The sequence below is a fragment of the Miscanthus floridulus genome, chromosome 1 (genome assembly GCF_019320115.1).
Source record: "Miscanthus floridulus cultivar M001 chromosome 1, ASM1932011v1, whole genome shotgun sequence".
In the NCBI taxonomy this organism is placed as follows: domain Eukaryota; kingdom Viridiplantae; phylum Streptophyta; class Magnoliopsida; order Poales; family Poaceae; genus Miscanthus; species Miscanthus floridulus.
In genome coordinates this window covers 34268808-34339207 of record NC_089580.1, presented here as the reverse complement: position 1 = coordinate 34339207, position 70400 = coordinate 34268808, and the positions used below count along the sequence as shown (strand labels likewise).

Genomic DNA, 70400 nt, shown 5'->3' with positions numbered 1-70400 from the left:
AAAACCATGCAGATCCCTTTGACATACGAGGCCTTCTTTTATTTTGTTGAACTGCAGTCAGTTCTCCATTTCTATTTATGCTGATATACAAATATTTTGGTCTTCAGATCAACAGAACAATATAAATGCAAATATGCAATGGCTTGATGTGCATCAATCATCAATGCATCATATATAAATCATATGGCTTGCATGGCCATGCAGAAGCAAGGCTTGTTCAGAATATATATAAAAAAAGGACCATAAACAGCACAAGGATACTGGAAATAGTAGGGCCCTGTCTCAATTGACATCCGTGAAGCTTCATGATGCCCTTTTGACAAGTTCTTGAAAAGAAGTTTAGCTTGCTGCTTGTAGAAATCAGCATCCTTCTGATCTCGCCCATCATCCAACCCTTCTGCCAGTGGAAGGCCATCAGTGACACGAGCTATCATTGTCAGCTTCACCATTGTGTCAAGAAGGCCAGAACCACTAGAAAGTATAGTACAAAAAACCTACAGAGCTGCAATGAAAAACAGAAAATGGGTGCTCAGAATCAGTTCCAAATAAATTGGTTGTTTATGCTGCTACATATCACATGTCAATTTTTTTTACTAATATCGTGTGATCGTGTCATCAGACAAAATAACAACAGATAAAAAAATATCAAACCAACAAAAAAAGCTATCCGCGTGATTTACAAGATATGCTTCAGTCATTGAGTAATATGTGTTTGTTGCAAAACACCATACCTATAATCCTAAGTGCTCCCAGGTTCATAAACAGTACTGCCTATTCCATAGCAACAAAACATAACACAGGTAACAATGCAAACACAAGAAATACCCACTGTTTGAACCTAAACCCTTTTACCACAGAATGTCCCTGTAAAATATACTGATATACCTAAAAACTGCACAAATGCAACCTATTTATGTAGTGCTCAGAAGACTCAGCAATACCACCTAAATATTTCTCACTGCAGAGACCAAATGTCTTCCAAGATAACATCAATCTAATGCAATCACAGACCCACCGATTCCTTTTTTTCCCCCACTTAGTACCCAAAACAGTTCATTCCCAGATCATACATTGACTTATGACAAACACAGCAGTATGATCCATAATCCTCCGAGCTAAGAGATTCACACTGTGTACATAATCAAATCTATCCAATACTGATGGATGAAATTTACCTAACATTAATCATACTGCGATCGGGATCTATGCACATCCCCTGTCAACCTCTCTAGCAATGCAGAGAAGGGAGGGATTGATCCATAGCCCATCAGCTCTAAGGACTCAGTGGCGGATCGAGCATAGGGCATGCGTGTGCATACGTATAACCGATGACTTTATGCAAGAAATCGCAGTTAGCGTGTATAACGCATATGCATGTAATCGGGTCAGATCCGGATCCGGATACAAATTGCTTACGTTAGGGTTTGAGGTGCACGGTTTCGCACTGCAGCAAGGGAAGAGAAGGACAGGGAAGGGCATACCAGGTGGATGCTCGTCGCCGTCGAATGGCCCGACGAAGAGGGCGGCTGCTCGCTCAGCCGTCGCCGCAGCCCGCAGGACAGAAGCTACGAGAGAGCGAGAGGGAGGTAAACGTGTGTGTGTGGGTGGGGGGGGGCGGGGAGGTGAACGGGATTACGGGAACGATCAACGATGAGATCTATGTCGGTTGGCGACTCCAGCAGATAGCAGGAGATCGGCCGGCCCATACAGGCCCAGCAGGAAGCAATGGAGAAGCCCAGCTCGTGGGAAAGAATCAACCAATTTTCTTTCTTTCTTTTTTCCGTGCAATCTCTCTACTTGGAGTAGTTTATATTATACTCCTCGATTTCATTTATATATAATGTGTTTTAGCTTTCTAAATACATAGATTTTATTATACATTTAGATTTACACTATATCTAGATACATGATAATATCAATGTATCTAGAAAAGTCAAAACGTCTTCGAATTTAAAATGGAGGATTTCTTCCAACATTTTTTTTTGCAGATCACAATGTTCACACATATGTATAGAATCACCTTTACGAACATACGCATGTATACCTCTCTCCACAGGCACCTCAAAAATACTAAGTCGGTAGATCTTGAGATTGACGAAGTTAACACATGACATTCGTACATGTTTTCTACCACTGAAAAGAATGATGTCATTAGTTTATGGAATAAATCGAGAAAACACTTGATGTATCATATTTTTTATTTAACTTAGCTATTTCGACATACATATTTGAGTTTTTAAAATAATCTGCCCAATAAAAACATGTTTTAGGTTTTAAAAAAAGAAAAATGTTCCACCTTAAATGAGAAAAATATTCTCAAAATACATGTGATTTGTTCTATAAAATATATTCTTATGTCTTCACAATAAAATTATTCTAGTTTCACAAGAAATGTTCTAGCTTTATCAATACAAACATATCTTTTTATCTTCTTCTACCTTAGTTTTCCAGCCTCATGTGTTTTTTTTTTCTCTCGTCTCCATAGTGTGAGAGGGCGTCCTACCTGGCCTGCCAAGTCTAGGGCACACCACACCAGTGCGAGCTTGCGACAGGTTCCTCTTGGACGAGCATGTTAGAAATTTAGATATTTTTATTATTAACTTAATCCAGAAATATAACATCAGCATGTTCGCGACGGCATATATGTGCATGTGTATATCTCTAACGAACGCTACAGCATGCAGAGATGATATACAGATGAATACAGTAAAATCGCAAAGTACAGTAATCACAGAGATTAGAGTGTACCCAGCGGAGGGTCCCATGCCAAGGGTATCGGAGGCTCCATTCACACTAGTCGACATAGTGTGTTGCTTGAAGTCACAGACCACAGTCGATGCAGGACGATGTTCACAGTGCAGTCCCACGAACGGATCACCAGAAAGAAGACGTACGTAGACGAGCAGTCGCGGATCGCTCCCAAAAAATCTAATCGCCGCACACCCCATGCAAGGTTCTCAGGCCGACGAGGGTTCCGAAGGCACCTGCTCTCCCGCTACTCCGTGCGCACAGAGGTACGGGACGGAAAAGCTAGAAGGCTGCTGAGATGTAGTTTCTCTCGGGAGCAGTTGCAGAAGACGGATGTGGCAGAACCGCCTAATCTAATGCCTCACAGAAGTGCTCGTCTTCCATTAGACACTAAGCACCCAAGGAAGAACACTAAATTACTCGGTTCCGTCGGGCACACCCCAGGGGAGAACCTGAAAATCCACATTTTTCCCTCAGGATCACAAATGAGAGAATAAAGCTTACATCATTCTTAACCAGTTCTTACATTACTTTACATTTACCTCAGAGTATAACATTTATTATTATAATAACGGAATATAATCACATTATCAGAGTTGTAAACAATTTAATTAAATAGTGGAATATAAGCATGTGATCAGAGTTACAGCGGAAATAAATATCTATTAATGACATGATGAAGTATTGATATATAAACTACGACAACAGATTATTAATCTTTCATTTATAAAATCATTTGGTGAGATTTATAAATAACAACTACGATCGCAGCGTAAAGGAAATCCCCTCTGAGCCCACCAGGAGGAATCCACACACAAAGGTCAGCCCAAGCCTCCACCTGTTACCTGCAACAGGGAGAATAAAACCCTGAGTACTCAATTGTACTCAGCAAGATTTACCCGACAGGAGGAAATAAAAGACTCCAAGGATATGCAAGGCTATCTGGCTTGTGGGTTTCTTGCCTTTGCAGGAAGCATTACTAAGCGTGCGTCCTTATATTTGATTTTTATTAAAGTCGCATTGGTTCATTAACTAACCATTCTATGTAAGCACCTGTGCTACTTTCAAGCAGGTGATAAGCAACCAGATTTCCTTTGTCCATCTTTCATCTTTCATCTTCCAGTTCTTACTACGATGCTAAACCGCAGATAAGCCGTACCGGATAGCCCGGCGATTCGCGAATCAATGCCCCCAGCTGGGTACCCCGAAAACACATGCCCCGCTTGTACCCCAGGCATAAGCAGGACCAACCCATCACTCTCCTATCCCGGGTGTCCAGGTCCCCGTCCAAACTGGGACTCTAAGCCCCCGCCCCTGAGTCACGGACTCAGCGCGGTGCAAGTACCTCCTCCACCAAAAACAAACCCTGACAGTCGATCCGAAAAGAGCCGGATCCGCGATAAGAGAGCAACAAGTCTTCCAAGCGCCCATACACAAGTATGTGCTCGGGATAATAAGTCTGTGACCTGCCTAGAGTCATATGCAACAATCGGTCCTTAACCGACCAGACAGGGAAAAAAACAGTGTAACCAAGCTATGCCCCGTGTCCACGGCGACACAACTCCTTACACTCACCAATACCCAAACTATATTCCTGCCCGGTCACCATTTTCTTTCCACCATTTTCATATTTTCCGAGTGATAGTAATCCAATAAGATATTTCCTATCTCTCGCGAGTGACAGGCAATCACTCGACTTCTACTAGAGTCCTGTAGCATAGCATTCTACACGATCCTATCATACTAGTAAGACTCATAGGAATAAAGATGTATATGCAAGTGGGTTTCATTTAACTCCTTAAAATTTAATGCACAAATATAATTTAAACTGCAGAAAGTAGGGGTTATGCACCAGGGCTTGCCTGGGAAAAATATAATCAGAAGTTAGCTTTCCATCATGGCGACACAATCTCCAAAAGCATCATTCCTCCAGCAACTCCTGATGACTCCGTGATCCATCGACGTACCTATATGATATGCATGCAATGCAATGCAAAGATGTAATTAATCAACTGCAATCGCGACTTGTAAAATGCGAGGTACACCTCCCGAGTTAACGGGCTAGTTCTAACGATGACCGTACTTAGGCTACATATACACTTTGTCGGATAAGACGTTATTTTCCAATAATTAGTGTAGTTATATAAACCAATGGTGTTTCTCTATTCCATTCTTTCCATTTGATCTTTATTCGAAATCATTATCTACCTAGCAAACTAATTATTATTGAGCTACCAAAAATTACAGTGAGTAGATAATAATATTAGTAGTTTACCATCAAATTTTTTAGAGTCAACACTATTACCGATTTATCCCGGAAATTCCTACAAGTTCATCTTTTAACAATATTAAGCATTTTAAAATACTTATATAGCTCCCAAAAATATTGCCAAACTTTGTGAAAAAAATATCCTAACAGATAGAGCATAATTTTAGGAGACTAACAAAACTGGTTTCGCAATTTTTGGACACTTACACAATTTTATCTTGCTTTTACAAGTTAGCTAGAAACATATATTAGCAAAACATTTATAAAAATAGAGAGCCGGCGGCCACGCCCTTCAGCCCAGCAGCGCAAGAGCAGCCCAGGCGCTGCAATCCTCGGTAGCCCAGCCCAGCGCGCGCGCAGCCGATGGCCTAGGCGGGGCGCGCGGCCAATGGCCCAGCGGCCGGGAGCGGGGCAGCGGCCCAGCACAGGCAGCGGCCCAGGCGCAGGTCACAGCGCGGGCGGCCCAGCGGAGACCGGCGGGGCGTGAACGGCCCAGGGCTCAGCAGCGGCCTAGGCATTGCATTTTTGCAGAAAACCCCTTCTACGTTTGTCCAGTCGCCCGAACTCGATTTGCACTATTCAAATGAGTCGAGTACTTCATAGAAAACACCCTACGTATTTCTATTTCTTGGATTTCTCACATTCTCACCTTCAATTTGTCTTCTACATCCAGAGGAGCAGAGGAGGCTAGCCGCCGGCAGGGCGGCAGCGACGATGATCGAGCACCGCGTGGCCGAGCCGGCAAGGCGTGCAGGGGCTCGGCGCAGGACAGCTCCGGGACAGGGGCGTTTCATCGACTCCAAGCAGCAAGCAGACCGGCACCGACGACGGCGAGGGGTGGCGCGAAAGGACAGCGTGGCTGCTGCGACGCGGACCATGGCTGGTGAGGCGCTGTAGCGGTCGCGACGGCCGGCGAGGGCAGCTCCTTGGCACCGGCTGACATGGCGCAGGAGCAGACGACGGTGAGGCAACCGCTCGAGAGAGCCACGTGGCTCGGCGAGCGGGAGAAGCGCGGCAGCACTCTAGGGCGCGGGCAGTCACGGCTCGGCCGGCTCGGCTTCAGCCATGGCAGGCGGTGCTAGCCCAGCATGGACCGCGGAAGAAGGTAGCTGTGCATAGGCACATGGGAGAGCAGAGGGGACCCGTGGGTGTAGCGGCTCTGGCGTCGGTGGTTGGCCATGGCAGTGCGCGGGGTGGTGGCTGTGACGCCGGGGCGAGCAGGGAGCACCGGCGCTGGAGCATTACGGTGGTGCAGCACTAGGAGCGAGGTGGAGGCACGCGCGCGGCCGGAGGCAAGAGCAAACGCCAAATACCAAGCGTAGACGAGGAACGTTGCCTGAAGGCTCCATGGCGCTGTAGAGGGGCGCTGGCTGCTAGTGCTCTAAAAGATGATAATGTCGTGAGTGCCAGAGGACGGACGCAAGGACCGGGCAGGACAACGCGGCGTGGCTGGCAGCAGCGCACCTGTGCGCGCACATGGAGATGAAAAGACACGGCGCGGGACAGGGTGACCTGACACACCAAGCCAAGGCAGAGGTAGGCACCTGTCGGAGGCAGGCAGTGGACTAGAGAAATCGAGAGCCTTAGGTTTTTTTTAAACCATCGTTGACTCGTCCGTATAAAGGAAATAAAATAGTGCTGCATGCTCTGTCTGCCTCTGCCGATTTCAGGCTATTGCTGCACTGGTACGCCACGTTCAAACCTATGCGAACCGATTATTTTGGGGAAAATTTAAAGTGCAACCGGCACTTAACTTGGACGGAGGGAGTAGCATCTATGGTAGGACTGAGTAGTGATAGTTCAACTGTGTGATTGATGAATTTTCTAATCATCTTTCCTCTCTAGTTTGGCCTGAGATGCCCTCCTATATTAGCACCAAATTTTAGTTTCTATTATATGACTACATTCGTAATGGTTCCTGTCATTATAAATTATACTATAAGTCTACTACTTTCTCACTAATCTAACATCTACTGTTCTTCATCGTTCGACATTCCCAATTCTTTCTACGCACTGTGTAACTTAACTTAAGCGTTTATTCGAGTCCACGAAATTAAATCACACAGGATTCACTCATCGCCTCCGTTATGTTAAAAATCCAAGGAAACTCACTTCGGAAATTTTTCTTAGGCCTAAATTACCGTGCTAAATGAGATCGTAACACCGGGGTGTTACAACCAACCCCCCTTAAAAAGAATCTCGTCCCGAGATTCAAAACTGGAAGCAGAAAAGGGGAAATGCGATTACATTCCATAGATCAGGGACTACATGAAAGATTACACAACTTCGAATACTAAACCACACGGGGAGCTAGGAATACCTGGTTAAGAGCAACTTGATACACCCAAGACCTACTCCCAAAGTCGGGATAGACGAGGACAATGGAGAATCAACAAGAAGATGATTATCCAAAACATGGCATAGCACCAACAAATCCAGAAACAGTCGACTGAGAAGTAAAACATCGTGAATCCTAAGGCCAACTAACCAAGGGAACTTGAACTTCTTCGACGCACCGGATCCTTTCTTCTTCTCAGCTCACACCATCACCTCAGATAGACGAACCGAGCTTCACAACGTCGCCTAGACTTTGTAGTTCTGCTGTGAAAGCGAGAGGAATGAGGATGAAGAAGAAGAGCAAGGACCAAGGGTAACTTATAGAGGCAAACGGAGAGGGGAAAGCAACACACCGATGGCGGAGGCGGCGGGGATAGGATACACAGACGGTGCAGGCTGTGGAGATAAGGTCGTAAACATGGCGTGCTTCCTGCGCGAGCGGCAGAGGGGAAATAAGGGAGAGGAAAGGGGGTCCGCTCGACAAGGCAGGCGTGCGGCGGTCGTGTCACCAAAAGAAGAAAGAAAGAGAGGGAAATGGGGGGGTCCGGTACAGGGAATGACGGTGCGGGGTAGAGAGCCGACCGGACGCCAAAAAAAGGAAAAGCGCATAGCGCACTAGGACAGCGACTACGGCACCATGCTGCGGCCACGTGAAAACGGGAAGCTAAGGACCCAATACAGACAACGTTCGTAGGACACGCAGCGAAATGACCTAGCATGCGAAGCACGGTCAACTAAAAACAGGGTTTGGGACATGACGTCCACTCTGACTTTCATGTAGTCTGAGACCATGTCACACTTTCTTCCTCCAAAACCATCTCTTGTGTACCTTGAGAGAACACTTCTGCATCACGCATTGTGGATTTCCCGTTTGAACACCCGAACATTTTCAAGGAGAAAACTTTAAAACCAAACAGTACGGCAGTGTAACTTGGTAAAGGTACTTGGTTAACAACCTCGATACCAGCGCGTACCGAGCAGCGTCACATGTGGCAGCTGTTCCACACGGAGCCCTCGGTTTCATCGCGGCACCATAAGCTTTTAACTAGGCAACTATCACCAACTTACATGCCATGAAGGCAGTGGGGTCATAGACCACAGAGTAAGGGGTATCGCAAGGGAAAAATTCAAACAACAAAAGTTCCCTTCACAACAAGGGACAAGGAGTTCAAATCCAATGATGGATTTATTTTAAAAAGATTCAAGTGTTCTGTTGGGACATCCACAATTAGTCGATATAGTATCTGATAACACCCAATCACGGCTGATCTGCTGGTATCGGAATGGCAACTTCTCTTGTAACCCGCTTAATATCGCCCTTGAAAACTTGGAGCACGTCTAACAAGGCTTTAAAGTAAATGAACGCAATAAACACAGCGAAATAATTAAAATGCACGTTCCAACGATCTTATGCGGGTACAACATACAGGCATTCCGGCTCACATTCATGGCATAGCATTCACCTACAGTTGGACAATCTCAACGACTACGGATGACAACAACGGCAAGAGTACAATACCGAGGGACAGCGACGAACTGCACTACTACTATGGATACAGCATCCCAAGGCAACTAATCTACATCTTTGCGGGGCAACGGCTGAGTGAGAGGAATCAAGGGTTCTTCTTCTGACACTTCTGAGGGTGGAGGTGCTGGCGGTGCTACAACACCGGTTCTTCTTCTCTCGGGCGGGTGGATAGGGATCCCTTCCAAGATCGGGGCATCCTGCCTTCTAGCAACCAACGTCCTCCGTTCGGCCCTAGTGACAAGATAGGCCACCCGCAGCTGATGAACATGCCGATCTTCGGCCTCCTTTAGAGTTTCCTCCATGGTAGCCTCTCAGCTCTCAGCAGCTGCAGCGCTGGCATGCGCTTCGGCAAGCTGCACCTGGAGCATCCGGTTGAAGATCTCAGCTTCCTCGGCGCGCCGAAGGCACGCCCTTAGCTCCAAGGCTTGACGGTCGTACTACTCATCTAGAGCGAGCAGGTACATGGTCAAGTGCACCATGGTGGGACTGTCCTCTTGCACATCTCGTCCTTGCAAAGCCTCCATGCGGGCCCTCCATGCCCGTCAATTCTTGTCCAAAGGAGGAAAGAACCACATGGGGGTACGGGCAATGGGCTCCTCATAGATCTGGCAGAGGTACCGCAAGGCTTTACGAGCCACAACCTGGTAGGTGTCGACGAAGCGAAACCTAGTTGCGGTCACACTCTAGGCTTCAGTGAGGTCAGAGAACTCTTCACTCTTCCCGATGTAGACGGTAACCTCACACCGCTCGGTGCCATGCTCCTCATACTCATGGCCCTCATACTCAGGGCGATCATTGACTCCAAGCTTTTGCAGGGTGGCATGCAAGATTCTGGGAAAACCCCCAACGTTCATGCAGTAGGTACTAACCCAGGCTCCTACCATCTTTGGCGGTGGTTGCAAGGAAGGCTAAGCGAAAAGCTAGCTCAAAGGAAAAGCTAAGCGAGCTAAAGTGCGTCGAGTGGTGGTACCAATGGCTAAGCCAGGCTCTATTTATAAAGGCGGAGCGCTCAGTGGTCCTGGCGCGGTTCACCAGGGTTCTCGCACGATATCACTACGATGGATCGACCAAATTCCACGAGTTCGAGGCGAGCGATGTGCGATGCCATTACTGACTAGTATGACTGTAGGGCAAGGGTCCGACAAGAGCGCAGAAAGGGGTACAGAGAGACGTGAGTCACGACCGGCGCGAACCACGGGCGAACACGAAACACGAAGTCATAGTGCGGACCTAACTCTAGAACAGGAACAAGTCATTCGTGCACAATACGACACGCGTGACACCTATGGATGGTGTATCTACTAGCAATACGAGCGCTACAATGCACCAATGAAATATGCATGAATGCACGTCCTATACGTCCTTCCACTATTGCCAACATATAGGGCAACCGTTCTCAGATTTTTGGCACAGCGTTCTCTTCCTGTAACTAGCCGATACTATCGAACTATGCTTGAGTCAGTGTACCTGCAGAAACTTGATTAAGTCTACCTAAGTCAGCAGAGTGCCATCTATCTTGGATACATAACCATAGTAATAGGGCTACTTATATAACTTCGCATACAAACGCCCTAACTTTTTACAACAATGGGTTGTCAAATTTTAGTTTAGAAAAGGTTTTCGAAGCTTTATTTCCTCATTTATTCTCTGATACCACATGTGGCAGAACCGCCTAATCTAATGCCTCACAGAAGTGCTCGTCTTCTATTAGACACTAAGCACCCAAGGGAGAACACTAAATTACTCGGTTCCGTCGGGCACACTCCAGGGGAGAACCTGAAAATCCATATTTTTCCCTTAGGATCATAAATAAGAGAATAAAGCTTACATCATTCTTAACCAGTTCTTACATCACTTTACATGTACCTCAGAGTATAACATTTATTATTATAATACCGGAATGTAATCACATTATCAGAGTTGTAAACAATTTAATTAAACAGCGGAATATAAGCATGTGATCAGAGTTACAGCAGAAATAAATATCTATTAACGACATGATGAAGTATTGATATATAAACTACGACAACAGATTATTAATCTTTCATTTATAAAATCATTTGGTGAGATTTATAAATAACAACTACGATCGCAGCGTAAAGGAAATCTCCTCTGAGCCCACCAGGAGGAATCCACACACAAAGGTCAGCCCAAGCCTCCACCTGTTACCTGCAACAGGGAGAATAAAACCCTGAGTACTCAATTATACTCAGCAAGACTTACCCGACAGGAGAAAAGAAAAGACTCCAAGGATATGCAAGGCTATCTGGCTTGTGGGTTTCTTGCCTTTGCAGGAAGCATTACTAAGCGTGCGTCCTTATATTCGATTTTTATTAAAGCCGCATTGGTTCATTAACTAACCATTCTATGTAAGCACCTGTGCTACTTTCAAGCAGGTGATAAGCAATCAGATTTCCTTTGTCCATCTTTCATCTTTCATCTTCTAGTTCTTACTACGATGCTAAACCGCAGACAAGCCGTACCGGATAGCCTGGCGATTTGCGAATCAATGCCGCTAGCTAGGTACCCCGAAAACACACGCCCCGCTTGTACCCCAGGCACAAGCAGGACCAACCCATCACTCTCCTGTCCTAGGTGTCCAGGTCCCCGTCCAAACTGGGACTCCAAGCCCCCGCCCCTGAGTCCCAGACTCAGCGCGGTGCAAGTATCTCCTCCACCAAAAACAAACCCTGACAGTCGGTCCAGAAAGAGCTGGATCCGCGACAAGAGAGCAACAAATCTTCCAAGCGCCCATACACAAGTATGTGCTTGGGATAATAAGTCTGCAACCTGCCTAGAGTCATATGCAACGATCGGTCCTTAACCGACCAGACAGGGAAAAAAACAGTGTAACCAAGCTATGCCCCGTGTCCACGGCGACACAACTCCTTACACTCACCAATACCCAAACCATATCCCTGCCCGGTCACCATTTCCTTTCCACCATTTTCATATTTTCCGAGTGATAGTAATCCAATAAGATATTTCCTATCTCTCACGAGTGACAGGCAATCACTCGACTTCTACCGGAGTCCTGTAGCATAGCATTCTACATGATCCTGACATACTAGTAAGACTCATAGGAATAAAGATGTATATGCAAGTGGGTTTCATTTAACTCCTTAAAACTTAATGCACAAATATAATTTAAACTGCAGAAAGTAGGGGTTATGCACCAGGGCTTGTCTAGGAAAAATATAATCAGAAGTTAGCTTTCCATCATGGTGACACGATCTCCAAAAGCACCATTCCTCCAGCAACTCCTGATGACTCCGTGATCCATCGACGTTCCTATATGATATGCATGCGATGCAATGCAAAGATGTAATTAATCAACTGCAATCACGACTCGTAAAATACGAGGTACACCTCCCGAGTTAACGGGCTAGTTCTAACGATGACCGTACTTAGGCTACATATACACTTTGTCGGATAAGACGTTATTTCCCAACAATTAGTGTAGTTATATAAACCAACGGTGTTTCTCTATTCTATTCTTTCCATTTGATCTTTATTCGAAATCATTATCTACCTAGCAAACTAATTATTATTGAGATACCAAAAATTATAGTGAGTAGATAATAATATTAGTGGTTTACCGTCAAATTTTTTAGAGTCAACACTATTACCGATTTATCCCGGAAATTCCTACAAGTTCGTCTTTTAACAATATTAAGCATTTTAAAATACTTATATAGCTCCCAAAAATATTGCCAAACTTTGTGAAGAAAATATCCTAACAGATAGAGCATAATTTTAGGAGACTAACAAAACTGGTTTCGCAATTTTTGGACACTTACACAATTTTATCTTGCTTTTACAAGTTAGCTAGAAACATATATTAGCAAAACATTTATAAAAATAGAGAGCCGGCGGCCACGCCCTTCAGCCTAGCAGCGCAAGAGCAGCCCAGGCACTGCAGTCCTCGGTAGCTCAGCCCAGCGCGAGCGCAGCCAATGGCCTAGGCGGGGCGCGCGGCCAATGGCCCAGCGGCCGGGAGCGGGGCAGCGGCCCAGCACAGGCAGCGGCCCAGGCGCAGGTCACAGCGCGGGCAGCCCAGCGGAGACCAGCGGGGCGTGAATGGCCTAGGGTTCAGCAGCGGCCCAAGCGTTGCATTTTTGCAGAAAACCCCTTCTACGTTTGTCCAGTCGCCCGAACCCGATTTGCACTATTCAAATGAGTCGAGTACTTCATAGAAAACACCCTACGTATTTCTATTTCTTGGATTTCTCACCTTCTCACCTTCAATTTGTCTTCTACATCCAGAGGAGTAGAGGAGGCTAGCCGCCGGTAGGGCGGCAGCGACGATGATCGAGCACCGCGCTGCCGAGCCGGCAAGGCGTGCAGGGGGTCGGCGTGGGATAGCTCCGGGACAGGGGCGTTTCGTCGGCTCCAGGCAGCAGGCAGACCGGCATCGACAACAGCAGGGGGGTGGTGCGAAAGGACAGCGTGGCTGCTGCGACGTGGACCATGGCTGGCGAGGCGCTGTAGCGGTCGCGACGGCCGGCGAGGGCAGCTCCTTGGCACCGGCTGACATGGCGCGGGAGCAGACGACGGTGAGGCAACCGCTCGGGAGAGCCGCGTGGCTCGGCGAGCAGGAGAAGCGCGGCAGCACTCTAGGGCGCGGGCGGTCATGGCTCGGCCGGCTCGGCTTCGGCCATGGCAGGCGGTGCTAGCCTAGCATGGACCACGGAAGAAGGCAGCTGTGCACATGCGCATGGGAGAGCAGAAGGGGACGCGTGGGCGCAGCGGCTCTGGCGTCGGTGGTTGGCCACGGCGGTGCGCGGGGTGGTGGCTGTGATGCCGGGGCGAGCAGGGAGCACCGGCGCTGGAGCGTTGCGGTGGTGCAGCACTGGGAGCGAGGTGGAGGCACGTGTGCGGCCGGAGGCAAGAGCAAATGCCAAATACCAAGTGTAGACGAGGAACGTTGCCTGAAGGCTCCATGGCGCTGTAGAGGGGCGCTGGCCGCTAGTGCTCTAAAAGATGATAATGTCGTGAGTGCCAGAGGACGGACGCAGGGACCGGGCAGGACAACGCGGCGTGGCTGGCAGCAGCACACCTATGGGCGCACATGGAGATGAAAAGACACGGCGCGGGATAGGGTGACCTGACACACCAAGCCAAGGCGGAGGTAGGCACCTGTCGGAGGCAGGCAGTGGACTAGAGAAATCGAGAGCCTCGAGTTTTTTTAAACCATCATTGACTCGTCCGTATAAAGGAAATAAAATAGTGCTGCATGCTCTGTCTGCCTCTACCGATTTCAGGCTATTGCTGCACTGGTACGCCACGTTCAAACCTATGCGAACCGATTATTTCGGGGAAAATTTAAAGTGCAACCGGCACTTAACTTGGACGGAGGGAGTAGCATCTACGGCAGGACTAAGTAGTGACAGTTCAACTGTGTGATTGATGAATTTTCTAATCATCTTTCCTCTCTAGTTTGGCCTGAGATGCCCTCCTATATTAGCACCAAATTTTAGTTTCTATTATATGACTACATTCGTAATGGTTCCTATCATTATAAATTATACTATAAGTCTACTACTTTCTCACTAATCTAACATCTACTGTTCTTCATCGTTCGACATTCCCAATTCTTTCTACGCACTGTGTAACTTAACTTAAGCGTTTATTCGAGTCCACGAAATTAAATCACACAGGATTCACTCATCGCCTCCGTTACGTTAAAAATCCAAGGAAACTCACTTCGGAAATTTTTCTTAGGCCTAAATTACCGTGCTAAATGAGATCGTAACACCGGGGTGTTACAACGGAGATCTGGACTGACGGAGGACTACGGATATATGGCTGCGACAGGAAGAGAGAAAGGCAGCGGAGAATCCTAGGAGACGGAGAAATGGAAGCGGAAAGGATGGTAACTGACGTAACCAGTTCGCCTCCACCATCAAAGGGAGTAACTCCCATGATTATGTGGATTAAGTAGCAAAAGACTGGCCATGCTCGCCGACCATGGCCTCGGCCCGACCCACGGCCCTGCCCGGCCGGCGGCGACGACACGCGCGCATGTGTGGCACGCCTATGTCCTTTTCTTAGCTTCTCAATTAAGATGAATAATTTCCAACCATATAAGCTGAGTCAACGTTCAGTTAAAATCTCGTATGGTATTAAATCATACAACGCTTAATATTATGTACCATAGAGTTTTATTTAATTTATTAAATATTATATGGGCCAAGCCCATATTATATCCAACAATCCCCACCAAACTCTAGGGTTTGTAACAAAGTAGTCTCAAAATCACATTTCTTTTATATACCAGTATTTCGATAGAGACTGTTAAGTTGAACATCCATCTAGAGCAATAGTTTCACTCAGTAACAACTGAACAATAGACTAGGCCTTGAATTGCTAGTTTTGTACGAGGTGAATGTCACTAAAGTTCTTAGCTGATACTTGGTTGCACAAGACATCCCCTCTATTTGAAGCATATAAGTCATACTCCAGTGCCTTTCATGAGTATTTAGAGATCACTCAAATCTCATAGACTGTGACCAGCAGTCTGACTCATATAGGTGTGCTCCTCAAAAGATGTTCTGTAGGACAACATCTTTGCTTTAGCAAGCCATTTAGAACACATTAAGGTAAAAATCAACCTGCATCAGAGATGAGTCTTGCTAAGGATCTTTTCTCATAATTTACTACTAGCTTGTTTCACCATCCTACTTCACAGGATCTTCGATCACATAGAACAGATTACCACTATAGTAAATTTTAAGTGGGTCTCAAATCCATCTCTCTCGATGTACTTTCTATTACATTGCGTGACAGACCCTTAGTGAATTGATCTGCTAGATTGTTAGACATGTGAACATAGTCCAACGCTATTACTCTGGAGTTTCTCAATTTTCTGACAGATTTTAGTCGTCTCTTAACATGCCTTGTGGACTTCATGTTATCTTTAGAATTGTTAACCTTCGTAATCACAGTCTAGTTATCACAGTTTATAGAAATAGCCGGTATAGGTTTTTCAACAACCGATAAATCTATAAGGAGATCATAAAGCCACTCAGCCTTAGAGCCAGTGGTGTTTAATGTTGTGAGTTTTGCTTCCATTGTAGACTTCGTTAAGATAGTCTGCTTGTAAGACTACCAGGAAACAGTGCTACCACCAAGCGAAAACACATATCTACTTGTGGCATAAAGCTCATCAGCATCAGAGATCCAGTTGGCATCACAATAGCCTTCCAGCACTTTCGGATGTTCGGCATAACGAATACCATAGCTCATAGTGCCCTTTAGATAGCGCATCACTCTCTCAAGAGCATGCCAGTGATTATCTCCTAGGTTTGACATAAACCGGCTCAGCTTGCACATAGCAAATGAGATGTCAGGCCTTGTTGTACTAGCAAGATACATGAGCGAACCAATGATCTAAAAATATCTCAACTGATCCCTTGCTATTCTCTGATTTTTTCTCAATAGCACACTAGGATCATAAGGTGTAGGAGCAGGTGCACAATCACTAAACTCAAAGCGACTCAGCACCTTTTCCACATAGTGAGATTATAACAGAGTTACCCCACCATCACCTTCTCTTAGAAGCTTGATATTAAGAATAACATCAGCCTCTCCTAAATCTTTCATCTTAAAATTACTAGTTAAGAATTCCTTCACCTCCTCAATCACTTTGAGGCTGGATCCAAAGAGCAGTATGTCAACAACATATAAGCACAAAATGACTCCTTCACCCCCATCATACCGATAGTACACACATTTGTCAGCTTTATTCACAACAAAGCCAGCAGATGTTAAAGTTCTGTCGAACTTCTCATGCCACTGCTTGGGAGCTTATTTCAGGCCATATAATGACTTTAATAATTTACACACCTTGCCTTCTTGACCATTTACTACAAACCTATCCGGTTGATCCATATAGATCTTCTCCTCCAACTCTCCATTTAGGAAAGCTGTCTTAACATCTATTTGATGAACGATAAGACTATAAGAGGCTGCCAGGGAAAGCAAAACTTGAATTGTGGTCAATTGGGCAACCGGTGAATAAGTATCAAAGAAATCCTCACCTTCCTTTTGAGTATAACTCTTTGCCACAAGCCTTGCCTTGTACCTCTTGATAGTACCATCAGGCCTAGGCTTTTTCTTGAACACCCATTTACACCCTATAGGCTTGCACCCATAGGGATGATCAACTATTTCCCAAGTTCCAATAGACATAACAGAATCCATCGCACTCCATACTGCTTTCTTCCATAAGTTAGCATTAGGAGAGGAATATGCCTCTTCAATGGTCATTGGTGTGTCATCCACAAGGTACATAATATAGTTATTACCAAAAGACTTTGCAGTCCTCTGTCTCTTACACTTTCTAGTGACTATAGTGTCATCCTCCTCAGGATTTTGCATATAGGGTTCCTCAATTTGTTCTATCGCAGTAAATTTTTTATGCTCATGGGAAATTATAAATTCATGATCAATCGTGCTAGGTGTATTTTTCATGGGAAACTCATTCTTAAAAAATGTATCATCTCTAGATTTCATGACTGTATCAACAGCCATCTCAGAAACACTAGAATTTATGATTAAAAATATATAACCCACGCTATGAATAGCATAACTGAAAGGTCCTTGTTTGGTTTTGGTAATTGAGTGACAACCTAGGTGGACTAATTGTGTTTATGTGAGATACACATGTGATTAGTCCACAGGTACGTGTGTGCGAGCAACATATGCCATGAAGGTGAAAGTGGCTTAGAGATGTTGTAAAGCTCACACATGTGATGATAAAGGAGCTTAAATGCACATGAGACATGACATTGAGTCATGTGATCAAGGTGGAGAAGATCAAGACAAGACTGGGCTTGATGGACCGGTTACAAGCGTGAAGGGCAAGTCAAAGGCTTTGAAGTGATGGACCGCGTGGCGGTGAAGCTTGAGCAAGATTTGGTGCCGATAGATGATGGCAACGGTGAAGAGCAAGTGAAGTCAAGATCGATGAACCAATATGATCACGTGATGATATGAAGTGGATCATATCATTGTTGATCGTGTTGGTGCATGTGTTGCATCGACATTGAAGGAGATGGAATGGAATACGCAAGGCAAAAGTATAACCTAGGGCATTTCATTTCACCGGTCATAGGTGTGTAGAGAAGTTTATGATCAGGTTTAGGATAGATGGCCATACTATCAAGAGGACCAAACTTGTTTGCATATCGGTCATCTAGTGCCACTCAAGTGATCTAACTTTGCATCGTCGCTAGGATCGAGTGGCGTGGCAAGTTGAGTGGCTAACATCCTTTGGGAAATGATTGTGAAAAGCTAACATACATACACATGGTAGTGTACACTTGGTGGTGTTGGCACATCTACAAAGGAAGTGGTGTTTGCAAGGTTGAGATGGGTTTGGGTCCCTCTCTCGGGAAAATGGAATGCCTGTTTTCTATTGCGCCGGATGCAAATTCTTGTGGTTGGTACATTGGAGCAAGGGTGAAGAAGTTAGAAGTGAAAACGAGTTGATCGCGAAGACGCTGGCGTCGGTCAACTAACCGAACGCTGGGTCTGAAAGCACCGGACCCTGGCAGCGTGTGTCCGATCAAACTAACGGATCTACACAGTACCAAGGGTATTGTACCAGACGCTGGTCTATGTCTGGTCAAGGTGGACTGGACACGTCCGGTCGAAGAAATACGTCTCGGGGAGCTTACTGGAAATGGCCAGACGCTGAGGATTCTACATCCGGTCAGTTTAGCCGGAGCGTCTGGTCAACTACGATGACCGTTGAGATCGGAAGAATACCGTTGAACGCAGGTGACATGTGGCTATCATCGGGCGACCGGACGCTGAGGTCCAGCGTCCGGTCGACCCGACAGTTGCCCAGTGAAGGGGTAACGGCTAGTTTAGCCCTTGGGGCTATAAATAGAAGTGGCCTTCGGCCATGGCTGGTGCTGAGCACCTTGGGGGACTTTGTGTCCATGCTTGAGAGTGCTTAGGAGCCCTCCATCTCACACATACTTGATAGCGATCATCTGATTGTGTGAGTGAGCGATTCTAGTGCAATTCTATCGTGAGGTTGCATCGAGTGGCACTAGGTGATCGAGTTGTAAGCCGATGGTGCTTGTTACTCTTGGAGGTTGCCACCTCCTAGACAACTTGGTGGTGGTCTCCGTCGAAGCGCGCAAGAAGCTTGTGCGGCGCTCCGGAGAAGTACTTGTGAGGGGCATTTGTGCTCGTCCCGCGGGAGTCGCGAAGAGCAACTTTAGTAAAGCATGTCATTGAGCTACCCTCACTTAAGGGGTAGGTTCTTACGGCGCTCGACGTGCGGGCTTAGCGGGTGATGCTAATTAGCCACCGAACCACCAAGTGAGCGGTCGACACAACAGGGACTAGCGTGTTGGCAAACACGTGAACCTCGGGAGAAAAATCAACATGTCAACCTTGTTCTTCCTGTTGGTTTGCATCCCTATTACATAAGCTTGCAATTACTTTTATACATATTAAGCTTGTGTAGTTGCTCTTGTAATTAGATAGCTTGTGTAGCTTACTAGTTACCTTCTTGCTTGTGTAGCATAGAAGTAGCTCTCGTGCGTGGCTAATTTGGTTTGTGTAACCTTGTTAGTCACATTGCTTAGTTTGTGTAGCTAAGTATTTACGCTCTCTAATTTGGCATTAGTTGCCTTGTTATTGAGCATTGCTAGTGAGCTTAGTTGGCTTTGTGCTTTTGCTTACTAGCATGTGTAGGAGCTCCCTTGTTGCTTAAAATACTAGAGGCATAGGTTTATGTGACCTTGCTCCTAGCATTGATTAGGTGAGCTCTAGCTAGCCCGGCACCTTTGTTGCTTGATTAGTATTTTTGGAAGGTGCTAGAGAACATAGATAGAGGGGTGTAGTCTTGGCTAGACCGATAGTTATACTTCCACACTTGTTTCGGTTAGTCGACACGATTAATTTTAGAAAAGACTATTCACCCTCCTCTAGTCCGCCCTCTTGACCATTCAATAACCAACAAAAACACAATCAACAGTCTTTGGTCCAAGCTTTCACTTTTTATTTATTGGCACATTCACCTTTGCCAAATAACTCCAAGTTCGCAGGTAAGAGAGATTTAATCTCTTCTTCTCTCATTCCTCAAATGATGTAACTTCTTTGTTCTTTGTGGGCACTCTATTCAGGACATGACATGCTGTCAATATAGCCTCATCCCACCATTCCTTAGATAGTCCCGCAGTCTCTAACATGGCATTAACCAAATCAGTTAGAGTGCGGTTCTTTCTCTCTGCAATCCTATTGGACTGTGGTGAGTATGGTGGCATCCTCTCATGAATAATTCTATGCACCGCGTAAAACTCAGAAAATTTATTTGAGAAATATTCTCCCCTGCGATTAGACCGCGAACGCTTGATTTCCTTCTCAAGTTGATTTTCTACCTCAGCTTTATAGACTTTAAAATAATACAATGCTTCATCTTTAGTTTTTAATAAATACACGTAGCAAAATCTAGTACAATCATCTATAAACATCATGAAGTATCGTCTACCGCCTTTAGTAAATTTGTCATTCATTTCGCTTAAATCATAATGAACGAGTTCTAATGGTGCCAAGTTCCTCGCCTCAGCGGCCTTGTGAGGCTTGCGTGGTTGCTTTGATTGCACACACATCTGGCACTTAGAATCTTTGACTAAGTTAAATTTCGGAATTAAATTCATATTTGCAAGCCACGTGAGATAGCCAAAATTAATGTGACAAAGTCGTGAATGCCATATATTCGACACATCCGAAACATTAATATTGTTCACCACTTTATTACACACGTCATCAAGCAAAGATAAGTGGAATAAGCCTCCGCAATCATAACTGTGAGGAAAATAGACCCTAGGCCCATTTACTTTGGATTTTAGTGTTTGATGACCAACGCAACCAAATTGGACTAATGAATTTACAAGTGATTATTTTGTAGTTCAATAGGATGCAAGACGTGACTTGGACGAAGACGACGTGATGATCCGATGATCAACAACTTAAGCAAGACCTTAGGACCACAAGAGAAGACCCAAAATATCAAGCAAAGTCCAAGCACGAAGATAGGAACCAAGCCGCATGCAAGATATAAAAGAAACGAGCTCGTAGAAGTGATCGGACGCTGTAAGAAAGTGATCGGACGCTCCGATCAGTGGCTCGGCAACAGCAGGCGTCAGCAGTAGGGACCAGACGCTGAATAAGCAAAATGATCGGACGCACCAATGACACTGTTCATCAGTTCGACAACACACCCAGCAAGTGACCAGATGCTGGCGGCAAACCGACCGGATGCAGGACAGCATCGTCCGATCGAGTACAGAGAGGTTCCAGAGCGGCGAACTTGCGACCGGACGCGTCCGGTGGCAAGTGACCAGACGCTGGCAGCGTCCGATTAGTTGTTCACGGCTCCAATGGTCGGGACGACTGGAAGCGTCCGATCAGGACGACTCCAGCATCCCGTCAGTAGCAGAAAAGCAGGATTTCATCCTCAACGGCTACTTTCTCAGTGGGGCTTATAAATACAACCCCCAATAGGGCAAATGAGGAGTGTGGAGCTAAGAAAACATACTAAGGGTGTTGATACATAATTTTAGTGATCTTCATATGCATAGTGCTTAGTGATTTATTAGGTGATTAGCGTAGGTGCTTTACAAAGTGCTTAGGTTGATTAGACCACCGCTTATATGCTTGCTCTATGTTTAGGCCTAGTGTTTAATGAGGTTTGCATACCTCTTACCACTCGGTGCTTGTGCGCTCCATTGTTGTACATCGGAGGGGCTTGTAGTCTTACGAGATCACACCAACCGCGTTTGTGGTGTGGCCGCCACCGTGTACCGGAGGGAACAAGGCCCGCGGCGTTTTAGTCGGAAGCTTGATAGTGAAGACGACAGAGAGCATCCAGGAGAGGCTTACCGGAAGGCACGTCGGAGACCCACTTACACGTAGGGAAGGCCTAAGGCTATCCACGAAGTTACCTGGCCGGGAGCTTGGCCCTTGCGAGGGATTCCTTGCGAGGGGCTCCAATGAGGACTAGGGGAAAGTTTGCGCGCTCCTCGATAGCTCGGTAAAAGTACCGAAGTCGTTGACGGGAGTTTGCATATCTCTACCTTGCTCTTTAGCTTCCGCATTTACATTGATTATATTACTCCTTTGCGGTAGAGATAGCAACACACTAGTAAAACCGTAATTACACATTTAGATAGCTTATCTTTTGCATAGGTTTTGCTAGGGTTAGAAAAAGAGACCATAGTTTAGAGTTAGAATTTTAAGTTGCCTAATTCACCCTCCCCCCTCTTAGATGTCACGGTCCCCTTCAATAACCTTTTCCAACAAATATTCCATGTCTTGACACAACACACTTATTAGACTCAAGCATAATTTTAAAGCCATCACGATATATTTGAGAAGCGCTAACAAGATTCTTCTTGATGGAGGGGACATACTGCATGTTCTTTAATAGCACCGTCTTTCTCGAAGTAAACTTCAGAATGACCGTACTAGCACCAAGAACACGCGCATGTAAACCATTTCCCATCAGCAAGGCTCTAGTCCTACTGGCCTGATAGAAAGTAAACAAAGAAAAATCAGCACACACATGAATATTAGCACCGCTGTCCATCCACCACTCAGGTGAAAGATAAACTGAGAGAACAAAGGATAAAGAATTACCATAACCAGATGTTCCTCCTCCAGTCTCGCTAATCACCACGTTTGCTGATTTCTTTTCTTGCTTATATTTACGGTCTGGACACGCACTTGTCCAATGCTCATTACTCCCGCAAATAAAGCAACCTCCACCTTTCTTGTTGTTTTTCTTCTTGAATTGTGCAGTTTGCTTAGGCTTTGTATTGTTGTTCTCTTGCATGTTCTTCTTCTTTTTATTGCGAGATGCAAATGAGTTTTCCTTCTGCACCATATTGGCAGCGGAAGACTCAACTCCTTTCCACGGTTGTCTTTTGCTCTCGCCCTCTCCTCAACATCAAGAGATCCAATAAGTTCAGCCACGCTAAACTCCCGTCTCTTGTATTTTAGAGAAGTAGCAAAATCTCTCCAAGAAGGTGGCAGCTTAGCGATTATACCGTCGACCACAAACTTATCGGGCAACAAACATGAGAAATGTTCTAGTTCCTTTGCTAGCGCCTGTATCTCATGAGCCTGTTCGACTACAGAACGGTTTTCAACCATTTTGTAGTCATACAGCTGCTCCATAAGGTACAGCTTACTACCAGCATCAGAAACTCCAAACTTTGCCTCAAGAGTATTCCATAACTCTTTACCTAATGTGCAAGATATGTAGTTTTTCTCATATTTAGGATGAAGTGCACTAATCACGGTGCCTCGAAATAGGTTATCAACAGCCAAGAACTTTTGCTCCTCCTCAGGAGTAAACTGTTCAGGCTTCCCCTGCGCGGCGTGATAGCAGTTCATCGCAGTCAACCACAATACCATCTTGGCACGTCATATCATGAAATTCTTGCCATCAAAATTATTTGGCTTCAAAGCAGCAGTAAAACCACTGATAAAAAATTGCCTAACATTAGGTTTTTGGATTGTTAGAAATTTAGACATTTGCATTATCAATTTAATCCAAAAATATAACATCAGCAGGTTTGCGACGGCATATATGTGCATATGTATATCTCTAATGAACGCTACAGCATGCATAGATGACATACAGATGAATAGAGTAAAAGCGCAAAGTACAGTAATCACATATATTAGAGTGTACCCAGCGGAGGGTCCTATATCGAGGGCATCGGAGGCTTTATTCGCACTAGTCGACATAGTGCGTTGCTCGAAGTCGCGAACCATAGTCGATGTAGGACGATGTTCGCAGTGCAGTCCTATGAACGGATCACCAGGAAGAAGACGTACGTAGATGAGCAGTCGCGGATCGCTCCCCAAAAACCTAATCGCCGCACACCCCGTGCAAGGTTCTCAGGCGGACGAGGGTTTCAGAGACACCTGCTCTCCCGCTACTCCGTGCGCGCAGAGGTACGGGACGGGGAAGCCAGAAGGCTGCTGAGATGTGGTTTCTCTCGGAAGCGGTTGCGGAAGATGGAGATCTGAACTGACGGAGGACTACGGATATATGGCTGCGACGGAAAGGGAGAAAGACAGCGGGGAATCCCAGAAGACGGAGAAGCAGAAGCGAAAAGGACGGTAACTGACGCAATCAGTTCGCCTCCACCATCAAAGGGAGTAACTCCCATGATTATGTGGATTAAGTGGCAAAAGACTGGCTACGCCCGCCCGCCTGCCGCCTGCCTGCCTGCCTCGCCATGGCCCGGCCGGCGGCGGCGGCGGCGCGCGCATGTGGCACGTTTATGTCATTTTCTCAGCTTCTCAATTAAGATGAATAATTTTCAACTATATAAGCTGAGTCAATGTTCAGTTAAAATCTCGTATGTTATTAAACCATACAACGCTTAATATTTCCTAACATAGAGTTTTATTTAATTTATTAAATATTATAAGCCCATGTTATATCCAGAGCATTCGTAGGTTTCCGCGTTGAGAATCTACCGAAACTGGTTAAACCAGTTGGGGATTTTGTCCATATGCTAGTATGCTAGCTTTCCCAGGCTTCGCTACAAAATTGATCCTTGAGCGATCATCCTCCTCTGATTTGGACATGCTATCCCTTCAACGCCTACGAATGACGAGGTAGTGGGGCCTTAGTTTTGATCCACAACTATGATAGGCAACAACACAGTCCCACATGGACCGCAAGCAGCTGAAGTAGAGCCTCTACTAAGACTATCTCCAACAACACCATATAAAATACAAGACCTATTCGTATTTTGAGTAGCGTTACAGGCAAAAGATTCAATACATATTCGACATCTTCTCCGACAACAAGACCAGAAAGAGAATTCTTTCTGCAAATGAGTTTCCAGGAGAGAGAATATCCATATTTAGGTTGTGTCTCTCAGGCAACCTAAAATAAGTCTTCCGTATAGATACTCTGTTGAAGGCTGATTTTGAATCTCTCACTATCCATTTTGAGTTTGGATCTCCTTATTAGAGATAGTCTAACGAGGCAACATTATGGGCCAGATATATTGCCATAACGTCCATAGTTAAAGATCCTGATTTCCTCCTGTTTACAGTGTGAATCTTCGCATCGTATTTGTCTGTAAAGTACCGTCTTCTTCACTCAATAATGTAGGCTGTAGGCATAGCATACCGTGTAGTGTACCAGCATGCTGCTGAAACTCTGTCGCATTATATAATTGTATCATAGCAATGTTAATAATATAGCCGACTTGCTGGTTGTAAGATTCATTGCAGCCTTCTCTCAGTCTATTTATATAGTAGTTAACTCTTCACTATTAATACATGGTCCATTTGTCACTCTCACAAAGTTTTTTAGGTCCTGTGTCCAAACCGACTGCCGAGTGTAAGCTTAGAGTCTGCTTCTTCTTTTTCTCCTCTCCTCTCTCACCCATCTCAGCATTTACTTGCACTACTGGAACTGGCCGTAAATGCAGCACAGCAGCATCGCATTTTGCCAGCTGTTCTCTTCAATTGTTCTGGTGCAACTTGCAAGGAGTCTCATTTGTGATTTCCCAACAGCAGACACAGCGTATCGACGACGAACCAAACGATCCCTCCGCGGTGTGTGTGTTCCAGCAAAATTGGCGTCCTGATCTGAATAGATAGATATGGGGTGCCATTTGGTTGGATAACAACGCGAACGCAAACGTCAAAGGTGATGGCGCTCGGACTCGGACCGGAAACCATGCGAGCACTTACGTTTATTTTTTGTTTGGTTCACTGCGCAAAAAAATCATATGATCGTTTACTGCCTAAATCGGGCGCAATCGATCGAGCGTGGGATCAGTTACAGTGTTATCCGGCCGCTCCCGTCACAACTCATAAGCAACACAAGTGAAACAAACAGAAAGCAGTGCTATCAGCTCACGGTGTGATCTGGTCGCTCCGAAAAATGCTCGAACCAAAAAGCACCTGTAGAGATAGATGGAGCTCTGAATTTGCCAACGACATTTTGTACGGCATATGCGAGAGTTAAAAACCATCAGGCAATGAGTCGCCCAGGCCATGTGACCGCCGTACGCCGCCGGTCTTGAGCGGAACACGCGGCCATCATCGAGCGAGCGACGGCGCATGCCGGTCGACGGGGCGGGCCTGGAGGCTTGATGGCCGTGTCGGGGCGACACGGGCGGGACGTGCGTACTAGGGCGGTTGCGGCCCAACGCTTTTGGATCGCGTCCACAGTTAACCACAATGTGCCACAGTTTCTGTGCCGAAGTTTCGTGGACGTTTGGTGCATGGCTGGACTTGCGACATGCCACACCTCTTGCCACAAGCACTCAGTTGATTTTTGATGCCGTAATCTACCTAACACGCGGCGAACAAATCAGCCGCGAACAAATCAGCCGCCGAACTTTTGGCGTGGCCACATGTGTGGCGTGGCGTGTGGAGGCGTCAACCAAACAGACCGCGCTCTGGGGAATTAGTCGGCCATGCATGGCGTCGTCCGTTCACGGCCCGGCGGCCCCTTGGATTGGATGCTACGGAAGCTCACCGCCGGCTGGCATGCATGCTATTGCTATGGCCTCCGGGTCCGGCCGGGGCGGCGGGGCTCCATCGCATGCGTGGATCACCGGCGGAGGAGTAATGGCGCGGGGCGGATCGCCACCAACCACGCGACCAGCGACATCCGTACTTTTCAGCTCGCAGCCGGAACCACGTTTTACTCTCGTAACAAATACCGGAACAGTATTTCGGCTCGCTTTCTTTCAGCGAAATGAACGGGACCACAATGGCGCGCGTACGGTGTACGGTGTACCGTGTACTACGTGTGCCGACTGACGACTGACGGACGGGGCGAGGCCGATGGCGATGGACTCGCGCGGGCAGGGCACTCACGTAATTGTACGTCTCGACAAACCAGCACGCACTCACGCCAGTCACCCCCCGTCACCAGTTCTTCACTTCACTCACACATGGAGCAACAGTAGGCTCCGATCCGGCCGCTCTTGCTTGCATCGCAAACTTTGGTGGTGTGGTGTGGTGTAGTGCAGGGCTGTACGCCATTGCCCATTGGTTTGCTTGTCTCTGGGTACTTTCTTCTGGTTGGGTTTTCCTCTGTTTTGCCAGTGATAAACAGGTTTAACAGAGAGAAACGTTGGCAGCTAGCAGCAATTAAGCAAGCACGGTAGGCTTGTCTGGTCGATGAGAATTTATCAGGATAGTAATGCTTATGAGATTAAGGCTCCGATCGCGTGCCCTTAAACCCGGCTTGATTCGTTTCTTTTTTTTATTCAAAATAGTGTTTTTCTCTCACAAATTCCTCTAGATTCATTCGAATTCATCCAAATTCCTTCAAAATTCTTCCCAACGAACGGAGCCTAAAGAGCGTCAGCCGGTTGTTGTACATCGTGCGTGATGCTCTCTCTTCCTTTTTCTTGTAGCTGTAGGCCATATATGCCGTTGCCTTTGGGGGTTTTGGTGCTCACAAAAATTGGAAAAGGCAGACATGCATGACACGCAGAAAAGGTTTTTTTTTTCAGGTTTCTCTGCAAAAGATAGTCAATCTGGCTGGCATTTCCTTTTCTTTCCTTTACTCTTTGAGAACCACTGATCAAAATGTATAGGACATTAGTAGTAATACTAAATAGCTAAGCATTTTTAATGAACGAACGAATTGAACGTAGCAAATGATAACGCTAATCTTTTCCGCTACAAAAAGTGCTGGTAAATGCTACTTGCAATTTTCACTCGGATTTTTGTCCCGTGTATATTAACATGTGCACATGCACGTTGCTCCACCACAAGTCCACAAGGACCACAGTTCCGTGATGACTGCCGGGCACGTCACCAGCTCTTCAGTTCCAACAACACTTGCTCCTGATCTGCAGCATCCTGTCTGAACTCTGGAGACGAGAGTTTCTGTTGCTATGTTGCCCAAGCAGGAGGACACCGTCCTAACTAACAGGCCCAAGTTAGCTGAATGGTGTCATTTATCTGTCATGACGAGCATTCATTTCGCATTCACCTCCACAAACATCTCCCGAACATCAGGGCGCCCTGCAGTTCTTCGGCTCAAACGTTTCAGTGCAGTGCATTCCACTCCCTTGCATCCTGCATCCTCCCATCCCACGGCGTGAATACGGGCAGGCACGCTTTTGGTCTCGGCGCTTTCGGCAAAGCGTCGAGGACCGGACAGCCCCAGCCCCCAGCTCGGCAGCTCCTGGTGTAGTGTAAAGACTAAAGAGCGCCCGACCAAGGAAGCGGATCAATCGGAGCGTACGAAGAAAAGAGGAGAAAAGCACGAGAAAAATAGTAGAAGCCATGCTCATCATACAGCTGAGGAAAGTATGGTGCCTTGCCTCACCGTGCAATAATGGCGTCGTGTCGGTCCAAACGTCTAGTACTAGTACTGTCGCAGTTCTTACTTCTTAGGAAGTAGTTCAGGACCAGCTGGCTTATCATCATTCATCTGTAGGTAAAAAAGGACACGTTGTGAGACGCAGTACGTAAATCATTGCAATCCTGGTTCCTGAGAGCATGCACATCAGTGTCATTGTCAAAGCGAAAGGTTTGCTACAATAATACTACTTGAAGCCTCACTAAAGCAGCACGGTTTAAGAAAGAAGAGAATCTAATCCCAAGAAAGCAGAGAAGCATCACACAATAATCTGCTCCTTTGTTTTTTTTTTAATTTTCGCTGCCAACATAAAGAGAGCGATAGTATGTGTGTTTGTGAGAGGGAGAGCACTGACCAGTGACCACTACCACTACTGGACTGCCTGACTGCCATGCCATCCCTTGTCCGTTGCCTGCTCCCCTCTCTCCGGCTCTCCCCCCGTGTCCAGCTCAGGCTTTGGAGACACCACCTGTCCGTTGCTCCAGGCGCCTCTTCCTCTGCCACCCCCGTGATGCTCTGCGCCGCAGCACTACTAGGCGACACTCGCCGAGTGAGCTCTGTCAGTGACTGACCGAGCGAGCGCTACAGCAGCGCATATAGCACCGGCAAGGCAAGCGAGCACACACAGCAAGGAGGAGCACGAAGCCCGTTCTTCCAACGGTCGTCTATCCGTTGTTGTTCTGATGTCTTCACCATTGATCTGAGCTCCGAAGAAGGTTGGGTTTCCTGGCTGGCTCCTTCATCGCCAACTGCTTCGGCGACTGCACTGCAAGGTGACATTCACTTCGTTTCACGGTTTTCTTGTGAAAGCACTACTGACGATCTTGGCGCCAAGTGGTAGCGAGTATTCTGCGAGATTCTTTGCAACTGGGTAGCAACAGGGGTTCTAATTGCTTTCTCCTCTACGCATTTGGAGGAACTGCTCGTTTACTCGCGAGTCAGTTGTGCTCAGGTCCTTGGAGATTTGACGAGTCCACTTTGCTCACTGTTTTCTGGCGTCCGATAGCTGTCTCAACTTCCAATCAGGCAGCAGCTTTGGGTTAAAGCCGGCTTGATAAGCCTGATAAGCTCGGCTTCTCTTTTTCTTTGCCTCCTTACCTACCTTTAAACCTCTAAACTTTAGCTTCTCTCATTTCTACTGCTGCTGACCAAGTGGGAGATGAGCTCGTTATCGTTAGTTTTGCTTCCTGATGATGTTTTCTTCTCGTATTTACCCACGTTTGGCTGTTCATTCTACTGATGCTGTCACTGTTCTCGGATACAGGAGAAACCGGTACAAGATCAGGCAAAGACAGCCCCAGCTTCGCTGATAAGCTTGTTGTGCTCCTGTCGTTCGTGTTTCTCTATAAAGAGCATAGCGAAGCAGTAACCACGCAGTGTTTCTTGGTCGAGAAATCCTCTACAATGGCGAGGCCGAACCATCTCCGGCTCATCTTCTTCTTCCCGGTGTTTCTTGCATTGATCCAGGAGACCACGCAGCTCCAGCCTACGCAGGTATGGACTCTGATCAAGATCCAGCAGCTCCTGAACAGCCCTCCAATGGTCAGCCACTGGCGCCGCAGCACCGACTTCTGCGGCGGCGCCGGCGGCTCCATGGGGCCTACGGGCACGGCCGCTGTCCTGTGCTACGGGGACACCGTGACGCAGCTCCACATCGCAGGCGCCGCCGGCGCGCCGCCTCTGCCCCGGAACTTCTCCATCGGGGCCGTCGTCACGACGCTGTCCAGGCTCCCCGACCTCAAGGTGCTCACGCTGTCCGGGCTCGGCCTCTGGGGGCCCCTGCCGGGCAAGCTCGGCCGGCTCGCCTCGCTGGAGATCGTCAACATGAGCGGGAACTACCTCTTCGGCGAGGTTCCGAGGGGCATGTCGCGCCTCGTCGCCCTCCAGACGCTGGTCCTCGACGACAACATGCTGGGCGGCGAGGTGCCGGACTGGATCGGCGCTCTGCCGTCGCTGGCCGTGCTGAGCCTGCGGAACAACACGTTCCAGGGCGCTGTGCCGGAGTCCCTCGGGAGCGCGCCGTCGCTGCGGTCGCTCGTGCTCGCGTCCAACAACCTGTCCGGGAACCTGCCGGACATGAGCCAGCAGAGCAACCTCCAGGTGCTCGACGTCGGCGGCAACTCGCTCGAGCCGGCGTTCCCCAGGCTCGGGAGGAAGGTGGTCACCGTGGTGCTGAGCAGAAACAGGTTCGGCGGCGGCCTCCCGCCGGAGCTGGGCTCGTTTTACCTGCTGGAGCGGCTGGACGTGTCGTGGAACCGCTTCGTCGGGCCGTTCGCGCCGGCGCTGCTCTCCCTGCCGTCCATTCGGTACCTGAACATCGCCGGCAACAGGTTCACCGGGACTCTGTCCGACAAGGCGCCGTGCGGCGACAACGTCCGGTTCGTCGACCTATCGCTGAACCTCCTCATGGGGAGCGTGCCGACCTGCTTGAGGTCACCGGACAGGAAGCCGGACACGGTGGTGCTCGTGTCCACCAACTGCCTGGATGACAGCGACGGTTCACAGCACCCTGCACCGTTCTGCCAGAACCAGGCCCTGGCCGTGGGGATAGTGCCCGGCAAGGAGAAGAACATCGCAAGCCATGCAGGCTTCGTGGCCGGCATTGTGATGGCGATCCTTGTCGCCATTTCGGCTGTCGGTCTCATCGTCTTCTTCGCTGTGAGGAGGCAAGCCATGAAAGGTTCGGAGTCGAGGGCTCCCACAGCTTCGGAGGAAGAAAATTCTTCGATTGGCTACCCTTCCAAGCTGCTCGCTGATGCACGTATGATCTCGAGTTCTTGCACACAAATTAAAATTGCTTCTTTGGCGTTTCATTTTGATGATTCTGCAATCGCTAATAACTTCAGTTTTTCTCTGGTAATTTGAAACAAAAAAAAGGATACATATCACAGACGGTGAAGCTGGGAGCCCTGGGGATCCCATCATACAGATCATTATCTTTGGTCGAGCTTGAAGCTGCAACCAATAACTTTGAAAACTCTCACCTGCTGGGACAAGACTCTCACGGCGAGGTATGATGTCGTCTTCTTGGTTGCTCAATTCACTGTCAACTCAGAACTAGGACATCTGATGCATGCAGTTTACCGTCACCTGCTCCAATTATGTTCATCAGCTACCTAAAGCGAATACGTGATCATTAAGTTTTCATTGGAAGATCTTTCAAAAAGTTTTCTTTTGGAACACCATGAAGCACATGTAACATAAACATCTCTTGTTTTTACTGACAGATGTACCGAGGAAGGTTAGGCAATGGCACGCCAGTGACGATCAGGACTCTGAAGATGAAGAGGAGCCAGACTACCCAGAGCATCAACCGCCACATCGAGACGATCTCCAGGCTCAGGCATCAGAACTTGGTCAGCGCTCTGGGACACTGCTTTGAGTACGATCTCGATGAGCCCACTGTGACCCAGCTGTACATCGTGTTCGAGTACGTGCAGAATGGGAACCTGAGGAGCAGGATCTCGCGTAAGCTTCCGGTTCCTCTCGCTTTCGTTTTGCTTGCTGCTCTGACAGTGCAATCAACTGAATGTTACTGACATGTTGCTTTCTGAACTGAATTTGTTTCAACAGAAGGAACTGAAGGGTGCAGGCTTACCTGGTCGCAGAGGATATCGGCCACCATCGGTGTCGCCAAGGGTATCCAGTTCCTGCACGGAGGTATCATACCTGGCCTAGTTGGAAATGATCTGAGGATCACGAACATCCTTCTGGATCAGAACCATGTCGCCAAGATCGGCAGCTACAACATCCCGATCCTAGCAGAGGCCATGGAATCCGAGCAGGGAGGAGCTGGAAACAAGTTCCAAACTGAAAGGTAGGAGTTCTCAAAATGGCAGTCTTACACTACCGTCCAGCCCGGTTTCAATCAGTGTGATATGTGACTAATCACAACATGGTTTGCTTTTTACAGTCGTATGAAGAGCGATAAGGCAGACATCTTTGACTTCGGGGTGATCCTACTTGAGGTTGTGTCTGGGAAGACCATCACATCCATGTATGAAGTGGAGATACTGAAAGAGCTGGTACCATCACTATCTCTCTACCTGACAACGTAAAACTTAGCTAGTGGCATTGCACTGGGTCGGTCAGCTGAATGAGCCTCCCTCAATATGACTGCAGCTGGCATGGGCGATTGCCGACGAGGACCGGGTGAGGAGGAGGAGCTTCGCAGACCCTGTGGTGAGCAAAGGGTGCTCGGACGAATCGCTGAGGACGGTCATGGAGATCTGCCAGAGGTGCCTGGCCAAGGAGGCGTCGCAGCGGCCCTCGGTGGAGGACGTGCTATGGAACCTGCAGTTCGCCGCCCAGGTGCAGGACGACTGGGAGGTGGATGCCTGGAGCAGCAGCGGAGGAAGCCCGGTGTCGTCGTCGTCCAGGGCCACCAGGTCGACCCGGCTACACTTGAGCAGATGATCAGGTGCTTCTCCAATCTCCAGTAAAGTGGTCGCATGATCTGAAGATGGAAACGCTGGCCAGCCTACAGCGTGTCTCTGATGAGATGCTGCAGCCCCCAGCAGGATCCGCTCAACTGAAAATTCTCCCCTCCCCGTGGTGCACACACAGACTAGTGTGCGTTGTGCCACTGTAGAGCTCTTTTTTCGCTCCTTTTTCTTTTATATCATCATATCCCTATCTATGAGTGCAATAATGGTGTGCCTTAACACAATAATGACGTAATAGGCATTGCCTTCTACGTTCTGAATTTTGTGATCACCACGTAACTACTGCTGGAGCCACCATTTAGGGTTTAGGGACATGAACAAACAGGACGAACAGCCTCCACAGGAGCACCTCGCGAGAGGCCGGTTCGTGCAGCGAGAAAGAAGCATATGATGTTTCTGCAAACCTAGCATCAACTTGGCTTAGCTATATATCTTTTACAATAGCACCAATATTGGAGTTCATGAAACCGTTCACAACTACATTAGGAAAACCGGCAGGCAACAGTACAACAGGGGACTGAACCACAAGAACACAACAGTAGCTGAGGATTTTTAACGGTTTAAGCCGATAATACAGACTGACGAAGCAGGAAAGGCAGGTGCTTATTTACACCATCTGGCGAAGCGGATAAAGTTTTAGTCGGCTGTCCAGCTCTGCTCCACAACCTTGCGGACTTTGTGGTTGTACTCACGCTTGTTCTCGCTGAACATTCTGGCTGCTTCAGAGTTAGAAGGAGAATTTGGGTTTGGGTCACACAGTACATCATTTTGATATGTTGAGTACCGATGTCCCAAAACTACCTTTTGGAACTGGTGTGACCAATATAAATATAAATTCACAAAACAACCATAAAATGGATAGGAGGTCCTACTTCCATATTAGGATCAAACAATGGAAAGCATTTGCATTGCTGGGTACTTTTTTCCGCAAATTTAAAGCATGCGTTTCATTAAGAGGAAAGGATGTAGTTTGTTACAAACAGTGTCTCACCGTCAAGGATGACGAGGAGAGATCCTAGACCTCCTACACAGACCATGACATTGGCACGTCACATTGCTGGGTACTTATTGGAGGCATGTTGCCCATGTGGACATATACTGGTGGTTTGGTAAACCACTTCAATTACAGAATCAATAAAATATACTCCCTCCGTTCCAAAATTGTAATCTTTTACTGTGTATCTAGACATGATGTATATCTAGGTGTGTAGCACAAGCTATTGTGCATAGAAAAGTCAGCAATTCGGAATGGAGGGACATCAGGTAATGGGGGAAACCATTTTCTTTCTTTCACTGTTCGTATGGAACTGGAGTATTTATTCCAAAACCATATGGCAAGTGAAATTATAACAATGTCAATTCAGTTAGGTGGGACCAATCGCATGAGCTTTCTACTGGACACAATAATCCATTAGAGCAATACAATAGACAGGCAGTGATAGAACAAAATGGGGGTTATTTCAACATGATAGGTTGAGTGACAAAATGAGCAATACCTGAATGGAGGTCAATATTGCCGCAACATCATATATAGGGCTCCACTGGTTTTGTAGGATGTCCAAACAGATGCTTCCATCCGCATAGACTGAACAAAAAAATGGTATTAAACCACTTATTGTCAATGTTTTCAGGTGTCAATATATGAGGATAATTTAGTTCCTTAACATCTAAAGAGAACATACTGTTTGGGTGAAACATCCTCGAAACAAACCGCACAGTTGGAGGTTTGTTGGGGTAATCTTCTGTAAATTGCAGAGTCAGCTTGAACGTGCCTGCAAGTGTAGACTTGACATACGTTAGCGAACTGACAGTTAAAATCAGAAAGCAGCCAGTTCGTTCTGCTGCCAATACAAGACACGAGGTGAACCATGTCTACTGTTCTAGCACACTACAAACTACATTATGATTGATGTTCACCGATATCATAGAAAAGCCCAAAATGAATGATTGAATTAAGCTAGTCGATTGTGGCATTAACAAACCAAAATAAATACAATGGAAGGAATATGCTGAAAGATGTAGTAAAAAAACAACAATCCAAATCACATAAGAGAAAAACTGAGTTTTAGTCCTTCAGGCGACAGAAGGTCAGTATTTTTTCTGTCAACAGATGTTTTTTAGTACCAATACACTTCCACTGGGGAAGGGTCCCATGCTCTCGTGAATCACATAGGTGCTTTTATTTTCCTGGCAAATGATAGTTCTGTATTTATCAGTCACAAATGGTTTCTCTAACTTCTATACTGACGGTGCTTGCATTGTGATATCACATAATTCTAATGAGTTGAATCAACCAAATAGAGGTTAATACATTCATGCCAATACAGTTCCGATGTGGAACCACCTGGTACAGTGGTACTGAATAATTGAAGCCATGCCCCATGGCTATTGACTACTCCCTCTGTACCTTTATGTTGGTCGTTTTAGCTTTTATGTGTTGTCCCTAATTAACTGTCGTTGGCCTAGCAAGTGTATAGGTGTAGTACCATCTTATCACATCCACCTGTCTATCGCAGTGTAGAAGGCTGCAGCCTTACCCCTTCCCCCTCTCACACCACCGACACAAGAACAAAGCAATAATGACTTGGTGGAGTCTCAGGCTGGTTGCTCTATAGGGCTGGCGGAGTCACAGGCTACTGTCCTTGATAACCGTGTACAAGTCTAAGGGGGTGTTTGGTTTCCTGGACTAAATTTTAGTCCATGTCACATCGGACGTTCGGATGCTATTTAGGAGAACTAAATATGAGTAAATTATAAACTAATTACACAGATGGAGGCTAATTTACGAGACGAATTTATTAAGCCTAATTAATCCGCCATTAGCACATATTTACTGTAGCACAACATTATCAAATCATGGACTAATTAGGCTTAAAAAATTCGTCTCGCAAATTAGCCACAATCTGTGCAATTAGTTATTTTTTTCGTCTATATTTAATACTTCATGCATGTGTCCAAATATCCGATGGGACAGGGACTAAAATTTTTCTGTAGGAACCAAACACCCCCTAAAACGACGAATATTAAGGGACAGAGGGAGTAGCTAGTAATGATTTACAGTAGGTGCAGGGCTGCAGGATGTAGGCTGTCCTCATTAGCTACTGTGGCCCCGTTTAGATTGCTGAATCTTGGCTGAAACTGGCTGAAAAACATTATTCTGGCTGAATTGTTGTGAGAGAAAAACACTGTTCTGGCTGAAAAAATAAGCCGAACAAGCTGAATATGGGGTAAGCCGAACGGGACGAAGGAAAGACTTACATAATCCCAAGTTGTACAGTGCCTGTTCTTTTATTGGCTGTATAATGAAGGACACAAGTTGTACCACTTGGCCAAAATGTACATATCCGCAGTTGACTAGATAATTTTCATGCCAATCAGACACCCCTTCCCTTTAGCAGCTTGCAACAACCCTTACCATTAAAGAAGGAAACACAAACCATCACAGATCAAGCTCCTTACTTTTTTGGTAAATGGTACATAAGAGATGACGCGACTGTAAAATTCCAACATCAGGCAAGCATGCAAATGAAGCATGGACCCTAAGTAGGCAGCTTGAAGGGGTAAATAGTTGTAGTTCATTTACATTTGTCTGCATGCTATCACACTCAATTATTGAAGATTGTGTCGCTGTCCAAAACGACAGGAACTATGGAACCAGGTGGAGGAGCTCAGTGACTCAATTTACAACCCCAACTTCCCAAACGCTATAATGCTTGATCTTTTATTGATGTATAATAAAGGACAGAGATGCACCAATATGCTTAGCTAAAATGCACATACCCAGAGTTGACTAAATAATATGCCAATCAGACACGCTTCCCTTTGGTAGCTTGTGACAACCGTAAGCATTTAAAGAACAAAATAAAGGTGTTACAGACTTACAGATCAAGTCCGTATACAAGAGATGACACAACTGTAAGGTTCCTATATCAGAAAAGTATGCAGATAAATGCACGGTTCCTAAATAGGCAGCTTGCTATTAAGCTCGTAGGGGTAAACATTCATAACTCGTTTCCATTTATTTGCGAGGTTCCAAATCAAACGAGAAATATGGCACCTATTGCACGCAATTATTTCTTCAATAGCTGCTGATTGGGGACATTTCTTTCTTTTAGCAATGGACCGTCTGATCCATTTCTCAGGGAATTCATCAGTGTGATTGGGGACATTTCTTTCTTTTAGCAATGGACCGTCTACACAGAAAATATAATCAACCTGCTTAGCTACACTTTTTGCAACGCTGTGCAACAGCAGCTGCTGCAAAAATTACAGTAGAGAGTAGAGTAAAATAGATAAATGTGGTGCACAAGCAGCAGCAAAAGTTGTAACCCCGTGAAAAGTGCAATCGAGGAGGTTAATATGTTGCATGTGCGACTTGAAATGTCTCACGGTGATGATGTACCTCCTCTCGAAACAATCTCATAGAGCACTTCGAGCTTGTTTGGTTTGGTAGCTAAACAACTTAGCCTAGCTAGACAGCTTCCTAGTTGTTTATTTTAAACGCCTAGCCGATGAGCTACCTATCAGATTGCAATTCAAACAGGCTCCTTTTCTTCTTCGGCCTAGAATATGTCCATCATACTTGTTTCCCCAGCTTGATGGAACAACAAATTTTGTTCATGTCAGTGAAAAAAAATGTTCCACAACTAAGGATTTAAAAATTGTTCTCTCAGAAAGAAAAATATTGTGGACAGGGTGGGACATGGTCCGTTCCAGTCGCACCGAACCAAACAAACCCGAAGCGTAGCAGATGTCCCCCACGAACACGAAGACGAAATCCAAACGCCGTTTGCTTTCTCTGAATTGTGTTTCCATTCAAAAATTTTTGATTGATGGTCTGGGGCTAGCTAACCCGCTCCAGACCAGAACCTGAACCCAAAGCCCACATGGATCCTTGGGCCAGGCCGGCAAACAGCCCGCTGCATCCCACAATCCGGCTAACCCCTGCGTGAAACTGTGGAACTTTTTCCGGGATATTTCTGCGTTGGACCGGGGACCCTGGAAAGTGGAAAGCGTCGCCGGCTCGCCGCCACTGGTCGCTGCCACGTCGGTCCAAACCAAATCCATACCTCTCGGCTCGCACCTCTGCATCGCACCCTATCCTCCGCAGCGCCCCCCACCCTCTCCCCGCCTCCCGCCTCCCGCCTCCGACTACCGCACCGGCGAACTCGGCGGGCCGCTCGGTGCTGCACGCCAAGCTGGGGATGGCCGCGGCGCTCGCGAGCTCGCCGCTTGTTCACCCAACCGCCCCCCGCCTCCGCCTCCCCAGGCCCCGGGCCTCCGCTTCGAGCTCCTCTCCAGGATGCTCGAGTGGCGTGTGCCTGGGATGGAGGCTGACGGTCGGGTGGAGGACCGTGAGGCGGTGTGACCGGCTTCGATGCTTCTCCACCGACGGGGGCGGCGGGGAGGAGGGGGAGAAGCATGGCGAGGAGGAGGCCTCGGAGGCTCCGGCCTCGGCCCCAGCGGAGACACAGGTGGGCGCCGCGGAGGAGCTGGCGTCCGAGCGGAGCCGGTCGGGGAGCTTTTCATCCTCATCCTCGTCGTCCGGGGTAACACTCAATTGACTCAAATGCACGATTGATCAACATTTGCAATGAAGGAATAGTCACTTACTCGGGGGGTTTGCTTGTTCTGTTGTTCTGTTGTGAGGCTTTGTTCCATCGATGGGGTAATGTAGTGAGTGGGTAGCTGTGGGCGTTGGGTTAGCTGGGGAACGGATGCCTTCTAGAGAGTTTTGTGTGGGTGTAGCTTTGTATTGATTATTGAGTTCAATGGCATGTTTGACAATTCACTGGCCAGAGCTTCTGTGGCATGAGCTATTTTTTCACAGTTAGAGCTCGTGGCTAACTTATTGGTCACTCGTTGTTGATTTTCAAATGGAATTCTCATATATACTGCGTGTACTAGTTGCTGGTAAGGATATTAGAGATTTAGAGTAAATAATAGTACTGGCATATAGGGCGCGTTTGAATTGTTGCCCGCGGAAGCCCAGCCTCATTTTGGTCGTTGACCGTAGGCAAGGATATCATTTGGATGGCAGCCGAGATTTGGCTTGCCCTTGTTCCCGTGCCCATGCCACATTAATTTTTAGCCCAAGCGCGGCCGATTCCTCTGCCAATTTTTGGCCAGCCAATGGTTTGGCATGGCCTGCACGCGGCAGCATCCAAACATGCCCATAACATGTGACATTCCAGACATAGTTAATCCAACCTAACCCTGGCGATGTAATGTTTGCCCAAACTGAGTCGCTAGGTGCGTACTTGCGCACAGGCACTATCCCTCGTAGGGTTGGTCTTGAGTTAATTTTGGGCCCTAGTATGCTGCCGGAATTCAATGCAACATTGCAATTTCAATGGTCTGTTCTTTTCACTTGGTATTGCATGTTTAGCATTCAGTTTTGACATATGGGTGGGAAGGAACCACAGTGTGCTTGTTCCCTTGATTAGTGATCACAGTAAAGTGCTAATGTATCTAGTTTAAAAGATTATGGCACTTCACGTTGGGTTGTATTAAAATTGTACCCAAACATTGGATCTTACCGTGTCTCTCTGTTATCTGACAATGACTGTATGGCTTCCTATGTTTTATCCTTTACTTGCTGCAAGGTCCAATTGTGCTTTTATGTAGTTAAACCTGTCTTAGCTCATTCTTTTTCTTTTGAAATGATTAGGCTAACTATTTGTCTCTTTGGTTGTCTTCAAACTACACGTTCCTTATAATCTGTAGATAACATTTGTGTTAATACTATGCGCATGGATACTTCTTTATCTCTAAACCAGTTCTGCTACATTTTACTTTGACCAGACTCCTGGTGTATCAAGCGAGCCACCACTGTTGAGTTTTAGTGTTGATAATATCGATACAGTTAAACTGTTGGAACTTCTAGGCCCGGAAAAGGTTGATCCAGTTGATGTCAAAGCAATTAAGGAAAAACTCTTTGGCTATACGACATTCTGGTTGACAAAAGAAGAACCCTTTGGTGATCTCGGTGAAGGAGTTCTTTTCATTGGGAATCTTCGTGGGAAGAGGGAGGAAATCTTTGCAAAACTTCAACGGCAACTGCGTGAACTTACTGGTGACAAATACAATCTTTTTATGGTGGAGGAACCTAATTCAGAAGGGGATGACCCACGTGGGGGACCACGTGTTAGTTTTGGTTTGCTTAGGAAGGAAGTTTCTGAGCCTGGACCTACTACCCTATGGCAGTATGTCATTTCTCTGTTACTTTTCCTTCTCACTATGTTCTCCTGCGTTGAACTAGGAATTGCATCAAAGGTATGCTTATCTTACTCTTCGTCTATTGTATGTTACTTCATCTTAATACACATCAGCTTCAAGTTGCTTATGCACTTTACTTTTATGCAGATTAGCAGTCTTCCACCAGAAATTGTTTCATATTTCACTGATCCAAATGCTACCGGACCCCCTCCTGATATGCAACTTCTGCTCCCATTTGTAGAATCGGCTTTGCCAGTGGCTTATGGTGTCTTGGCTATCCAACTATTCCATGTAATTTATACCTTAAATATGTTGAGCATCTGTTTGTCCATTAGTTTCTATTCATTTGTTAGTTATTTTTAACCTGTAAAGAAGCCATGTGAAAGCATAAGACCTTTTCGATCAGTTCAATGCACCATGTTTTAACCGCTTTTTTATGTGGCCTCTTCTTTTGGTACGTTTTAATTCTACCTAATATGTCGCCTTTCTGCATGCAGGAAATTGGACACTTTTTGGCAGCATTCCCAAAAAATGTGAAACTAGGCATTCCTTTCTTCATTCCAAACTTCACCCTTGGAACTTTTGGGGCAATTACTCAGGTTAGTATTTTCTTAAAGGAAGTCAAATCTATGGGACTATGGGAGTTTCTTGGACAGCTGGACTTGAGTGTATTCTTATTTCTAGATAGATATTGATCAGTAGCATGCTGTGATTGCATCTTGATAAGGCCGTGTACTTTAATGTTTTCTTCTATATTAGCTGATTTAAAAGCTATGAACGTACAACCTACAACATCAACTGTAGCATACCTCTTTTTCAAAATGTCCCTGGTTGACTTTATATAGTTCACCAAATACAATTAAATAATTCTAATGATGCTTACTGTCATCAATTGTCAGAGGTATGCTCTGTAGTTTCATTGCCACGATAGCAATCAATCTTTTTTGGCCTTAACAGGTCCAGTTTCTGCACATTTCTGGCTGTGCATTGAACAGAAGACTGATACATGATGCATACTCTTTTCCTGGATATTTTCTTACTTTTTATATTTACTCATGTAGTTCAAGTCCATTCTTCCGGATCGAAAGACAATGTTTGACATATCAATGGCTGGTCCTGTGGCTGGAGCTGCACTTTCCTTTTCAATGTTCTTTGTAGGCTTATTACTCTCTTCAAATCCTGTTGGGGCAAGTGATTTAGTGGAAGTACCTAGCCAACTGTTCCAGGGTTCATTGTTGCTTGGACTTATTAGTAGAGCTACACTTGGATACAGGTATCTGATACTTGATATTTTGAACTCGGTTCATTTCGAATCTGTACTAGTCATTAGTTTTTATTTTTTCCTGCAGTTCTGTTTGTCATATATTCACCACTTCCCTTACCAGTCACAATGCGCTCATCAGAGCAGTTCAAGAGGAAACCAGTCATAATGATATGTTATGGGATTCTTATGCTTATGGACCACCATTGTGGATTATACACCAACTTAGATACAAATGTCACTTATTCTATAGCAACTCCTGTTTGTATAGTTTCTGAGCACATTAGTCTGAGGACCGCCAGAGCCAACCTTAACAACCTTAACTCCTGTTTCTGTTTTCTTTACGCTTAACTGTTCGACTGGTGTTCCCAGCTGGTGTGTGGTGTGCGTTTGTATCAACTTCTAGCTTTCTATAAAAGTCGGGTTTACCTCTGTCAAAAAAAAAGCACATTAGTCTAACCATGGTCTGTGGCATGATTTGAAATAATCTACTTGGTTGTTTCTAATGAATTTATATTTACTTCCAGTGCTATGCATGCTGCTACAGTTTCGATCCACCCTCTTGTGATTGCAGGCTGGTAAAGTATCGTTCCCTAAACCCTCAAGACCTTGCAACCACACAAGTGTTACTTTCTAATTCTTGCAAATTTTTAGGTGTGGTTTAACTACTACTGCCTTTAATATGCTTCCTGTTGGATGTCTTGATGGTGGAAGAGCATTACAGGTAAAAATTCCTGTTAAGTTCTGATTAATAAAGTCAGGATATCAGACGACCACGCTACCAGATCTTCATCTCATTCTGTAAAAATATATTCAGTGTGAGGATTAAGTTTTTGCAGTCTCCATTGAACTTTTTAACCCGAACCATGGCTTGTATATAACTCCTCAACTCCATGAGTATTTAGCAGCAAAACATTGAAGACAGTGTGTTTTAAGTCCACTTACATATTCAACAGGGTGCTTTTGGCAAGGAAGCTTTGTTTGGATTTGGCCTCACAACATACTCATTGCTTGGACTAGGAGTGGTAAGTTGCTCCATCTTGTGCTTCGTGTTTCTATTGCAGTCATCAGCATGGTTTCTAACCTTTTCAGAAGTGATTTCATCCATATGCCATGCATATAGTAACTCGATGATATCGTTGATGAATACCTACTTTTATCTGAAATGTTGTGTTATATCTTATATAGGAAGTTGAGTCTTTCTTAATAATATTTTTTCCCTTTTTTTATCTATGATTCTTCACTTTCAACCTTTACCATGATCTGCTGTGTGGCTATGCTTCAGTAATTTTACATCCAACTCTAATGTTCTTTCTTCTTCTTTTTTCTTCTTTTTTCTTTTTTGGGCTGTTCTAGCTTGGAGGACCACTATCTCTTCCTTGGGGTTTGTACGTACTAATATGTCAGGTAAAATGGACAGCAAATGGACGCTTCAGATATCCACTAAGAAAAAAAATTATTATTATTATTATTATTTTACAGAAATGCAATGACTTCATTCGTGCCTTTTTATTTGTCTCAGAGAACACCAGAGAAACCATGCTTGAACGACGTAAGCGATGTTGGAAGTTGGAGGAGGGCGGCCTTGATAGCTTCAGTGTTTCTTGTTGTTTTGACTCTCATTCCGCTGTGGGATGAACTCGCGGAGGAACTAGGTGTAGGGCTTGTTACTTCGTTCTGAGATACGGTGCTTACCGATAGAATTAGACTGTGATGTAGCTCAATTTTGTATTGAAAGGTAGCGTCTGGAGCTGTTGTAAAGGCACGTGGAATTTCCCGATTTGGTGAGCAATGGTTGATATCACCATTGTGAGTGTAATGAAATTGTGCTAAGATAGCCCCTTTTGGCTTTTTGTGAATCAAAGTATAGACGCTGACGATTACCAATTATTACATACAGGTACGCACATACACAATCTACCTTTCTATGAGCATCATCAAATGATTGGGCACGAAGTCAGTAGAAGCAAGCACGAAGTCACTAGAAGCGTCTTGCATGGGCATGAAGTCACTAGAAGCGCCTTGCCTCCTATCACAAGAAAAAAAAGTTATTAAATCTCATAATTATAAATAAATTTACAAAAATGTGGATAGCCATCTTAAGTCTAGGATTTAAATCTGGCTAGGTAAGTTTATTTTGAATCAGACGTGCCACTTGATCAAATTTTATGACCAATAATTTTTCCCAGATTACTCTAGGACGCCGGGACATGCTGAGGTCTTTGTAAATTGTAATATGGTTTTCAAACGAACCTAAAAACTACTCCTAGGTAAATAGCCGACATGAAAATGGGTCCACAAGACAGATAGACCATTGCAAACTGGCTTTTGGGTGGTGTTTAGATTAAGGGTGTAAAATTTTAGGGTGTCACATCAGATATTATATGGGATGTCAAAAGAGATGTACAGATACTAATAAAAAAATAAATTACAGAATCCGTCAGTAAATTACGAGACGAATTTATTAAGCCTAATTAATCCATCATTAGCACATATGTTACTATAGCTGTCGGGTTCATAAACCCGAGGTCCCTCATGGACCGGCTTCCCAGCAAGAGCTCGGGCCAGCAGACAACGCTGCAAACGACGCGCAACTCCTGGGCCGGCCAAAAATCCCAACAAACAGGACAGAAGGGCGATCCAATCTCCAACCGAAAGGCCTGACCGAGGAGGAACGACGCCCGCTTCCGACTCTGGCCCACCTCTCCGACCGGAAGGGCTCGCTTCCGACTCCGGCCCGCCTCCGAACGGCCTCTCCGACCAGAAGGTCTAGCCAAAACACCACTTTCGACTCCGACCCGCTTCTCCGGCCAGGAATGCGCTGAACCTCTGCTTACACCTCCTCTCCGACTGGCGCAATCAGAGCCAACTAGAACCAACCGACCGGGGACGCCCGCTCGGTAAGGACCAGGAAACAGACGGAGAAAGTAAGGCAGGGCACTCAAGTCAACCGCAAGACTAAGAATCACACCCTGTACACCTACAGGATAGTACCGACATGACATATCAGAAGATTGCCCTACGAACTTCCAGGCATGTCAGAACAGTGTTGTAGGCGTCGATATTTGACCTACAGTGTTGTGGGCGCCCGCAACAACTGCCATACCGGATGAGCACGGTAAAACCCCTTGCGTGCCTCTGGACATCAACAGTATGGCGGACACCGACGTCTGCCATACCAAAAGAAGAAGACGTAGCCTCCCACGTGCACCTGACATTAAATAGTATTGTGGGCGTCTATCATCATCTTGTACCCGACGACGTGGACAACAAGACTTAGTAGCATAAATACTCTCTCCCCCTCACTTGTAAGGCCATATCCTTTATCTATAAAAGGAGATGCGCTCTCCCAACTGGAGGATGATCAGTTCACTTACTTTGATTCACTCTCTGTAACTTTAGACACTTTAAAGTTATACCGAACACACGCTCGAGCACTTAGCACATAGGCCCCGTTCGGCTTACCCCATATTCGATTTGTTTGGCTTGTTTTTTTAGCCAGAACATTGTTTTTCTCTCACAATAATTCAGCGAGAACGGTATTTTTCAGTCAGTTTCAGCCGATTCAGCAAGCCGAACAGGGCCATAGCGGGCTCCCGTCACTCTTGGCCCTTTAGACCAAAGTCCGATCGGACCTCTTGTACCCCCATCTTTCTTCTTTCCGTTTGTAACCCCACAGTAAACTTCGAGCACCTGGGCTCAGTAATAAAATCACCGACCAACTCAAACTGGACTTAGGACACGTTGCCTGAACCAGTATAAACCATGTATCATTGAGTGATAGGCCATCTCCGATCACAATGTACAGCAAAACTATGAATATTTACGTATTGGTCACTTTCTACACCGACAATAACACTCTATTGTCAAATCATGAATTAATTAGGCTTAAATGAGTTATCTCGCAAAGCAGTCGTAATCTATGCAATTAATTATTTTTAACTGTACATGTGTCAAACATTCGCGGTAAAGTTTCAGCGGAGGAACTAACGGCTTTGTCGCCTTCCGGGACTCCTCTCCGTTCCATTCCACCCTGGCAAGTCTCCCCCGTTTCACCCTCTTCGCACCACCCCCGTCGGCTCGGCCGTACAATACAGCAGCCCATGTACCCACCTCACAACCCCCGATCCCCAATCCCGTCGGCTTCGCTCCCCGTCCCCGACCTCGGCGAGGAGCCTCCCGCTCCCAAACCCTAGCCTCTCCTCCCCTCGCCCCTCCCCTTCCCCTCCGCTCCGCTCCCCATGGAAGACGAGGACGCCGGCCCTGGCGGCGGGGGCGAGGCCTCCCCTCCGCACCACGCCGCGGCGGCGTCGGGCGACCGGGCGCGGGACATGGCGGCGTCCCCGACGCGCTCGCGCTCCGTGACGCAGACGGTGAACGGGTCCCACCGCTTCGTGATCCAGGGCTACTCGCTCGCCAAGGGCATGGGCGTGGGGAAGCACATCGCCAGCGAGACCTTCACCGTCGGCGGCTACCAGTGGGCGATCTACTTCTACCCCGACGGGAAGAACCCCGAGGACAACTCCAACTACGTCTCCGTATTCATCGCGCTCGCGTCCGACGGCACCGACGTGCGCGCGCTCTTCGAGCTCACGCTGCTCGACCAGAGCGGCAAGGGCAAGCACAAGGTGCACTCGCACTTCGACCGCTCCCTAGAGTCCGGGCCGTACACCCTCAAGTACCGCGGATCCATGTGGTAATGATCTAGAAGTTTGTCTCCTTATCTCTTGCCGCCTTAAGTAGCTTGCGTTGAGTAATGAGCTCTGTTTAGGTTTACAACGAGTGGCTAGATTGGTTACAGGGTACCTGCCGAATTAGTTTGATTTGATATAGTTGGTGGCTATTGGGAGATTTTTTTAGCGATTGATCTACATAATATGGTGCATGTTTTTGTTTCTATACGTAACTCGGTGCCTTTTATTTGGCCTGTGAGTTTGACAATAAACACTGTGTGAAAAAATTGGTGATCTATAATACGCAGATCCCTGTGATGACGTGTTTATTACAGTCTAATTTGGTTGCTTCCCTGTTCGCATTAGTAATTAATATTTCCTTTGCTCAACCCATTGAGCTGTAACTGCTTAATGAGGCCATCTAAAAATTAGTCATGTGACATCACTGCATCAATAAAAAATTCAAAATCCGTTTTGGAGTGGCATTTGTTTGAATTCTTGTCTTATACTCTCTCCAGTTATGACCAGAGGTAGTATTAATAAAATTAATGTTCCCAAGAAGAAAGTACCATGTTTCTGACAGACCTATCATTATTTCTGCTCCATGCTAATAGTATTTATCCAATGTGGATATTTAGTTCAGTTTTCAGGTTTATAGTTACAAGGGAGTACTTACTAAATTTTTTGGAGATATCTAGCTGTTTCTCTGTATTTGCTTTGGATGCTTGATTAGTGTCACAAGATCTCTTAAAGTAGTGCATTAGTTTCAGTTTCCACATTACTTACAATTTCTAGATAAGCTAAACGTTGTATCTCGGAGCCAGTGAATTGATGGGAAGGTGGTAGGGACTAGAGAATCTGTAACCTATATGCTTTACATGTGGGCTTGAAAAGCGGGAACTTTGTGCGCCCGCGGTCTATTCGAATAACTTTATGTTGGTTATCTGGGTTCTCTCATCCTATGATAACCAGTTGTCCATCAGACCATCGGCCCCTCACAAAGGTGCAGCTGTGCAAGTACATTAATATTGTCCCTTTCTGGCAGCTCATATATGACCAAGTAATTAATAAATAGTACACATACATATCTCTTCCAGATTGTTTAGTTTTTTTTTATAAAATGTGCCTGCCTGTTTGATTACTCCCTGCATTTGACCAAGTTTGTTTCTGAAAAGTACCCATATTTGATTGTCCTGTTTTAATTTTTCAGGGGATATAAAAGGTTCTTTCGGCGTAATGCTCTTGAACTATCAGATTTTCTTAAAGATGATTGCTTGAAGATAAACTGTACTGTGGGTGTTGTAGTATCAACTATGGATTATTCTAGGCCACATTCAATAGAGGTTCCAGAGTCTGACATAGGCTATCATTTTGGAACGCTTTTGGACACTCAGGAAGGTGTAGATGTTGTTTTTAGTGTAGCAGGAGAGAAGTTTCATGCCCATAAGTTGGTATTGGCTGCCCGGTCTCCCTTTTTTAGATCTGAATTTTTCGATCATGAATCGGGTGAAGAGAAGAACGAAACTGATACGAAGGATGAAATCAAAGAGATCGTCATTGATGACATGGATCCTGTAGTGTTCAAGGTATTTCTATATTTTGGTGCCAATCTCATCATCCATTTCCCTGTTCAACAAACTTGGGATTTTATTTTCATCCGTGCAAATATTCCATGTTGCAGACTGTGCTTCATTTTATCTACAGGGACAATCTTGTTGATGATGATGAGTTGTCTGCATCAAGCTCTGACTGCTCTATCTTTGATAGTTTAGCTGGGAAGTTAATGGCTGCAGCAGACAAATATGAGTTGCCAAGGCTAAGATTGTTGTGTGAATCTTACTTGTGCAAGCATATTTCTGTAAACTCCGTGGCAACTACTCTAGCATTGGCTGACCTGCACCATGCTATGGAGCTTAAATCTGTTTGCCTAAAGTTTGCTGCTGAAAACCTTTCAGGTAATAAGACTTGACATGAAATCTGTTTGACCTTCACATGTCGTTTGTAGATATCCTCTGGGTTCACATCTTTTGGCATAATTTTGATCTGTGATTTATAACTTACTAGCTTTATTAGACAAGAAAGAGAAGGCTATTGAATGCATAGTTTTTATTCTATAAATAATTTAGTATGTTTTGCTTTTTTTCATGGTCCAAGTTCCCAAGAAGACTTGTTAGACATTAGACAATTCCACTTTGATGGATGATTTACCTAGGCTGTGCATGGCAAGGCGCTTGCATGCTGGCGAAATGTCTGCAGTGTGTTCTCATTGCATAGTAAATTGGCATAGCTGTGAAACTTGATAAATATTATTGTGCCAAAATAGTACTGATAGTTACTGTTACTGGATTATGAGTGATGATAACTCTTTGAATTTAAGTCATTTCTTGCTTCTGTTTGGACCATTATTTTACCTTGCGCTTTCACCTTATCTTCATCTATCAGTAAATTGTGTTCCTATATTTTAGCTCAATCAGTATATTGTGTACCATATTTTACCTTTCGCCCGTTTGTTGCTTGGTGGTGCCGAAATAAGTCTTGAACTGTATAACATTCCAGATGCCCTTATGTATCTGCAGCTGTGATCCGGAGCGAGGGGTTCGACTATCTCAAAGACAACTGCATATCTCTGCAGTCAGAGATACTACGGACAGTTGCCGGGTGTGAGGAGCCATGTAGCAGCGGCGTGAAAAGCCAGAGCGTGTGGGCGCAGCTCTCTGATGGCGGCGACACCAGCGGGCGCAGGGTGAGGCCAAGGGTCTGAGACGCCAACCCCGCAAGCACTGACCTTTGTAATCAAAAGCTGTTGTAGTGTAAATGTGGACAGCTATTTTAATTTGAATTTGAGACAACACGCTTGCAAATTGCAATAACATGAATCAGCTTGTTTCGTTATATTTGCTACGGTTCTCATGTTTGTGCTGTTCATTTCATACTTCCGAGTCTGCCGCACTTTCATGATGTTATCTTAACCTAGCGAAATGATTTCTAATCATGTCATCAACGTCTGATGATGTCGTCATCAACGTTCACGTGCAGGCAGACACGATGGAGTCACAGAAGGGTAACCCGAGTTGACGATGGTTCAAACAGACACAATGAATCTAGTCGTTAACGAGTTTAGTACAAGACTACACAGCCAAAGATGCTCCCTGATACAATCCGATAGCCGATTGCATCCTCTTTTAGCTTCGCGGGTGACAACCCTGCTTCAGGTTTTTGCTCAACCAAATGTAGCCACCAGGAACTCCTTGTAAATGCTCATGAACTTGGCCACAAAAGCTGCAGAAGGGAAGGGGCGGATAAGTAGTATGGCTTCTGTACATAATCATCACGGTAAGACCATGCAAGGCAAATCTGTGACGGGCACATACTAATAAAAGGAAACAAGAACAATCTCAAGCTGAGGTCATACATAACTAAACCAATCCATAAGTATAACAGCATGCTTTGGTTATGTAGCAGAGTGGGGCATTCATATACAGGCACCAAATTATTTTGTTCCAAAACAATGATAAGATTGCATAGGATACACATACAGGCTAACAAGCATTATTGGGAGCAGTAACGAGAAGGGGAAAGTACCTTCTAGATGAAAAATGGCCTTTGATCCAAGGCGCATCTTGTGCTCCTGCAAACATAAGGCCTTGCAAGTTAGAACTACGAGATGTCAAGAATTAGCACCACACGTTTAATCCGCTTAAATATGCATGCACCTGTGAGTTCTGTTATTTGACAATCCCAGGGTGTAATGAAGTAATTAACAGTGAAATAGTGTTTTGAATTGTTTACTCACATAGTGTGCAGCCCAGTGACAGATTTCATGTTTCAGATCAGCATCTAACTTCCTAAGTAATTCTGCCAACAATTTCTGCAGTAGTCAAGAGAGAGAGAGAGTTCAGCACGCATGGTAAGAATGGGAATGAAGGAATGAAATAAAGCACTGAAGAAGCATTAAGTCACCTTCAAAATACTTTCAGGTGGGATACAATTGATGAGTAATTCATAGAATTTCTGGCGTACAGCAAATAGCCTGAAATGTTCAGAGCCAAAATCAAAGAAAATCAATAAGTCACCTGCATAAATCGTGATACGAAAACAAAATTTCAACAAATCCGGAGCAGGAGCTGCACGCATTGGCAAGGGCAAACTTTCTCAAATCTATATTCTGTGTCACAAGACATTCAAATTTGTAAAAATAAGAATATAAAAGACCAGTAAAAACATCATGTTTAGCTGCTTTCAATCAGTAGTAGAAATATCATATTATTAGAATACATTTTAAACAGACATCTTCCCCATGTAGTTGCAGGCTACATGACAAATACTGACAGGAATCAGGAAGCATGGAAAACTAATGAAGTATAACTCAAAGAAACTATAGACCAAAAAAGGATCTAAACCTAGTTCAGTTGGTTGAGGGTGTGGATGTATGCCTAGACCACACAAGTTCATGTCCTCACTAACGCAAATTTGGGTGCCTAGTTTCTTCTTAACACAAAGCCACCTAGTTCCTACTAGTTTGGTCCCTTTTTTTGAGAAGAGAAAACTATAGACAAAAATGATTACATATACAAATATAGCAAAGCTTGGTGCTTTTAACACTGATACTGAATTATATGAACTATCAGTTACAAATTCCAAACAGAATTTGCCAAAACAAATACCAATTCGAGCTTTCCTATCTGTTTGGAGAAGCATGCACTGTAGCCAGGTCTAGGCATGCGTTCACTGCATTCCAGTCATTGATATGTCTTTTATTTTCAGCAAACATAGGCATACGAAAACCTAGTACAAGAAAAGCGATACTGCAGCTGGACCCATGTTTAAATTTTAAGATGAATAAAAGCATGCAACAAGAATTATAAGGCTTAAGTACTTCATCCAACAGAGATCGAACCTTTTAGGGCTTTGTTCTGTCAGTATATCAGTTGCTATTTCAGACACATATTGCTCCCAATCAAGAGGAGGCGCCACTTGATTTGATGTAAATGGGTATCTGAAAGCCAAAGAAAAAAGAATATAACAGTAGTAGTCAGTGTTGGCAGGAGGTAAAGATTAACATAACTGTAAGTGGAGGTGTGGCAAATCAGTAAAACACTGGATAACAAATAAGCACAAAAGCTTACTGTTGCACTTTGCAAGTCTCAAAAAACAGTATTGCCCGTCTAAGATTACGGTTTGATTGTGCTGCGATACGAGCAGCAAATCCAGCTGGAAGATGCAGGTTTTCTTTCTTCCCAATGAACTCTAGAACTTGGACAATCTGGGAAGTGAAGAATGGTGTCAGACTTTAAGTATTTGCATAGTCTCTCCCCAATTCCCCGTTAATATTTTGGACTTGAGGAAGCAAATCATTAGGAGATGTTAACAGTGCCTTTCAACACCCATATGGCATGGCATAGTGTCAATCAACAGCCAAGATCAAATGTTAAATGAAAGTTTGGGCATCAATCACCAACCTGATCTTCACTGGGTGCATTTACTCGCACATTTAAGCAACGGGATCTTACAGCCTCTGTCACTTTTGAGGAGCTGTTACAGCATAGGATCAGCCTGCATGATGAGCTATACTTTTCCATAGTTCTGCGGAGGGAATGCTGGGCTTCTCGTGAGAGCTTGTCAACTTCATTTAACACAAGGACTGAAAATTCAGATGAATCTGTTAAGTTCCTCTCAACAGGAGGTATGCATTCAACCTAAATAATATGCATGCTCGTTTCTCAGGTGTCGGATTATGGAAAATTATTAGTTGATACCTAATAAGTAAACATACAGCATCATGTGAGATGACTGCATACTATACAGACATTTCTTTATCAAATCATGCATAACATCGAGTATCAGGAAGAAAAAAAGGTAGCAGCATTTCTGTTAATCTCTACTACTTAAAACATTTTAGTTAGTGATGATGGTGTGCCTGCTGTCATCATCATTTTACCCCTATAGTTTGCCTTATTTACCCACCTATACCACTGAACATAAAGCTTCCTCGGCACTTTACATTAATTATCAACATTCATCCTATTTGTGTTCCATCTATGATATCATTCTTGAATGAACTGTGCACACGCATGTAATTATTTGTTTTTGTGCCGCCACAACAGATGGGGCATTCAACTAGTAGTAGTAGTAGTAGCCAACAATGAACTGTAGGAGCACAAACAAGGTACTGATAGAGCACTAACCTTTAAATGCTCTCTTGCCTTTGGCATCAATTGGTCTGTTCTTCGCCATCTCTTTGATGACCTCCTGGACAACATACCTGTCCTGAAAGCCAGCATCACTGGGGTTCATCTCCACATGGTGAGCACTTGACAACATCGCCAATTCTATCTCAAGTGTCCTTGTTCCAGTCTGAAGAGCAAAAATAGTAACTCAAGGCTCCAGACAAATACATAGCAAACCCAAATTCAATAAATCAGAAGACGTTGAGACAGGAAGTATGAACATACACATTCAACTACCACGTACTGCAAGAGAAACATCTAAACTGTGGTACTTCTCTATCGTGGTGTTGTGACAGTCAAGATTACACAAAAGGGGATTTATCATCTACATCCTACCTGACACTAGTACCTTCCCTGAGAAGTAAAATACTATTAATGTACAATAGCATTTCTTCAAGTATTCAACACATCATCTGAATTTGCTAGTGTCACTAGTAAGGAAGAGGACAAATAACTGGACTTACATCGATTTTCCATGTCTTGTTTTCCAGCTTAACCTGCAACAGAGATTAAAAAAACACCAACAAAAATGTCAAAACCGAAGCATGGCCTCAACATGGAAAAATCTATACAATAAATAGTAGACCCAGCAAATTTATAAAGAAAAATATGTACCTTCTCCGCACCGGCGCCAAACATCTGCTTGATGAGCGCGAGGATTAGGGTTTTCTTCCCAGACCCCGACGGCCCATAGAACAGCAGGTGTGGGCAATCCTGCTCCGACACCTGACCAAACAAAACCACACGTGATTAGAACGGCGCAAAAAATAGGGGAAACCCTAGATTAACCGAATACGCGCAGATCGCGGGCACTTACGAGCTTCCTGAGGTTTCGCGCCACCTGGTCGTGGACGGTGACCTTGTCTAGGGTTTTCGGCCGGTATTTGTCTACCCACAACATCCTCGCCGCTCACTCGTCTTCCCCGCCTCGCCTCGCCGCTGGAGAGGAGAGATTTGGGGACAGGATTGGGAGGGGAATGGGGAGGGGTGTGGCGGGAACTCGGGACTGATGGCGCGCACTCCGCCGCTGCGAGACAGAAGTTGCAAGGCGAGGGTTTTTGCGGGCTTCCCGGCTATCTTTTTTTCTGACAGGTGTGGTCCATATGTCAGTAACCCTGATGCCGGGCCTGTACCAACGAAGTGAGGTGGGCCGTGGGCTTGGTTTGGTCCGATGTTCGAGGGAGACTCCGCAATAAAGCCCAGTTTTGCAAGGACCTGTAGTATTTTGTCATGCATTGATTTGTAACGTTACTATATATATATATATATATATATATATATATATATATATATATATATATATATATATATATATATATATATACCCGTGCATTGCAGTGGGGTCATAATTTTTTAAGCCAAACCTCAGTAACTAGATGCGGACGCATGAGCTCGAAGGACTTCATATCAGAAACAAACATGTGGGTCCGGTCTTTGTATTGGAATTGGGTATGATGCAGACGTGTGAGCTCCGAGTTGAGGATAATTCGTATCGGACACGGATGCGTTAGCAGGAATAAGATTTGGTATTACCAGGTAGATGATGACATTAGAGTATTTTTGAGATGTAGAGATAGATATTTCCATGTAAACACAATAAAGGTTTCTCAAAAAAATGTAAACAGGATAAAGAGGCTTTGCTTGTAGAAATATATAAAAGCACACTCGTCCTACGCATTTAGTTACGCACATTCCACCTGTATGTGCATATCTAACCTCACTATAGATGGATACATCGTCTACTACTAAAATACTACCCCCGTTACAAATTATAAGGTGATTTAGTTTTCTAGATACATTGCTTTTACGGTGGGCTTGTTCGGCTGCTTTGTAAAAGCAACTTGTGCTGGCTGGCTGCATAGTGTTTTTGTGTGAGACAGAGCAGCTATAGTGGTGTATAAATCAGCTGCCAAACAGGCTGAATGTATCTAGACATAGTGTAATCTAATGTATAATAAAAACTATGTATCTAAAAAAACAAAAAATATCTTATAATTTAGAATAAAGAGAGTAATAACTAGTCGTAAATACAAGCACATGTGTTGATCAGTTGTCAAATATGTTCTACCTCAAGGGACCTCATCAACTTAGACCATATTTGGATCCATAGAGCTAAAAATTAGCTCTTTTATTTAGATAAAAAAATAAACAGGTCTAACTAATTGATAGCTAATACCTAACTAACAACTATCTTTCTAGTTGAGTCAGACCAGCTAATAGTTAACTAACTAATATTAGTTACAAGTTATTAGGTAGCTAACTAATATTAACAGCTAATGGGTGGTCCAAACAATGCCTTGGCTGTACTTTTAGTAGGCCACTGATATGTAAAATGGTAGCCATGAACTTAGCTTCAGGCCTTTCAGGGCATGGCATGGTTAGCTTCAGGGCAACGTTTATTCAAGTTGGATCCATTAGCAGTATAGGAAGAATCATGTTGGAGCCATCGTCAAACAAATGCACACATGAATGCAGCGATAATACTACGTCTCAATTGGGTTATATGATGTTAGCTCTTGGTATAGATTCTTATCAAGCTGCTTTATTGGCTCACGATTCGACTTTGACCGTTATGCTAGACGAGCGGACCTAATGGTCTGCTTTTACATAGGTCGCACAACAAACACTCAGTGTTAGTGTGCTGTGTTCCCGATGGGCTCTGGTGTAATTTTTGTCATTTGTGAATGTGTAATGTCACAAAGGCTGAAAACTTTCCTAAAAAGTGCTATAGTAGTCATCACATCGAATCTTACGATACGTGCATTGAGCATTAAATGTAGATGAAAAAAAACTAATTGCACAGTTTGGTTGGAAAATCGCGAGACTAACGTTTTGAGTCTAATTAGTCCATGATTAAACACTAATTGCCAAATAAAAACGAAATTGCTACAGTAACCAACTTCCTAAGGCCATATTTAGTTCCACAAATTCCCAACTTTGCCACTATGCAAAAAGAAGATTCCCCGTCACATCAAACTTGCGGTACATGCATGGAGTACTAAATGTTGACGAAATCAAAAACTAATTGCACAATTTGATTGTACTTTACGAGATGAACGTTTTGAGCCTAATTAGTCAACGATTGGACAATTATTATCAAATACAAACGAAATGCTATAGTACGCTACAGTGCCTCGGGATTTCAAGCGGCGCCAACTTTGTGGCCAACTAAACATGGCCTAAATTTCACGAAATAAACGCAGCCGACCAATGAAACGACGGTCCCCTTTTGTCTGGCGCAGAAGCTGTTATGCCCTTTTGCCAACAGCAAACTCAGTGGCAGCATTAAGGCAGATGTGACCAACAAATCACCGACTGTAAAAAATAATCCAACAGGCAGCTTTGAAATAAATCAAGAAGTATCATATGGTTCACCCACAAACAAAGCACCAGTGGTCTAGTGGTAGAATAGTACCCTGCCACGGTACAGACCCGGGTTCGATTCCCGGCTGGTGCATTTTTTTTTGTCCCTTTTTTTATTTTTAAAAGGGTTTTGTCTACGCGCTGCTGAACCCACTACGGCTACTGTACTCATAAACGTGGCCCTGATAATTCCGAAATGAAACCATGCAGCTTTTTGAAGTGTCCGTCACATCACATGACGGGAGCATGGGGCCAGATGTATGTAAAGGACAAGAAAGCTTTTGCCGCTTCTGTTCTTCTCTGAAAATTGAGGACACGCCGCGACGAAGCAAAAAGGCAGGGGAGGAGCGTGCCTGAGCAAAGCAATCGCGTTGAAATGAAAAAACACGGAGACATCATTTACCTATCCAGGAGCGTGTGTGTTGAATACTATCTGATCCTGCCACGGTGCCACCTGGTAACCTGGAACGGCGGTGAAGTGCAAATCAATCCGCCGAAAGCAGAGCTCCGTCGCCGTCGGGCCCCGATCCCAACGACTCCACCGGCGTTGGACTTTGCTGGCTGGAGCAGCGATCCGCTGCCTCTCTCCGGACCAGGAGGCGCCCACGTCCCACACATCAACAAGGACCTGCACAAGCTTGTGGGCATCGGCATCAGAGCAGCAGTGCTACAGTGACGCCTGGATCGGCGATGGATTTGCTGCCGGTTCCTGGCGTCTGCTCTGCTCCCAGTGGGGGGCAGCATAACACGATGCGGCAGCGTGGAGGGCACGTGCAACATGCACTCGCTGGACTCCAGACCGTGGCACCCTTTTGTCCGGACGTGCTCCGCGATTTGAATCGGAGGGCGTTTCCGTCATTCGGCTAACGCAACGGACGAATTGGCCGGAGCCGGAGCCGGAGCCTGGAGGAGAACAACGAATCAGGAATCCGGCAAGTCGCCGGCCACTTGGGGCCTTGGGCTTATTCCCTGGTAGTACGCCTGTCCCCTCCCGTTTCCCAGACTCCCAGTTATACTACTACCACTGTGCTTCGAAACCATAGCAAAGCACGTCTACGTGCCCTTTTCGTTATGCGAACTGGACGCCATGTCCATCTTTTGTTTGCTTGTACTAGTACTCCAGCTTCCAGCCGGTGTCTCTTGGGAGACGGGGACTGGGAGTTGCGCGTGCCACTGTGCCAGGCCCAGCCGAGCCGAGCCCAGCCCAGCCGGTACGGGAGACGCGCAGAGCAGCGGACGCGCGCCCGGCCCTCACGTGGGCTCCACGAGTCAACCCAGGAACCGCGTGCCACGTCACCGAAACGCTCGCGCGCCGAGATGACCCAACCGCCCGCCGCCCACTTCCACCACTCCTCCATTCCACTCCACTCCCCACCTCCTCCGCCTCTGCTTCGCGATACGGCGGCGCTATCCATGCATTGTCCGCCCGTGGCCGCAGCTGTCAAGTCGCCGTAACTCCCACCGATTCCTCCTGCTGCTGGCGGTCCCATCCCGGCAGCTGGATTACGAGCACTGCAACTGCTACCATTCAAAAGCTCCTACGCTTTTCGGATCCGTCCCTGCCTTCCACCGTTTCCCTCCCTCCGCGTCTTAACTGCGGTCGCCGTCCAGCCGTCGACCCCCCCTCTTCCTTTCCTCGTTTGCTTCTTGCGATCTCCGTCACTCGCATGTGAAACCTCTCCTCTTCCGTTCCGCTTCCCTGTTGCTGTCACAAGGATCGGGTGGCAGTGGGACGGAACCTCGAAACCGCGTTTCGTGTACAGCCTTCCTTCGCACCTCCCCATCCATCTCCCCTCCGCTTCTCTTTCAAGAAGCCCGCCCTGTCACAAAAAAGAAGAAGCCCGCCCTCTTCTCAATCGGTTCTCTTTCCATCTCGCTTCTCGGCCAAAAATCAAAAGCTTTCCTTTTTCGACCCTTCCTTGTTTGGGTTGCGGCGGGACACAAGCCATTGCATCCAGCAGGCACCGGCGGCTGCGTTACCTGCCCTGCTCGGCTGCTCCGATCGATTGGCTCCTGTCCTGGGAGTTGGGAGTCGAGATCTCGCCAGGCTCCGATCGGCCGGCGGCGTGGGAGACCGGATGGCGAATCTGCCGAAGCTGCGCCCGTGGCTCTGCTTGCTGGCGGCAATGGCGGCCGTGTCGGCGCCGTGGCCGCCGGCGGATGCGCTGGGGATGAACTGGGGCACGCAGGCCACGCACCCGCTGCCGCCCAAGATCGTGGCGCAGCTCCTCAGGGACAACGGCATCAAGAAGGTGAAGCTGTTCGACGCCGACCAGGAAACGCTCAGCGCGCTCGCCGGCACCGGGATCGAGGTCATGGTCGCCATCCCCAACGTCATGCTCGACACCATGACGGACTACGACACCGCCAAGGAGTGGGTGCGCCGTAACGTGTCCCGCTACAACTTCGACGGCGGCGTCACAATCAAGTGAGAACATCCTGCTTCAGTGCTCTCTTCTTCCTGTGATGCTGCTCATTCATGCTTGTTGTGTTCTGTGGTTGCTCATTAAGCTTTGCATCTCGTGCTTATGCCCGTCGTTCTTGATGGACCGTCCGGTGCAGGTACGTGGCCGTGGGCAACGAGCCGTTCCTTGCGGCCTATAATGGCACGTTCGACAAGGTGACGTTCCCTGCGCTGCAGAACATCCAGAACGCGCTGAACGAGGCCGGGCTCGGCGATACCATCAAGGCCACGGTCCCGCTGAACGCCGACGTGTACATGTCCCCGAAGGACAACCCGGTGCCGTCGGCGGGGCGGTGGCGCGCCGACATCACGGACCTGATGACGCAGATGGTGCAGTTCCTGAGCAACAACAGCGCGCCCTTCACGGTGAACATCTACCCGTTCATCAGCCTGTTCCTCAACGACGACTTCCCCGTGAACTTCGCCTTCTTCGACGGCGACGCGACGCCGCTGGTGGACCCGGGCAACGGCGTGTCCTACACCAACGTGTTCGACGCCAACTTCGACACCCTGGTGGCGGCGCTCAAGTCGGTCGGGCACGGCGACATGCCCATCGTCGTGGGCGAGGTCGGCTGGCCCACCGACGGCGACAAGCACGCCACGAGCGCGTACGCGCAGCGTTTCTACAACGGCCTGCTTAAGCGTCTGGCGGCGAACGCCGGCACCCCGGCGCGGCCGAACCAGTACATCGAGGTGTACCTGTTCGGGCTCCTGGACGAGGACATCAAGAGCGTGGCGCCGGGCAACTTCGAGCGGCACTGGGGCATCCTCCGGTACGACGGGCAGCCCAAGTACCCGATGGACCTGAGCGGGCAGGGGCAGAACACGATGCTGGTGCCGGCGCGCGGCGTGGAGTACCTGCCCCGGACGTGGTGCGTCGTCAACACCAACGCCGGCAGCGACGCCATGGAAAAGCTCGCGGACAACATCAACTACGCGTGCACGTTCGCCGACTGCACCGCGCTGGGGTACGGGTCCACGTGCGGCGGCATGGACAGCAACGGCAACGCGTCCTACGCCTTCAACGCCTTCTTCCAGGTGCAGAACCAGAAGGACGAGGCCTGCGGATTCCAGGGACTCGCCGTGCCCACGCAGACGGACCCGTCCACCACCACCTGCAACTTCACCATACAGATTGCCACCACCTCGGCGGCCCACCGGCGGCCGCTTGGAGTCGCCGTGTTCGTGCTGGCCCAGCTGGTCCTGCTCCTGCTCTTGCTGCATTGATTGATTAGGGATAGGCTGGCCGGGTTTTACTGCTCACTCTGTCACTCATGTTTGGTTGGCATTGGATAGAACTGGTGCACTACTGCACTTGGCTGCCTGCCTGGCTGGCTACATTCCATTAGTTTGTTGGCTTTTTTTTTTCTTTGGGTGAGAAATAATTGGAGTGGTAGGAAGTGTTGTACTGAAGATATACATGTATACTTCAGGAGGATTATACAGACTGAGATTCAGAGTACACCGTATTCAACAACAGCAGATGACTACCGACTGCAGCTCGTTGAGTTCAGTGCGTGCCATATGCTCTATATATGGCCTATACCGATGTTTATGCTAAGCCCGTGTTTAGTTGCTTGGCCAAAATCCAAAAAAGTGTTACAGTATCCATCACATCGAATCTTGCGATATATGCATAGAGCATTAAATGTAGACGAAAAAAAAACTAATTACACAGTTTGGTTGAAAATCGCAAGACGAACGTTTTGAGCCTAATTAGACCATGATTGAACACTAATTGCCAAATAAAAACGAAAGTGCTACAGTAGCCCAAAATCTAAAATTCACCCAACTAAACACCCTCTAATTTGTTGTGAGAGAAAAATACTGTTCATTTATTGAAAAGTACTGCTAAAATAGTTCAAGCAAATTAAACTACTTCAACAGTACTTTACGATGAACTAACAGTATTTTTCTTTAACAACACGTGAGCATGAGCACGAGCATAAGCCACGGTAGTTCAAGCGGCTGAAAGCGATCCAGGCTTTGCTTGGTCGGTCTCAATACTAGTGCCATCCACATGATCTGAATCGAAGCCCGAGATGCGAAAGAGATGCACATCACATGGCGGCTAGATCCAGCACCGGCATAACATGGACACATGTTCTAGTAGATGCACAACTTTTTTCCCCCGTCGTAAGTTGCAAGTAGTTCCTGACTTCCATACGCCGGTGAAGTGATCAAACGACAAATACGGTTTTTTTTCTATTTCTACGTTATTTCTGTGAAATTAAACCGATTCCTGTAAAATTTGTATGTGATTTCTATGAAATTTCTGATGCGCCGTGCACACGGAGACACCAACTTGTCCCGCTTTTCCGCTTTTCCTCGGATGGTTCTAGGACGAGAGTATCTCGCGCAAAGCAAAGCAGGCCAGAACAACCACTCGGCAGTCGCCCAGGACCCAGCCCAGGCAGGCCTCGGGCTCTGCAGCCCATCGGAACCGAGCCCGTTGGACAGGAGCGGCGATGGTCATCAGCCCAAGCAGACATTGCGATCCAGTGCTAGATGCATGCCTCCCGGGCTCCCGGCTCCCGCAGGTGCAAAGTGCTTTGTTCCCGGCCAGTCCTATCGCAAAGTCTGTGAGGCGACCCATCGCGCTCCGTTGCGAGCGCGCGATACCCTCTAGGACGGGCCGGTCCAGTATTCCTACCTCCCCCACCTAATGAGTAATGATGCTCTCGGCTCTTTTCATTTGCTCAATAAAGAAAAACCATCGCTCTTTTCTTCCCCTTTCATTCCGGCATCGCAGCCGTCGACGACCTGCTCTGCCTCCTCTCCTCCTCAAACTCGGACGGCATACTAGTTATTATGACCGTACCGGAGATCGAACCGGCGAAGGTCTCGGTTCACGGGTTGATTGGTCTAACCGTTTGAACCGCCGCTTCATTACGGTTCAAATAGCATATGATCTATACCAGAGACACAAGCATGTGTCTAGCTCAGTTGTAGTGTTTCTCGTCTCCTTCCCTGCACTTTAGGCAGCCTTTTTCGCGGTCTTCCGATGCCGTTTCTTTGGGCGGTCTGATTTGCGGTTTTTCATCAGTTTTACAAAAAAAAAGCCAGTGGTTCAACGGTTTTTAAGCGGTTCGATTGCTTATCGGTCTTTTAGGTGGACGGTCTTTTATCGGTCGAACCACCGGGCCGGTCCGGTCTAAATAACTATAGTCCAGCCGCATACCCAGCACCATCAGCAAGACGATCCGTGTCCCCGCCCTGGAGGGGATCCGCATCGGCCTCACCGTCGGAGACCCTCTCCTCCCTCGTCGCGAGATCCTTCTCGAGCAACGGTGCTTCCTCGTCGTCGAAGGCCCCTCCCTTCGCTCTTCCGAGGCGACCACCGCAGCCCCAAGCCCTGCCATCAAGTCCCGCCGATCAGTCTCGGCACCCGTGGATAAAATTCTGGATGAAGAGGGAAGTGGCTCCGAAGATTCCAAGGAGCTCCCTTCGACTGGGAAGCAGAGGCAGAAGAGAAGAGAAGGGTAATTATTTTGAGTGCAGTAATTTTAGTTCTCAATTTCTGTTTTTATTTTCAGATAGTAATTTCAGTTTGTAATTTAGCAATTTCAGTTTGTAATTTCATTTTGTACTTTGAGTTTGTAATTTCAGTTATTAATTTCAGCAGGGCACTATTATACCTGTAGCAAAGTAAAAGACCATGAAGTCACTGAACTGAAGAGCTGTGAACCAAGTTTTAATTTGATTACGAGAATACTAATAATGCCCATAAAATTCTCCTGGTCCTCTTGTCCCTTGTTAAGTTTGTAATTTCAGTTTTTAATTTCAGTTTGTAATTTTAGTTAGTAATTTGAGTTTCTAATTTCAATTAGTAATTTAAGTTTCTTCAGTTTTTCATTTCTATTTCAGAGATTCATTTTTATTATTTCAGTTTCAGTGATTCGGTAGCTATTTCAGTGTTTCATTTTCTATTTCTGAGATTCGGTCTTATTGTTTTAGTTTTAGTGTTTCATTTTAATTTTTTGGTAGCTATTTCTTTTTTTTCATTTTCAGAGGTTCAGTTTCAGTATTTGGTAGCTATTTCAGTGTTTTATTTTCTATTTCAGATATTAAGTCCTATTGTTTCAGTTTTAGTGTTTCATTTTTATTTTTTTGGTAGCTATTTCATTTCTGAATATCTTCTTTAATTTGTAGCTATGTTTCAGTATTTGTTCAGTTTTTGCTTCTAGGACTTGCTCCTTTTGTCTTTTGTCTGATAGAAGTTCAGTTTTACATTTGAGTTTTCATTTTCATTGAGTTTCAGGTTTTTTTTCCTAGTCTTAGTTTAGTCTTTGGAGTAGTGGTTCAGAATCAGTCCTGCAATCATGTTTAGGTTCAGTTTTCTTATTTAAGTCTATTTATGCTCCAATTTAATTTTTTAAGTATTAATCAATGTTCTTTGTAGATGTCAACTTCAAGGGAGAAATAGAATGCTGCAGGCAATTCGGACCATTCCAAGTTTATGGCTGTTCATCTAAGTTTGTTGGAGGAGTTTCTTCAATTTTGTGAAAGCAAAGTGCGCTTTTTTTTTTTTGCTATTAGCTCAATTCATTTTTATTTTTTGGTAGCTATTTCATATTTTCAGTTTCAGAGGTTTAGTTTTAGTTTTTGGTTGCTATTTCAGTGATTCATTTTCTATTTCAGAAATTGAGTCTTATTATTTCATTTTTATTATTTTGGTAGCTATTTCGGTGCTTCAGTTTTAGGTTCAAATGCCTTCCGTAATTGGTAGCTATTTCAATGTTTTGGTGATTTTCTTCATTGTTTGGTAGCTATTTTAGTGTTTTAGTTTCTACTAGAAACTACGCGCGGCGTTGCCGCGCGACAGCCTGTTTTGGACAGCCCGTGATGCGTGAGTAATAGACCCCAGCTGGTTTGTCACGATTGTTAATACATTGTTAAATACGGGCAATGAACGTTTGATCTTATAACACCTGGTGATAGTTTAGGGCTTTAGGCCATGTTAAGATCCGTGGTGTTTAGGTAAGTTTCTTTTGTTTGTATAGTATTTGTTTGTCACATGAGTGGTTTCCGTACCTTAGAAGTGATGTAAAACTAAGCAGGGTTTTTAGAGCGCATGAATTTATTTTTAACATGAACACTGTAGTAAGGACATGTACAATAATGTTGTGATTAGTGTTCGAACAAACGATGGTAACACAGATTACTTCCCGATTAAAATTAGACTTCATCAAGGGTCAGTCTTAAGCCCGTATCTCTTTGCCTTGGTAATGGATAAGGTTACCAGAAAAATACAAGGTAATATCCCTTGGTGTATGTTGTTCGCTGATGATGTAGTGTTAGTGGACAAAAGCCAGACGGGAGTAAATAGGAAACTAGAGTTATGGCGGCAGACCCTTGAGTTTAAAGGTTTTAGATTGAGCAGAATTAAAACCGAATACATGAGATGCTACTTTGGTGGAGTTGTACAGGAGGAGGGAGATATGAGTTTGGAAGGTCAAGTAGTGCATAAGAAGGATACCTTTCGGTATCTAGGATCGATGCTATAGAGGGATGGAGATATTGATACGGATGTTAGCCATAGAATCAAAGCAGGGTGGATCAAGTGCGCGATAAGCTTCTGGCATTCTCTGTGACAAGAGGGTACCACAAAAGCTAAAAGGCAAGTTCTATAGAACGGTAATTACACCGGCTATGTTGTGTGGAGCAGAATGTTGGCCTACAGAGATTCGACATGTTCAACAACTGAGTGTTACAGAAATACGTATGTTGCGATGGATTTGCGGTCACACAAGAATAGACCGAGTTTGGAACGATGATATACGTGATCGTCTAGAGGTAGCACCAATTGAAGAAAAGGTTGTCCAACATCAGTTGAGGTGGTTTGGCCATGTCCAAAGAAGACCTTCAGATGCACCAGTGCATTATGGAGTCCTAAGCCAAGCTAATAATATGAGAAGAGGTAGAGGAAGACCGAAATTGACATGAGGGGAGGCAATAAAAAGAGATTTGAAAGGTTGGGATATACCTAGAGATCTATGTTTGAATAGGAGTACTTGGAAAGCAACTATTGAAGTGCCTGAACCGTGATTTGGGGCTCTTGGTGGGTTTCAACTCTAGCCTACTCCAACTTACTTGTGACTGAAAGGCTATGTTGTTGTTATTAGATATAGATATAGATATAGATATAGACATAGAGGTATGGATATAGATATAGATTAATTAAAGTTGTGGACCGTGTAGATCTCCCCCATAGTATTTTCGGTAAAAAAAAGCACTAGATAGATTGTTTAGAAGTTCGAGTTTTGCAGGTTGTTATTCGTTACCCTCTTCCATTGTTTAGAAGTTCGAGTTTTGCAGGTTGTTATTCGTTACCCTCTTCCTCACCGCTCTCTTTTTCTCTCTCCTTTAATACAGTCGGATCTCCGATAGCTTTTTTTTAGAAACGGGTTTATATTTCATTCATATTTTTTTGGTGATTACAACACTTTCCTTACAAAGACACCCTCGAAAGAAAAATAAATTGTACTCTAGTCCTTGTAAACTCCTCTCGGTCTTCCTCGTGCCTGCAGTCGGAGTACGCAACTTGAAGCCGACTTCCTCCACGGTGAAGAAACACAGTTTTTAGTTGCCGTCTTGAGCAACACATTGGATCCGACATGCTTTGTCGACGCTGGACGACCCGTCTGAAGAAGATGGCCATTGACCATCACATCGCCAGACAATGAGGACCCCGATGCCTCAAGGACTGCCAGAAACTCTAAATCGCAAGGCGACGAAGCACCCTGAAGGGGAACTGAACCACCAAAATAGGTGGGAGCTAAACACCAACCCGATTTGACTTCATGTTGGTAAGCAAACCTCCCAAGTCCAACGCCAGAGAGACCAACATCGCCGACGAAGGCAAAGGAGGGGCAAAAAGACCCAACGAGACCTGGAGCTCCAGATCCGGGGAACTCACACCAAACTGGCTCATCGCTGGCACCAGAAGACTCATCAGCGAGGCAGAGAAGTCGGAGACACTTATTCCGCCACCGTAGCCCCGCCTCCACCCTGCAAGCACTGCTTGGATCCAAACTACCTATACTAGATGGATATATGTACAATGGCCACATCAATGCCCCGTTTCCCATCCTCTCCAGGGCGCCGATCCGGCCACCGGAGTAGAAGGGGAACGGAAGAAATCGGCACTGGATGGTGTTTGCCTTCTGGCCGCCTGCTCTCAGCTATAGCTAGGGAAGGGACCTGATATTTGTTGGATCTCCGACAGCTTGTCCAGATACCGCTAAGTCCTATGGATCAAGCCCACTGCGGCCCAGTAACGAAAGCATTTGGACGTCTTGGACGGTGACACCGCTTGGGCCCTCGAGCGCCAGCTTCCCTTGTGCCGGACGCGCTACAGGAGATTGCTCGTCAGGTTCGTTCAGTTCCTGCAACTTGGCCGTCATCAGGCCTTTCACACAGCGTGAGGCAGCACTGTCAATGCCTGAAACGTCACGTTAAAAAATTACTAGCTTCACTACTGCTCCCTCCACCCTAAAGTCCTGTTCGGCTAGTATTAAAGCCGGCTGAAGCTGATTTATTGTGAGAGAAAAATACTGTAGATTCTAGCTGATAAGCCAGCTGATAAGTGCAAGCGGACAGGCCTTAAATTAATAGCACGGTAGGTTTCAAAATTTACCCCATATAAATGTGCCCGTGTAGGCTATCATATCATGTCAACACGTGGGACCAAATGTCAAGAGAGAAAAAAAGACAAGCTCCCCGTCCACTCATCCCCAGCCTTTTCAGTTGTCACGCCCTCCCGCATGGAAGTTCTCCCTTTCTTTCTAGGTAGTAGCTCCGGACAATGATTCACGGTTTTTCTCAGAGTCGGTTGTCTTTTCTACAGGGCAGCACCGTAATTCTCTGTATATACTAACACTATATTTATCAGCCATGATACAATATTTTTCTCTCACAATAAAACACTGTCAGCCGGCTTATAAGCCACAGAAACGATCAAACTAACAGGGTGTAAGTTGCTCATTTGAAACCTAGACATGCTATTATTTGATACAGAGGGAGTATACGCTACACTGTGAAGCATCACTCTCTTTCCTAGCGAGACCCATAATTTATGATTTAAAAATATTCACTCGCTTCTTGCCTGTAGTGCTCCAGCTTTTCAAGACTAGCAACGATTATTTAACGAGCAAGTGCCGATGCTTCTACGTGTGCCGATGCCAAGAATTTTTTTTCAAGCATCGGCAGCCGTAGTGTCGGGGCATCGGTAGATGTGGAGGAAAAGAGAGGTCATCTCTAAGAGTTTCTATTAAATGGCATCTAAAAAATCAAATTTAGAGTCCACATGAATTATGTTGTGACTTTTTTCTTTTCTATCATAGGAAACTACAGGGCGCGCCGAACCCTGAGACCGCAAGCTCCCTGCCGCCGCCGCCATCGTCCAGCCAGCTGCGGCAACCACCCAGCCGCCTGCCGCCTCCTTCCAGCCAGCCACGTCCACCTTCCAACCGGCCATGCCCTCCTTCCGGTCGACCGACGCCACCTCCCAGCCGGCCACATCCGTCACAGCCTGCAAACTGCCTCGCAAGGTCGCTAAATCATGGCTGCTGAGAAATCTCTGCTGCAAAGAGAATTAGAAGATTCCTCATCAGACAACGATGATTGTCTCATCATGTCAGCAGCTTCAATTGTTGAAACATATTCGAATAAAAAAGGAAGACATGGTGGTTCTATTCCAGGGCATAAAGTTATTTATCGAGATAGAGAAGGCGGGCGCCAAAGGATGTTTCAAGATTACTTGGCTGATGATCCGACATATGGCCTAAATTTATTCCGTCAGAGGTTTATGCGCAGTCACTTGTGATATGATCACTAACACGCGCGCAATTCGCATCCGCGTGTACGTGTGTCATTCCCCAAGCTTGTTCAGCACATGCTCTGTATCGGCCAGACGGCCACACGTTTTCTGCATCCGATGCTCACTTTATGCGCGGCTTCAACGATCCATATATATGTTTGCGCACTCTGAACACCAGCACACACCAGGTCGAGAACTCTCAATCCTCCGCTCTCATTTCATACGTGCCCTCTCTGCTTCTGCTCAAGAAGCTGAGAGGTCGAAAGTCAGGAACAAATGTCTGCAGTGGTGGCCAAGTCAACCGAGATGGCGAGGAAGAAGCTCTAGAAGCCGTACACCATCACCAATCCTCGGCAGAAGTGGACCGCCGACGAGCACGACCGGTTCCTCCACGCGCTGGTGCTGCACGGCCGCAACTGGAAGAGGATCAAGGCGTTCGTCGCCACCAAGACAGCCACGCAGATCCGCAGCCACGCCCAGAAGCACTTCCTCACGGCTCAGAAGATGGGCCTCGCCGTGCCGCCAGTGTACCCTCGTCGCTCCGGCGCCGTCGTACGCCAGGCGGAGCCACCCACTAGCGGGACGCGCGAGCCTGCGGCGCGTAAAGTTACGTGGATGAGGAGAATTTTTTTTAACTCCTAAAATATTAAGAGATTGTATTAGAAGTTGTTGGAGATAGATTTTTTGTGGATCTTTCTAAAAACTTAGGATTAGAAGGAGATTTAGGGAACTCTTGGAGATGCTCTAAAAAGGCATTTCGGGCATCGGCTCAACAGTACACTATGGAAGGCCTCAGAGGTTGTGATACTCCGGGCTAACGTTCGGCCAACCACAGTACCTGACTGTGGGGTGTACGATCCCGGATACCCACGGCAGATCACATGGGCTACGCCCCTAGGGGTGGCCCAGCCCATAAGAAGAAGCCTTGTGAGGCACGACTCTGCTCGGCGCCTTCCGTAAGACATCGGGAAGATATGCTGAAGATACTACGAGATCTGTTATGATATGTATGATCCCAAGATTCCTGTAATCAGTTATTACTTTCCGGTTATCTCTCAGATCTAACCGACTTGTAACCCTGCCTCCCGGACTATATAAGGCGGGCAGGGACCCCTCTAAAATCACGGCATATCATACGATAGCTAATACAAACCAACAGACTAAAGGAGTAGGGTATTACGTCATACTGGCGGCCTAAACCTGTCTAACTCGTGTGTCTCTGTTGCCTTCTTGTTCTTGATCTCACGCTCCTCTGCCGATCAATCTACCTTCGTGGGATACCCCTCGGAGGACTGCCGACGATATTGTATCGACAGTTGGCGCGCTAGGTAGGGGTGTACGTGCTGTTTTCTTGTCGAACAAGATGATTTTTTTCACAGGCTCTTCGTCCCTTCCGTAGCCCGGCCAGATCTCCACGGTCAGATCCATCTCGGGGGTCATCAACGCTGACGGAATTGGAGAGCTCCTCGAACCGGGGCAGATCGGTTCTGCGCCGACCACCCCCGCACCTGCAACTGCAGATTCGATCTTGGAGCTGATTCCGAGGTCTCCTTCGGTGATGACTCGCCGTCCACTTCCTCGCTACCAGAGGAGGCCGATCGACAACGACGATCTGATCGAATCCATCGATCGGGTCGGACTGAAGCTCGGCGATTGTCTCTCCGTCGCCGAATTGGCACTGGACACTCTGGTTCAGCGTCGACCACCCTCTAATCCAGATCTATCGGAGGCTGCTTGGGAAACTACAGGGTTTACGGCCCTACCCTTCGGGTTTTCCAACGCCGCCGCCACTCACCAACATGCCCTAAGGGGCAAACTCACCGACCAGGTCGCCATCCAGCTTCCGCCAGCCGTCAACACGCTATACTTAGACTGGAGCCCCGGGGCACACCTCCAGACCATCCCGGAAGAAACTCCGGGCTCTGAGTCTCAGGGCTCTACGGAGACCCTCACCGAAACCTTCTCTGATCAATTTCTCCTTCCACCCTTCCGGGGTGGTGCGATCTTCAACGTCAGCATCGATAGCCCTCCTCAGAACGGCGAAACCGAGGAGGAGCGCGTTGCTCGGGAAAACCGGAACGTCAACCGCGCGCAGCGGTGAGAAAACGAGGCAGCTATCGCAAGGGCCGAGGCTGTTCGGAATAATCGGTTTGACTCTCAAGGAAGACCGCTCCCGCTCCACCGCGACCTCGACGAAGAATTTCTCCGCGTCGACGACCACGACGTCTTCAAGACTCCAAGCGCCAATTTGGCAGTAGCCGCCAACGAGCTCGCTCGTTTCCCTCAAACGCTCGAGCTCGCCAAGATCGCCACCATGCTTAAAGTGGCTCACTGTCAGGTCAATGAGATCCGTGAGGATCAGAGACCTTCGTGCTCTATGAGCACGATTCACCGATCAGCTGCGCCGAGGTCCAATCGCTGCCCCAGTCAAAGCCGTTTTGCCGACCAGTCGCTACCTCTCCAGGGGTGACCCAGGGGGCATCGCGCCGAATACCATCGCCAGCACGACCAGGAGGTCGAACAGGATGCTAGAGTACATCTTAGCAACCTCCGGGATGCGCGGCGGCGTATCGAGCAACGTCGCTTTGGTCGCCATGAAGACAAAGTGCGTCGCCGCCAGGAATATGGCAACTCGGACTTAGCCCTCGAGCCTATCCCCGACCATAACGCCACAGACGACCTTGTCAACAACCCTGAGGGCCTCTGGCTTTCATAAGGGCACTCCGAACGCTTCGGTGGCCCCATGGTTTTAAAATCACCGGGGTCGAGCCCTACGAAGGAAGAATGAACCCAACTCAGTGGCTGCAGGCTTACGCCACTACCGTCCGCGCCGCGGGAAGAGACACCAGCACCATGGCAAACTATCTCCCTGTCATGCTCATGCCATCCATCATGAGCTGGTTCACCAGCCTTGCGCCAGACTCCATCGGCTCATGGGAAGAGTTGAAGAAAGTCTTCATCGACAACTATATGGCCACGTGTACTCGACCCGGCACGAAGCATGATCTTAGCCGCATCAACCAGAAGCCATCCGAGCTCCTCCGTAGCTACATCCGGCGTTTCTCTGAGATGAGGAACTCTATCCCCAACATCACGGAAGTTGAAGTCATCACCACCTTTATCCGAGGACTCCACCATCGCGAGCTTCGCTCCAAATTCAACCGTAAGCCACCGATCGGTATCGGCGAAATGATAACTACCGCCAACCAGTACGCCGATGCCGAGGAAGCCGAGGTGCGCTTCAACGAGGATGCAAGCACTCAACGCCTACCTCACCGCTATGATGATCGCCCCGACGACCGACGTCACAGCGACCGCCGCCTCGACGACCGTAGCTATCATCGCGATAGCGGCCGTGACCGAACAGGAGGACACAGGCCTGGCCAAAATTGCCGCCGCCGGCCAGAACACATTGTCGCCACCATTAGCCAACCTCGCGCCAAGCGTAACTACGATGAATAGTACCAAAAGATCCTCGACGGCCTATGCCCTCTTCACAAGAACACCAAACACAAGATGAAGGATTGCATTGGTCTGGCCAGGGAGTTCCAGGACAAGAGGCTCGATGACGACGCCAACGATGGAGCCGGAGGTCGCCGACCACCTAGGAACAACAACGCCTTTTAGGACCACGATAAGGTGGCTGCCACCATCTT

General features: G+C 46.5%; 5 protein-coding genes, 1 long non-coding RNA gene and 1 other non-coding gene across 8 annotated transcripts in view; 4 read left to right on the top strand and 3 right to left on the bottom strand.

The window, feature by feature from the left end:
- Nucleotides 1-1617, bottom strand: part of LOC136478216 (25.3 kDa vesicle transport protein SEC22-1-like) — a 4019-nt gene extending 2402 nt beyond the window's left edge. Inside the window, exons 1-2 of the mRNA XM_066476577.1 lie at nt 1482-1617; nt 262-502 (exon numbers count right to left, since the gene is read on the bottom strand). Coding sequence (XP_066332674.1) covers nt 262-449 — 188 coding nt within the window. The 5' untranslated portion in view covers nt 450-502; nt 1482-1617. The remainder of the gene's footprint in view (nt 1-261; nt 503-1481) is intronic.
- Nucleotides 1618-28650: 27033 nt separating this feature from the next.
- LOC136477779 (probable inactive leucine-rich repeat receptor-like protein kinase At3g03770) lies at nt 28651-32971 on the top strand. 2 transcript variants are annotated; one of them, XM_066476117.1, is made up of 7 exons: nt 28651-29045; nt 29537-31033; nt 31150-31283; nt 31500-31740; nt 31846-32089; nt 32186-32297; nt 32395-32971. In XM_066476117.1, the coding sequence occupies exons 2-7, from the start codon at nt 29677-29679 to the stop codon at nt 32686-32688; spliced, it is 2382 nt and encodes a 793-aa protein (XP_066332214.1). In that variant the 5' UTR covers nt 28651-29045; nt 29537-29676; the 3' UTR covers nt 32689-32971. The 2 variants fall into 2 exon arrangements, with proteins under 2 accessions (XP_066332214.1, XP_066332159.1); XM_066476062.1 differs by lacking the exon at nt 28651-29045 and having other exon boundaries at nt 29055-31033.
- Nucleotides 32972-33108: 137 nt separating this feature from the next.
- On the bottom strand, nt 33109-34699 carry LOC136477919 (uncharacterized). Its single transcript, XR_010764155.1, has 3 exons — nt 34400-34699; nt 34214-34302; nt 33109-33433 (listed from the first exon to the last, which is right to left on the bottom strand). It is a non-coding gene; the product is annotated as an uncharacterized lncRNA (long non-coding RNA).
- A 3080-nt stretch (nt 34700-37779) lies between these two features.
- On the top strand, nt 37780-48761 carry LOC136477693 (probable zinc metalloprotease EGY1, chloroplastic). The gene is made up of 14 exons (XM_066475965.1): nt 37780-38266; nt 39522-39992; nt 40083-40226; nt 40433-40534; nt 40997-41208; nt 41724-41774; nt 41851-41920; nt 42153-42221; nt 42553-42603; nt 42719-42853; nt 45600-45892; nt 47080-47455; nt 47551-47824; nt 48446-48761. The coding sequence occupies exons 1-14, from the start codon at nt 37922-37924 to the stop codon at nt 48628-48630; spliced, it is 2778 nt and encodes a 925-aa protein (XP_066332062.1). The 5' UTR covers nt 37780-37921; the 3' UTR covers nt 48631-48761.
- A 159-nt stretch (nt 48762-48920) lies between these two features.
- Nucleotides 48921-53182, bottom strand: LOC136477616 (replication factor C subunit 5). The gene is made up of 11 exons (XM_066475866.1): nt 52914-53182; nt 52712-52822; nt 52561-52593; nt 52055-52223; nt 51329-51510; nt 50996-51132; nt 50767-50865; nt 49830-49899; nt 49663-49737; nt 49452-49497; nt 48921-49148 (listed from the first exon to the last, which is right to left on the bottom strand). Exons 1-11 carry the CDS (start codon nt 52995-52997, stop codon nt 49090-49092), a joined length of 1065 nt encoding a protein of 354 aa, XP_066331963.1. The 5' UTR covers nt 52998-53182; the 3' UTR covers nt 48921-49089.
- A 2300-nt stretch (nt 53183-55482) lies between these two features.
- TRNAG-GCC (transfer RNA glycine (anticodon GCC)) lies at nt 55483-55553 on the top strand. The gene has a single exon. It is a non-coding gene; the product is annotated as a tRNA-Gly (tRNA).
- Nucleotides 55554-56852: 1299 nt separating this feature from the next.
- LOC136478211 (glucan endo-1,3-beta-glucosidase 8-like) lies at nt 56853-59385 on the top strand. The gene is made up of 2 exons (XM_066476569.1): nt 56853-57887; nt 58022-59385. Exons 1-2 carry the CDS (start codon nt 57538-57540, stop codon nt 59148-59150), a joined length of 1479 nt encoding a protein of 492 aa, XP_066332666.1. The 5' UTR covers nt 56853-57537; the 3' UTR covers nt 59151-59385.
- The last annotated feature ends 11015 nt before the right edge of the window (nt 59386-70400 follow it).

Bases quoted from the DNA above. Each gene is read 5' to 3' on its own strand.
- LOC136477779 (XM_066476062.1), top strand. From the start codon at position 29,512: ATGCTGTCACTGTTCTCGGATACAGGAGAAACCGGTACAAGATCAGGC. The intron at 31,034-31,149 runs GTATGATCTCGA...AACAAAAAAAAG, and splicing joins CAAGCTGCTCGCTGATGCAC to GATACATATCACAGACGGTG. The intron at 32,298-32,394 runs GTACCATCACTA...ATATGACTGCAG, and splicing joins TGGAGATACTGAAAGAGCTG to CTGGCATGGGCGATTGCCGA.
- LOC136477693 (XM_066475965.1), top strand. From the start codon at position 37,922: ATGGCCGCGGCGCTCGCGAGCTCGCCGCTTGTTCACCCAACCGCCCCC. The intron at 41,921-42,152 runs GTAAAAATTCCT...CATATTCAACAG, and splicing joins ATGGTGGAAGAGCATTACAG to GGTGCTTTTGGCAAGGAAGC. The intron at 47,825-48,445 runs GTAATAAGACTT...ATGTATCTGCAG, and splicing joins TGCTGCTGAAAACCTTTCAG to CTGTGATCCGGAGCGAGGGG.
- LOC136477616 (XM_066475866.1), bottom strand. From the start codon at position 52,997: ATGTTGTGGGTAGACAAATACCGGCCGAAAACCCTAGACAAGGTCACC. The intron at 49,498-49,662 runs GTGAGTAAACAA...TTATGTTTGCAG, and splicing joins GTCACTGGGCTGCACACTAT to GAGCACAAGATGCGCCTTGG. The intron at 49,149-49,451 runs GTACTTTCCCCT...TCCCTTCTGCAG, and splicing joins GGCCATTTTTCATCTAGAAG to CTTTTGTGGCCAAGTTCATG.
- LOC136478211 (XM_066476569.1), top strand. From the start codon at position 57,538: ATGGCGAATCTGCCGAAGCTGCGCCCGTGGCTCTGCTTGCTGGCGGCA. The intron at 57,888-58,021 runs GTGAGAACATCC...CGTCCGGTGCAG, and splicing joins GACGGCGGCGTCACAATCAA to GTACGTGGCCGTGGGCAACG.